Source organism: Corapipo altera, unplaced genomic scaffold, assembly GCF_003945725.1.
Source record: "Corapipo altera isolate COAL_440 unplaced genomic scaffold, ASM394572v1 48b, whole genome shotgun sequence".
In the NCBI taxonomy this organism is placed as follows: Eukaryota; Metazoa; Chordata; class Aves; order Passeriformes; family Pipridae; genus Corapipo; species Corapipo altera.
Window position 1 is genome coordinate 7,323,240 of NW_020884884.1, and position 72,089 is coordinate 7,395,328.

The window sequence follows — 72,089 nt, forward strand, 5'->3', positions numbered from 1 at the left end:
GTATGTGGTTCTGATGCAACTTATACTGAATTACCAGGCCAAAGGTCTTGGAGATGTATTTGACCTAGAGCAACAGAGGTTCACAAAAAATTGTCCTATGATTTGTAGACCTCCAACAGGGGAGCTGCCTGCAGAAGGGAATCTCATGTATGCGTTGGGATTGATTGCCCTAATGACTTCACAGTTTCAGGGCTTATTTCTGGAATACAAACTATCTGACTTTGTGTGCATGTAAACATCACCCTAGCTGTCAAGCTTCAATCAAAATTCTAATGACATAAAAAGGAAGAGGTTTTATGCACTTCCACATTTCCTGGACAATTACTGAAAATATTACTGACTGGATCTAGCGTAAGATCTTTCTGTACAACACAGTGCTAAGACCTGTAAGTCAGGTATTTACTTTGAGCTGAAGGGCTGATATTAACTTTGTCTTCTTCATTATTACATTAAAATCAACCGTTTTACTTTAGGTCCAATCAGATGTTATTCTGCATACTTTGATATTAAAGAGCAACTCTACAAGTATATGGAAACAGACCAGAAGATGATGACCTTCATGAGTTTGAAGTGTTCATTCAAGTGCACTCTGGATTATTAACTGAAAATAAAATAAATAAAAAAATCCAAAGCCCTGAAATGTCCATTATGAACACAAGCTGGTTCTGTAGGAATTTGTTAAACAGCTTAAGTAATTTTTCTTCCTTTCCTTATATGCAATGATGGTGGGAAGGTTGCTTTTTCTGCATCTGTTCTATTAGATGTGGCTGGAGAGCTGAAATCAGTACAATGAATGTTTTAACAACATAGAATATTCTGAGTTGGAAAAGACCCACATGGACCACTGAGTCCAGCCCATACAGGCGATCGAATACGTGACCTTGGTGTTATTAGCACCAAGTTTTAGCCAACTAAGCTAATCTCAGGGTCACAGTGCAAGCATTTATCTTCATGCGGTAAGATAAGATTGGTTTACAGGTGTGAGTAAATGCTGTGTGGGTCTGAGGAAAAAGTTTACTACAACAGAAGAAGGGTTCCTTTGCTGACTTTTATAAGTTGTCCATTTATGTATTGTGAACTGAAATGTAGTTACCATTAGATCATTGTTGTCTTAACTGTTCTGTGTTTTTTAGTTTGGTTTCTTGTTTTTTAATTGGACAATCTTGAGCTCTACTGTTGATCTCAGATATGTTTACTACGTGATCTGTGAAGGTCAGCGTTTTCTTTTGTAGTTCTCTCATAACCATAAGTATACATGTTTTGCATGAACTTGCTTTTTGTAGGTCGTATTTCAGAATAATAGAAAGCCCTGGTGAAGACCGAAGCTTTATTTACTGTACCAGGATTATTTAATTTTTAAGTTACTTCAAGCAGTACTATTTGTTTTTAATGGGTGCTGATGTATAATGTAGCCTTGCTAATCGTGTTAAAATGTGAGACCATAATAAGGAGGAATACAGTGAAACATACCAATTTATTTCCATAATTCATGTAAGTCAGCATAGCTCAAAATAAGAACATAAGTACTCCATTGGGTCAAGCCTGCCTAGCCTAGTGGCAATAGGAGACTTCAAATATCTTTGATCTATATTGCTGATTTACATGAACTGAAGACTGACTGCAAGATGTAAGTTACTTGCTCAATTTGAAATACTTATAACAATGCTTATATCACTCTTTTATATAATTTAAATGCTATAATAATAGAAACAAAAATCTATCCACAGCTGAAAAGGAGTTGTTTAGTTTTCTCTTTACAGAGTTTACCAGTAATTTCATGAGGATTAAATATTTTAAAAGCATTGAAAAACCACAGCATCTCTTGCTACTTTAATCAACAACTGGCAGGATTTGGCTGCATCACCTTTTTCCATTTAAAGTGAAGGGGAAAATTACTGCAACTTCTAGAATCAGTGAGACTCAGCCTTGGAATAACTCTGTGGATGCTTGTAGGTAGATTCAAACACCTTTGTATGCATTTTTAAGCTTCCAAGTCAGCTCGAGCTTGTGATTCTGGACAATCCTGCATGTGTTTAAAAGTAATAATTTAAAAAGTATGGTGCAGGTATGGTTTCATATCTGTGTAGGCTTTATTGTAATACTTCTTAGAATATATGTTTTTATAAAGATTTAGCTTTTGAGTCTTGAAGAAACAGCAGCAGATGGACTGTCTATGCAATACTGTGCTAGTAAGGTTAGCACAATCCTTACAAAATGTACTAAGTTTAAGTATGAGGTGTCCCAATATCTGTATGATTCAGATAGAAAATGAGTATCCAAAATAGGGTGCAGATGTACCTTATGTGGGAAGAGTTGTAAAGAAAAACAGTCAAGTAGATGCATAAATCATATGAAGTGTGTTATGTGTAAGTCATATGAGGAGTGGCTGAGATTGTTTAGCCTGGAGAAAAGGAGGCTCAGAGAGGCCTTCCAAAGCTGCCTGAAAGGAGGTCATCCTCTTCTCCCAGGCAACTAGCAATAGGATGAGAGGACAAGCTGCGCCAGGGGAGATCCAGGTTGGACATCAGGAAAAACTTCTTCACAGAAAAGCTTAAGCATTGGAATGGGCTGCCCGAGGAAGTGGTGGAGTCACCATTCCTGGAGATGTTCAAGAAATGACTGGATGTGACACTAAGTGCCATGGTCGAGTTGACAAAGTGGTGATTGGTCAAAGGCTGGACTTTATGATCTTGGAGGTCTTTTCAACCATAAATGATTCTGTAGGGCATGGTTTTGTTCAGGTGTGTTTCATGGACACGTGAGAACAAGCACAATGTCAATAGCAGTGCATTAGGGTACTCTGCAAACAGCATGCCTAACTAAGCCTTTGCCACTCACCTTAGCGTGAAATCCTTCTTTGAGACAAGATTAGCAGTGGAGTCTCCAGACCTTGATCCCAGCAGCTTTGGTGCTGAAGTCATCTACTGAGGTGACTGCACGTACACAGAAAGAGCACCCAACAGCTAAAAGGATTCCAGGAACAAAACTTGCACGTGGCCAACTTCCATGTAAGCAGAGGAGCATGGGTACATCTATTTATAAATGTACCATTGTTGGGGCAGTTTACAACAGACATAATATGGAGGAAGAGTAAAGCACCTGAAAAAGATGCAGTGACTGACGAGGAGCTCTCTGGACCTATTTGAAGACTTGGAAAAGGGAAGTTGCAGGTTTCTGAATCACAGTGGTTAAGCACCTTTAAAGGAGTAAATGACAAGTTTTATCTATGCTCTCATTTGTGCTCTGGCTACAAATAACTGTTGAATCAGAGAAGTGAGGATGGGTGGTGAGGGAATGGGACATGAAAACAACTGAAATAATCATCAAGAGATGCTAGAAGACAAAATTCTCTTCTCCTGGTACTTCATGATGGTCCTGATTCTTTGGCATATTTATGGGGCTTATCACATCTTACCTAGTTTTTTAGATGATAGCAGACCCTCAATAGAAGTTAGTTCATGACATGATCAGTCCCGGTTTCTTATGGCAGGCTGTGGCAAAACTGTGGGTGATGGAGGTCTGGCTTAATGCTCCTGCTCTGGTTCTTGCTATGATTTGGGTCACCTAGAATGGGACTTGAATAGAATTTAGGTGTTCAAGCACAAGTTGTTATAAAAGGGCTTCATCACAAATACACTTTGAATGGAGCCTTAATTTTATATCATGGGAGGTATCTAATCTAGAGGCGCTTTAATTTTTATTCTGAAAGTTCCATACTGCTCAGTGCTTCTGGGTGGATGAAGAGCTGTTGATTATCTGGATGTCGTTCTACACGTGGCTGTGTTTTATTCACTTATTCAGTGTGAAATATGGAAATAATTCTGTGGTTACCCTCTAATTGGTGGACTAAAAGTACAACACTTTGTTATACTAGGTGCCTCAATCATAGATGATCACTTGAGGAGTAGTCAATTCTGCCTGCACTTAGACACACCAATACCAATGGTAATCAGAAAAATTACTCCCTTGTTCAGAGGGAATGTAATAGCTCCTTTTTTGTGTGTTAGCTCACACCTATAATAGCCTTAAGACGAGGTTCAATTTCTCAAAGTAGGTCTCCTGTTATTAGGAGGATGTAGCCAAGTTTTGCTGTATGCTTTGCTAGAAAAGCTACTGATATTAAATATAAGCCAAACCATCTGAGTCTTTCTCATGAGAAGAGTGAACGCTTGAAAAAGACACATATGATGTTTCAGTTTAATGAGCTTTGTAGGTGATAAAGAACTATTTTTCTGAATTTAAAAAAAATCAAGAAATGGTAACTTTTTTTACTTTCTCAAATGTGTATTTGATAAGCAACTTGTTTTCTGATCTTAATAATGTGAAGGACAATTAAAAAAATCCAAACCCCAAACCAAACAAAAACCCCTCTGGAGAGTTCCTGGAATAAAAGCAGGAAAAAATAATCTGATATTTATTACTTCTGCAAGAAACCTCATTGTTCAAAAAGCAGCAGCAGCAGTTAATGGAAATTGATTACAACAATTTTTCTGCTCTTTTATTCCCCTAACACACTTCTTAAGGCTACTTTGCTTGAGATTTCTGCTGCACAGGAACACACCCATGACCCAGATGCTCCAGTGTTGGTCCTATTGCAGTGCTATGTTCTTGATAGCGTAGTGTATCCACAGCATCCAGCATGGTATGTGTGGTGTGCTGCTGTGCTTGACACTGCATTGGTGGATTTGGTAAACTGTTAATAAGTTCCACCTGAAGCAAGTACAGTGATGGTCTAAGTGATGCCTGATGTTCCAGGTACTGCTTCCCCCTTCACTAATGTACCTTCCTCTCTTTCACAAAGCACTGAGATCCTCAAGCAGTGCAGCAGATAGGACCTTTAAAAAAACAAGCCAAACTTTTAGCAAAAGATCTCAGAAGATCTGTGAACTACTGTCAATTAAAGGTCCCCTACTGTAGGCTGGGTAACAAATCTTGTAGCTAATCTATAACAAATGACAAAATGAAGACTTCTACCTAAGTAGGTATAATAGTATCAATCCCATCTTCTTTTCTACATCTTGTGGCAGAGACTTCCATTTGAAAAGCCTCTAACTTCTAGATAGCAGGATTACTTATCTAATAACATATATGATACTACTTGGACCTGTTTTAATTTCCTTTCAGATAAAACCCAACAGAACAGTAGTTCTTAAAAAAATTAGTGATTGTAAATTTTGCTAAAACTTTATTTGGGGGAAAAGGTTATAACTGGGCACAGCACTTGACTCCACTTAATTCAGTTTAACCATTGTGTTAGACTTGAAATTTCCAGGAATTCTGCATAAAAGATCTTTAAGACTAAAGTAGGCTAAAACTTAGTCATCATCAAAGTCAACTGACACAGGAGCTAGGTATAAGGCTGCTTGCGTTTTGGATCCTGAGCGATGCAGAGAGCAATGCATTCTTCTGTTCTTTTCCAGCTATACCTGCAAGAACGAAGAGAGAGATGATCCCATGTGTATGGATCAACCATCAACTAAAATGTTGATGCTACTGAAAAGGAGGGGAAAACAAGCAGGTTCTGTTCTAATTGCATTTGTTCTCATTCCATATTGGTATATCTTGTGATATTTCAGGGAATAACTCTTCCCCATCACTAATATAAGTTGAACATCATGAAATGGTGAGGAAGAATATTTATCTACTTATGGATGAACCAATGAGGAAGGCATCTACTCAGTGACATGACTGGAAGAGAATCACCTCAGTACCATTGTTATTGTAGTGAGATTAGTGTCTACAAATTTAATTTTTTTTTTTCCTGTGGTCATCACTTGTATTAGCTGAATCTGTGCCAGTTATAGAGTGGGACAGAGATCAGTCAGTGTGCATGCAGTAAAAGGTGTCTGCTGTACAAGTCTGATAAACGTCTTAATGCCATGTGAACTGTGCATGTGCATTGTGCCATGACTTTGAAAACACGTGCTCACTGATTGGACTGCAGGCCTGGGAATTAATTTAAGTGATTTTACTGAAGTGATGGAAGTAATGGTGAAGGGAAGATATGGTTGCAATTTGGAATCACAGGTGCAGAGAACAGTTCTGTGTACTGTTGAATGGTCTCAGCTCTTTCAGCAAATGTTTTCAGGGCTTTACAAAAGGTGCAGAAGTCAGCACTACTATTTATTAGATTTTTCTTGTAGGAAAGAAGGCCATTTTTATCGTTTGCCTATGACCTGCTGCAGTGAGTATAAATCATCCTTCATCTTCATGCTGGGTACTTTATCAGCTTCTGCCACTTTCCACATCTTCCTTTCTGTTCTTTTGGGAAGCTATTTTCACTGTCTTTTCCCTTTATGTGTATCATGATTATAAAAGAGCTGTATGCATCCTACTCCAGGAAGAGAGCTGTGTTCTTAGCCTGAACCCCAAATCTTCCTGTACTGACGTTGATTAAGCCTGGTCTGATGCTGAAAGGATCTGCTGTGAGCGCCAATTTTTCTGTTCATGCCATCTATGTTTATGCATGGTCTTTTGCATGCTGATTTTCTTGGTAGTGCTTAGCTTTTTTATTTTCCCCAGTTTTAATCATAAGAGGTGAACTAGAATGAATGTCTGGCTTTTCCTCCTGAAAACACTTTTGCCCTGAGGAATAATGGAGGTTATTGCAAATCCTGCATTCACAGATTTCTGTGAATATTTCTGCACCAGTGATGCCCAGCCTGGTGAGGGTTGAATACATAGAATTTATGTTGCTGGAATCTGGGAAATCATGCATTGAACCACTGTTCATCTCTACTCACACAGACTGGGCACGAACAAGCAGGCTGTCACCAGCAGATAGAGTCAGGGTCTTACCATCCATGGTAACAGTTGAGGTGCCCTCCTGAAGAGAAAGAACAGGTAACCAGCTTTTAATTTTCCATGTCCTGTCACTAGCAGAAAGAAAATGCTGCAAGCATGAAAATCTTTCCCACTGAAAGAGTACCTCAAACCTGCTCTGTTTCATGAGGCCTAGCCAAATGTTCAGTTGACCTTCCCTGTCCAACACTATTAGCATAAAAAAAAAATGCTTCATGGTTCAGTGTTCCTCATCGTAAAGCAGCAACCTGTTGCCTGACTCTTGGGGTACACTGTTACCTATCTAACCTAGCAGCCTGCAGATTGGTACAGCCCCATATATCACAGAGAGAATCTTCTGGAGTACTTGAAGCTCCTCTTCTACTTTTCTAATATTTTTCTAAGTCTTAAAAAGTAGAGACCTGACTGAAATTGCTAATAGGAGTCCATCCAGACTGGAATCAACTAGTTATTATCTTGTCAAACAGAGGACCCAGGTACTTGCCAGCCACAAGGTCTTGACTGCATTGGCTGCTGTAAGCTGCAATGTAAACAAATGTCTTTCAAGATTGTCTTTAATTAGTATTTCATAGCCCCTTTGAATTTCAACAGAACAGGAACTGATAGAAATACCTGCCTCTCAAGCTAGCCTGACTTGCATAAGCAAAAACTATCTTTTCTTTGTTTTTCCCTTGGGTTGCAAGTTTTCTAGAAGCCAGTTGAATGAAGGACATGTGGATCACCTACCACTGTGATTTAGTATAAACAAGTTCTCAGACTTTTTTATTAGCTTATTCTACTTGGTTCCAGTTTGACTTCAGTATGAGGACAAAGGTTTCAAGGCAGAACTAATAGGTGATGTTGTCTTATCACCTAGAGGCATTCTGATATATTTACAGGACATATCCTAGGGAGGGTGTATTAAAATCCTCAACAAGGATAGATGCCAGTCCTCAGTGTACAAGATGAGGAAAAAGGCTGTTTTTATGGTGGCAGTACTTTACAGTTATTTTTCCTTACAGTTTAAAGCTGAAAGGCAGTGCCTATGGGTGATCTTATCTACGAGAAGGAAGGTAATTGTTCCAGTTTCTGTTGCTAGAAGGTTTTACTAGTGTTCAGTCTAAACTGAAACATCAGTCAACTCATCAGCTAACAAGCATGAATTGCCACATACCAGCTGCCATATCCAGATATCTGAATTCTTTTTACTTTTCTCAGTTGTTCCTGGTCCATAAGCTATAACCTTTAAAAAAAAAGGAAGAAAAGTAATGGATTCATCCCAGTGACCAAAGTGTCCATATTCATCTTCCAAGACCATTTAACGCATTCTATTTTTACAGGACAATATTCATAGAAGATGACGTTATTTTTACAGACATTAAAATTCACACTATGTTTGGTATTCTCATATTGATTCCTACTGATAAAAAGGGAACTGATCACACCTGCCACTCCTTATGCTCCTCTGCATCCTCGCTTATCTATTCCTTCTGCTTCCTCCTACTCTCAGTTTTGCATCTACATGGTTCCTGCTTCTGTTCTTGGAACAAGCACTTCCTCCTCATGAACTCTGGGCCCTGTCAAGAGCCTGTTGAAGTAGGAAAGTTTCCTCTGTTAAATAAAAAAACCTGAAGACCAGACTTTATCTTTCTCATTATCTGCCCTTTCATGACAGTCCCACACTGTCACTTTGCTGTCATATGTATTGGATTCTTCAGCGTGACTCCAAGTAATTCAGGGGAAGAATATGTTTTGTAAACAACATGCATACAGCACAGATATCAAATGGTGACAGCTTAATTTAGACCCACACTAGACTGTGTTTGACAGTGCAATGTTTTAGTGCAGCCCAGGCTCTCTGGTGCTCTCCAGTTTTCCTTGTTTCCACTTTAATGTAGATTGAGGGGGAGAAAAAAAGTGTTTACACACCTGTATTAGACTTTGGCACCATGAATGCTCTTCAAACATGTAGGGAAGCTGAACACACTTCAGTAATATTTGCATCATGATGGTGCTTCTGATTTGGGAAATATGGGGGGGGGGGGGGGGGGGGGGGGGGGGGGGGGGGCAGGGGAATGGAGTAAAGGAGCTGGTTTAATCCCAAAGGAAATGAATAGAAACAAGATTCAGGTTGATTCTGTGAATGGAAGTAATGAGCTAGGAAGCCCTCGCCTTAAGCTAATCAAATAAATGGACAATGGTATTTCTGAAGGGCAGGGCAGACTAAAACTGAGTTCTGTCAGGGTGCATAACTTTCTCTGCTGACTATATATTGTTCTCAGGCCTGGATTCACTTGGTCTGAACAGCAGGTATGTATTATCTGTACCTTTAAAAATATTCCTCTCTTTTTAGAGAAATTAGACCCCCCCCTACCTCTGTTTCAAAATTATCTCCAAACATACTCAAGGATTTCTTCTGTTTTATTTCACCACGGTGATCATTTAACCAGCCTGGGAAGGAAAATGGCTCCATAACGGAAGTGGAATTTAGTGGGAAAGGTGTTTCTTTCAGGAGTTCATCTGTAAGCAAGGCAGAGAGATATCAGCGATACTTACTTCCCTTGATCTTTGCAAACATTTTACTTGAAGGGTTCAATTTACAGCTCCTGTCTAGTCAAAAGTCAGTTGTAACAGTAATCAGGTCATTATCAGGACTTCTTATTTGAGATTCTAAGATGCATGTGTTACCTGTGTATTTTTACAGAGTGGTTTCTTCAAAGATATTTTCAGAACTGTGTATTCAAACAGTATGCAATAGACTAGTTTTGGCTGCATATTTATCATTCTCTTTCAGATCAGCATTTGCACTGGTAAAATGTGGTGTATAATTTTTGAGCCTTTGCTTATCCCCATAAAAGTGGAGTTCAGCCTTTAGAACCAACTTGCTCTAGATCTCTCACATAGTTAGTACTATGGCTTCTCCCCTATATGTTTTTAAACACATTGACCACAGTGAAGCAAACAGGTTATCACAACCTAAAATATAGTATTTTTTTTTGTGCTGTTCCTGGAGTTGTAGCTGGATTTGATTTCCAGTAATTCTCCTTCGTAAATAATTTGATTTAAAATAGCTGGAGGACTAAATGTTATTTCAGTGTAGCTGGCAAAATTCAAGATCTGTGCTGCATGTTGCTGGTATACGAAATGAGCTTTAGTTATTTACCAGCTCACAATGAAGTGGAGAGACAGTGCAATTGCCTGAGTGATTCTAAGTGGTTTGTTCTGAGATGCCACGGGGGAACACCTCAAATAGTAATGCCAACTAGATACCAGAAGAACTCACTAGATGGTTTTCTCCCAAACATAGTGTTTGTGTGTTTTGAATGTATCATGTCACTTTTTCATTAAAGACCATTTTCTATGAAGTTTTTGAATGATGTGGGAAGGTCAGTGCATCCAAAGGATAGCAGTGTAATGAAGATGCTGTTGCTGTTTATGGCATCATAGTGAGTACCGAGAACACTCATCTCCAGATAATCTGTGTGGAATGCTAGCCCTTTTGTTGTAGAAATAGTTTTTGCCATTCAAATTTTTTCTTCATTATATTGGGAAGTTGGACCAGATGACCCACTGCGGTCCCATCCAGCCTCACCCATTCTGTGACATTAAAACAATTGGGAGAAGTCCATATGTTTCTGGAAATAATTTCTCTTGGCAATGTCTCTTTCAGGAAATACTGAAAGCCATCTGAGGAAATCTGCAGCAAAAGAAAAAATTTTTATTTAAAAGTGTTTTTTCTGAACTTTTAAACATGAAAAAGATCTAGTCTCAAGCATTCTATATTCTATTGTTTGATAACACTAAAATGCAATGTTAAGGTAATTGGTGATTTATTTTCCACATATGTCTGGTTCTTTTGGGGTTTTTTTGCTTTGATTTTCACAGGTTCATCAAACACGTTTTGGAGGTAATTAAGAACACTTAAACACCTTGTCCTTAAATAATGCATATGCTCAATGAAATCTGCATTGGAAAATTGTTTTTTTTCAAGGGAGAGATACAAAATAAAGCTCTAAAATGTTATGGTACAGCCAAGGAGGAAAAGAATATTTATCAGAAATTTTATCAGAAGGTACTCAGTGCAATTAGTATTCCAAAAGTCTTTAAAATATTTTGTTCCGTTAATAGTAGGAATCTTTATCAGTTGGATTTTTTTGTTTGGTTGGTTTTGTTATCAAAATAAAACTCATCACTCTTGAATTTAGAAAAGTTTCTTGTAGTTTTGAAGTACAAGAAAGTTACCCATTGGTAAGTTACCCATTGGTAACTTTCTGACGGCTTTCTGTCACGCATGTCCTTGTTGAGATAGGTGTGGAGTGGTTTGGTGGATTCTTTTTTATTTGACAAATACCAAGATGCTAACAAATACTGAGATGTCATGAGTATCCTGCTCAACTTAGGGGGGGCTATGTTTTCTCCATAGATCAAGAATTCTAGCATCAAGCTAACAAGTACGTTCAGACTTGATATGCTGGAGAATGGATAGCAAAAAACCAAGTCTTGAGGAATGGCACTGTGGTGTTTTAGGCAAGCAGAACCATGAATGCTCCCCATGAGTTGCAAGGAATCTGAGGTACAAAAAAGCCAAAGTACTTGTTTGTGTTCTGATCATGAAGCAACACAAATCTAACAATGACAAGTAACTATAAACTCCTAAGTTTGTAGCTTAACTTCTGTCAATTATTCTCCACAAACATAATTTTGTTAGTTTTCCTCTTTCTAGTTATCTCTGAGTCCAGTTGCCCTGACCAACAGGGACGACACACATGGGACAACACCATATGGTGGCCTATGCATAGTTGGGGGCAGTGTAAAGTGTAATACATTCTGCACTTACCATGGTGCAGTCCTTTCTTGCTTGCGACATACAAGCAATTTCTAGCAGTTTCATTTACTTTCATGTGAAGGTGGACTTTTGTTTATTTAGACTTTAAGTTCCTCAATTCAAGAGCTGTTTTTTTGACATTTGTCTTGTCAGCAGACCCTGGCCTGTGATGGGGTTTTGGCTTAATGCTACTTTTGATATTAATGACACTTTCCCAGTGACAGCACAATGGCCTTTGAAAACTGCATCTGCATGAAATTAATCTATAGTGCAGTCCAGCACAATGATTCAATTATCTGTTACTGCAGAACAAATAAGACAGTGCTATGGTGATGAGGTATGTGACGTACATGTGACATTATTTTGACTACTTGACTGAGTTCTTATTTAACCCTGATACTGATTCCTTGCATGACGCTAAAAGCTGTGTCCTAGTGCTTGTGAACTTGAGCTAATAAGCTACAATGAAGACAGTCCAATCTTTTGCAGTCCCACACATATCAGATTTGAAGCCTGGTGCTTCCAAAGGAACTGAGTGTTTCCTATCAGGCTAATGGTTTATATTTAGATATTGTTGCATATATTTCTGCTTAGCCTGTACATTAGCTTTCAACAGTATCTCAGGAAGTGTAAGTCTGTGTTTCTGGAGCTCTGTTCTAGCAATACTGTGGGACAAGGAGACAACATGTTTAATGATGGTAAAAGTAAAAATATGCCAGCAAAATGCAAGAAGATGGTACTTCTAAGCTAATCAGCTAAAAGTCTTGTGCGTGTTTTTTCAAGTAATATAAAACTAAGTGGAACATCAAATCTAGTATTTTCTTATGTGTTCAGGACAACCATTTAAACAGTTCAATACTAAAGTCCATTTTTGTAAATAATTACTATTAAAAATTCATATCACAGTGATGTGTTCTTTATGAGGATTATAGCTCTTTTTAGGTTTAAATTAGAATGTGATGATATCATGTTAAACTGAAAAATACATCGTGTTTACTGAATGAGTTTGTAAACATTTAAAAAAGGAAATCACAGGTTTTAGAGGAAGTTGATTTCAGTTAAACAATAGAGACTGTACTGAGACTGAGAATATTAAACTGGGTAAAAAGTAGAGAACTGCTTGAAAGACAACAGCAAGTGAATGTACAGGTATTTACAGCCTCCACAGAGACCATCTAAGGAAGAGGTTGAGCTTGTTGGGAGCACTGTACTTCTGATAGCAATAGAGAGGACAGGTAAAAGAGGACTGACACTAACTTACCAGGTATATGGGGCTGTATTTGCTTACCCCAAACTCACATGTTACATGGAAGGTCTCCCTCCCCTACCCCTGTGATGTGCCTAAGCTTTCTTGTAAAAAAAAAATCAGAACATCTCATTCTCTGAGTGTTACTTGAGCCCTATTATTCTCAAGCTCTTCCATAGCTCTCTTACAAACCTTGTTTCTTCAGGATTTGTGCAAGGGAAAAGAGCAAAAAAGCACGTGAAATATATTGAAATAAGGTCAACTGTCAAAGTGATTATGTTGGCTTCCTGAAAAACTGTATTTCTCAGTGATGTGCCATCCTTTACTTCTACACAGCACACTCGAGATGGAACAATCTTCAAATCTTTAAATCTCCTTATATATTCTTATTAATTATAAAATCTCCTCCATCCTAAGGCACTGTGCTGCCTCAGAAACAATCTGCCCCTGCATGTTGTGGCCCCATCTCTATGCAAGGATGTGAGACAGTCCATTACAAATGGTGTCTCCCTCTGTAAAAGTAGAAGACATCGTTATCTAAAGTGGAGCCATTGAACCGTCTTTGTTTTTTCAGTGGTCCAGACTATGGATAAAGAGCTCATGAGTTATTTTTAAATTATGTATTCATTTATTTCTGTGCACTTTCTAATTATGATTTGCATCTCTTAAATACTATACATCATAATGAATAATTCTAATGTGAGGGTTTTGCAGCATTTCACATTTAATTGCCAATGTCAGCAATAATACATACCCTGGGATGTTTTTCCCATATGTGCCTACCTAATTTCTATGGAAAAATCTGCTTTATTCTCCATGTTAACAGAAATGTCAATGAGACTATTAGGACTTTAGTACCTCTGCAAATAAAACCTGTGAAATTAGGGATGTAATTTCAGACATCAGGGTTTGAAAAAACAAGTAGTTAGCTCATTCCATATAAAAAGCCAGACTGAAAGCACTGACAGTGACTGATTACTTTGGGGGTTGTTTGTTCATTTCACTGTTGTTGAGTATAGATGCAAAAACATTTAGCTGAAAATACAGCACTCACTTGGAATAATCATACATTCCCTGTGTAACTGTATTTGTTTTTGTAGCATGCCCTGAGAATTGGCGTGACTGCTAATTTATGACTTGTCTCTGTAATTATTTCTAGGCACATTTTTCTTTGTGTCATTAAATCTATGCTGGAAACTGAGCAACAATTCTTTTTTTCCTAATTGAAACAAAGAAGTTTGATGAGAAAAGCCTTGAAAATATTTCTGTAATAAAGAAATATAGCCTTTTCAAAAGCAGATATCATCAGCCAGAAGGGAGGAAAGAAATTAGAACAAAAAAAATGCAATATTTAGGCCATAATTCTGTTTAAAGGTTCTTCATGATCTAGCTAGGTTGTTGTAATTAAGAATGATAAATTGTATTGAGAAATACTGACTGCTTTTCCAATCCTAAAATCAGGAATCTTAATGTTGTTTCTGCATCTGCCTTTTATAAATGTGGACATTTCATTAATCCTCTTTGTGTGTAACTTCAGTTTCTATAGAGAAGGAATAGGCTATTTCATTATAACAAGTGTTGAGACCTCACTACACTTGTGAGACAAAGATTTGTATATGTGTGAGCTATTACTACTAAATAGCCTTAGAAATGCAGTGAAAATGTTGGACTGACTCCATTTGTGAGTTTTCTGTTTCAGATGTTGCTGTCTGGGGAGCATTTAAGAGGGTAAGAAAGAAAGAAGCTACTTTATTAGAGAAGACACATCTGCTGAGCTTTAGAGCTGTTAAATATTTTTTCTTTTATTTCACAAAAGTCTGAACAGAGAGGAGAACAACTTTTTAAGGCATTTATTCTTATTTCCCTGATACATTTATTATATACATTATGCACTAAAAGTGCATTGTGGCTTGGTGAAGCATTAGGAGATCTCGCAGAGACAACAGTTTATGTTCTGCTTCTCTTTGAGGAGGCTCAATTGAGAATACTGTGGGAGAAGTAGACTTCTCATGGGAGACTTGGGGTTTTGTTTGGTGACTGTTATCTTTAGCAGTTCTGGACTCTGGGAGCCTAATGAACGTCTTGGAGCATTCCTGGCTCCAGAGAATGTGCAGCCTGTATTCCTGGGTTTCAGACAATACACTGTAGTTTGGGATTAAAAAATTTAGTAGAAGCTTTTATATGGAAGACTATAGCAGCCATGCTCCAGACATTGTAATCCTACTTTATTTGTGTATTAAATATTGCTGACTTAGGTTGGTCTGTCAGAGCAGTTCATCTTCAGTATAAGCTCTATACTCCTTAGGGACTGGTGTGGAGTGGAAAGTTGTTAAATATAAGGGGAGAGAAAATGGATGAAGCCAGTGAGAGGACGCATGTTTATAAGGATTGGAGGGTTATATTAGATGATTCTATTCCCTTCTTCCGCCTACATACCCTTTGCAGTTTAGGTGGGCTTCAGAAGCAATATAAACATGACTTGGAAGTTATTTAAAGGACATAGGTATGACAAGATAAAGATGAATAGTGTATTTATGCGAGCATCTTTGCCAGAAGAGAGCAATGAGGATAATAGAATGAGAGAAATATATGAAAAAATAGAAGATTCAAACTGTTGATAAAAGTTACAGAGAGGATGATTTGGATAATTGTACAATTATGATGGGTCTAGACAGTTTAAAATTATTGACTCGCTATTGGTTTGAATACTGTTCTGTCCTGAAGACCTCCTGGTGGCTGTTTGCAAAATAAATTCTCTAGAGGAACAATTCTTAATATCTAAAAGCTCATATGCTGCTTCTTTTAATACAAGTACTCAAAGAAGAAGTAACGTATAGAAAAGGAGTGATCTGTCTAGGTATGTTGGAGATGCTTAAAAGATGAAAGAAAAGAGAATCAAATAGTTAATTTTCTAAACAGATATATAGCAATTAAAACTTATTTCCAAAATTATCATTCTTATTAAAAAAAAAAAAACCACAGTGACAGTATCTTTGGAATTATTTCAATGTTCTTAAAACAGAAAGGCACAAATATTTATAGTTATTTTAAGTTCAAAAGCATGCCCCTGTATTTGCTCTAGTGTAAATATAGACAGAATATCTTTTTCCATATTTTTAGTTTTCTGAGGTTGTTTTAATTGAATTAATATTTCCCACCAGCCAGTAAACTGAAAATAAGAAAAAGTTGAAGAATAAATATTTGTTTGTTTTTATATACCAGTGAAACAAGACTGAACAGCAAATACTTTCTACAGAGGTTGCATTGGATTAGCTACAGAGGATGACAGTACAGAAACTGATTTTTATAGTGCTGAGCTCACCCTTATAGGTGGCTTAATAGCAGTACTAAAACCACAAGACATTTACAGACCATGCCCTATGTTGTATGGCATCCCTGCTCCACTAACTGAAGAAAGCAACTAATTTTTCATATTCATTCAGTTCCTTAGTGCTTGTCTGCTCTGAATCATAAGCATAAAACTATGATGTATTCTAACCATACTGACTAGATTCTAAGTTCAGATTGTAAATTACCCTGGGTACACTGAGAATCAAGGAAAGTGTTGCTAGTGAAGTCACTACAGCACTTTTTGTATTATATATACGTATGTTCACTGACAATCAAGCTTTTATGTGAAATAAAATTTCATTGATAATTAGAAGTAGATTAATTTGGATAAACATAAACCTGACATTCTACCCTTACCATTAATGTTCATGAAGTTCATTTCTAAACAAGTCTAACTTGGGGAAAGTTTTTTCTTGCATTTTTTTTTTTCCCCATCAAATTTCACTTAAAAGAACCAGGATTATTTCAGTGAGCATGGCAAGATAAGCTTTTGAGCTTCTGGTTAGTCTTGCAAAGAATATTCAGCCATCAGTGTTTATTAGAACTGAGGTTTCTCCATCTGAACTGTCTCTTGTCCTCTTGACTAGAAAATTGGGACGAAATAGAAACATTGAGAGGATCTTGCTTTCAGTCTGATTCAGCTGAAAGTAGCAAGAGTTGTTTTGAGAACTGTGACTTCTCATGTCAAAAAATATGTAAAATAAATCAAACCAACCCTTCTTGAGTGTTCCATGTATAGACTATATCCTAAATATATTCACTCTTATTGGCAGAAGGTGGTGAGAGTGCTCTCAAATTTTATTTCTACACATGGAAACAAAAGAGGTTAGGAATAGAGTACAAGACAGTTCCAGGGAAGATGCCTTAAGTAGAGATTGGATGCAATATACGCCTCTAATTATATTTTACCTGATGGTACTTGAGCCCTTCTGCTGTCTTTTCATATATTCTGATTACCCTGCTTTCAGAAAGACTTTCCCTGATATTGGTTAAGTGAGAAATCCTAAATAAATCAAGAAAAAGTCTGGTCTTAGGTTTGGGGTTTTTTATGTGGTGTTTTTTTAAAGGCAGTTGGAGCTTGATTGATCCTATTTATAGCTTTCTTCTATGAGTGAGCTGCAATCAAGGATTTCTTTCAAGATGTTTTTCTTCAGCTTTATTCCATTTCTCTCTAAGAAGGTGAGGCACTAGTTCAGGTTTATGTGGAGAGGAACCTGAGAGCACTTCAGCTGATGCTTTTAAACTGAGGGGATACTGGATTTTCAGAAGAGAAACTGAAAGAAAGGCTGAATCTCTGTCCTCTGCATAGGCTAGCTCAAATAATGTTAAAATTTGTCTTGAGCAAAACATCATGAGAAACTGGTGGTAGCTTAGTATATGCTACGAATGTCATGCTGGTTGCTGAATTCTACTTCTTAGGGGAAAAAAAAAAAAAGAGCTGCTGAGGGAATAACTCCGATTATTTCCATGTCAGTTGAGTATATGCCTCCGGAGTGAACATATTACCAGCTTACTGGTATCTCAGTCAAACTCTTTTTTGATTTATTTTTTTTTTTTAACACAAGTCTGACAGTTACAGGAGCTACAAGCTAAAACTTCTGTGACTAAAAATGTGGGGTATTTTCCTCATGTATAAGATATCACTGAGATGTTGAGCTGTTTATTGAAAATTGGAAAAAGGGAGCTGTTCCCCAGGTCGAAAGCCAGCCAGGTAACTTTGTTGACTGCCTTTTGCTAACAGCAAGAATTAAGACAAGAGAATTTAAAATACTTGTTGTCTTGACATTGCAGCTAATCCAAGCGGTGAATCCATTTTCCTCAGAGAATGATATACTGAGCTATGAACAAAATAACTATGTTTACTTGCCCTTTTTTTTTGTCTTGAAAAGATTTCTTTCCAGTTTAATGGAAGTCTCTCACGCTTTTTTGCCTTTTTATAGCTTTTGAATAAATTACAAGGAAAGAGCTTGTGTACTGGATTTATCAATAATAGTTTCTCAGAATTCTGTGTTTAAAAAAAAGTGTCACAATGTATCATAGCTTCTGATTGATTGTCGGGGGTTTTTTCAGCTCTAATCTTTTGCAAAAATATTAACAATATAAATATTTAATGTTATTTTGTTTATGCACTTATATAATTAATTTTTTACTGACATAAACTTAGCCTAGTGAGGGGTGCTTATTGGAAATCACTGTATTGAAAAAGGATAGTACGTGAGATATATCTTTTTTATTATAGCAACATCTAGAGGATTCATCTGAAATTTTATTTCCTCTGCTAAACACTGTATGAACACACAGTGATATACAGTACCTTACCCTACCTAGCCTGCCCACGCCCTGTGCAAAACACCAAAAAAACCAAACAAACCACCAACACCTGAATACAGGCAACATGCTCAAATTGAAATCAACACGTTTTGCTGGTGCATAAAAATAAACGTAAGATTTGGAGACAACAACATTTTATTTATAAGAAACATAGAGCCTTTTTCTGAGAAGTATATTCACTACTCAGCCAAAGAACCAATACCAAAAGCTGGTTCAGCTGCAAAGTTTTTCAGGCAGGGTTTCTGACTGGTTTACCGTTTCCGAATTGCAAGGGCTTTAAGGTTGCTATCCCATACAGAGCACTCTTCTGTGAGCTTTTCATTTGGGTAACAATGCTTCAGTTAACTATTTTTAAGAACCATAATGTTCATGCAAAAAACAACTTTTCCCAACTTTAGGATTTGAGTAAGAGTTTTGTTCTGTTATAGGTTGAGATTGCAGGCAGTGACTATCGAGCTGATAAATTGGATAGATGTGGAAATAATGGTTCACTAGAACTTTTGTCTCTATTAGAGTAATTCATAAGAATCATCTTAAGACATTTGGGAGTTAATGTGGAGATTAAGGACAGCTGGTTTCAAAAACTTCTTAGAGAGTGAAACTAAAATTTATCTTTACATTGTAAAAAGAGCTATGGAATTAAATTATGTCATCCACCCCTTGAATGGCGGATGACATTCAAGTTAGTCATGTAGTTGTAAGAGTAGCATAGCTGGGTATTACAGCTGTGCATGTGTGCACATTCAGTACACCTAAACCATACATTTCTTAGTCATCTGTCTGCAGAGATAAGAAAGTAGACAGATTTGAAAGAACAAACCTAGTTGAGCAATGGGATTGAAAGAACTGGTTAGCATTTGGCTAACTGGTGTAGGAATCTCAAGCTCTCCTGGAGATCTCATACGCAGCTTCTCCTGTTCTTATGCTGATTTTCCATGTGTCAGTTAAGAACCTGGCAATGTCATGGAAGACTATCCAGGTAGTTCTTGCAGCAGAACTGACCAGGTCGTGCCTATGTAAAATACTTTGAAATAGAAGGGGACATAGAAACTGTCCCTGCAGGTGTGAAAAGTTGTGTAGTGCAGTCTTTTGTACATAGTGAAGACATGAGGGTGGTATTTTGTGCATCATTTATGTTAATCAATAGCAATGGATCATGCATATGCTGGATGCCCATGTAAAGCCATGGGCCAACAGTATTGTAAGATTTCAGCAAAACAAGTTTTCCACTGTAGGTGCTGTTGCAAGTATCCGTACAACAGAGACCTTAGTTGCCAGGCAGAAAGCAGCAATCATGTTTGAGAGATTATATTCCTAAAGTCAAAACTAATAAATTGGTTTTCTTGAACAGTCACTCCCTCTGTTATATGTCTCTGTCCAACAGAATCAAGTAAAGTTACAACTGGAGTATCTGCTTCAGTGTGAAAGTTGCAACCATTATCCACAGAGGCAAAATAAAAAACTGGGAACAGCACAGAAATAAAATGTTAAATGGATAAAACCCTACAGGAACTACAAGCATTTGTCTTTCTCTAGGTTTCCCAAGAGTAGGCCACAGTGTATAGTTACAGGTAAAGGAGTAGAAGTATGTTTAGAGTGTATAGATTCAATTTGCAAAAATCTCATTATGCATCATCAGAAATGAAATTCTGTTAGTATAAGACTTGAAAGGTATGCAAGGATAGAGATAAGACTTCACACTGTATAGATACCCAATAGGTCGTTGTGAGGGCATCACATGAACAACCAAGATGCTGTAGGTAATCATGTAGATGGATTTTATTTGTGATTGTGATAATGAAAGGAATTACTTCCCAATGTAATTTTAATTTACACATTCAGAAAGAAAAATAGAAATGTAATCATTTTATGTTGCGAGAAACATTACTGTTCAATTGGTAATTGTTCTAATTCTGAAATTAATTTGCATTACCTGGATTTGGTTTTCCAGTTTGATATTGCTTTGAATTGAAAAACCTGGAATTTAAACACACGTTAAAAAAGTCGCGCTCTCTAGGTTAACAAAGACTAGGCAGTAATACTGGCCATCAGTTTTTGTGCTGAAAATGGATGTGCCAGATCCTCAGCTACTGTCACATGTATGCAATGGGACTATACCTATTTTATTGACAGAGGGTTTCTCTGACAGTCCAACAAAATTCACGTCACTAAACAATTCCCTTGTTCATCTTAGCAAATATTTAACAAACTGATTAGTTAATTGATGACATTCACATATTTCCCAAAAAGGACCTCTCTACCAAATTTGCCACAGTCTTGATTATTCATAAATAATATTGATTAAAAGTACTTAGATTAAAGCCAGAGTAAAAAAAGTCCTAAGGTAATTTAGTGTTTTACCTGATTAACCTAGTATTAATCAGGATTTATTTTTCATTCTTTTAGCACTTTAGGAGCAGTGTGCTTTTACTGGTTCAAAAAAGCGTGTGCCTGATCAATGTGCAAAACATTTGATTTTTCTTTTTTTTTCCTTTTTTTACAAATCTGATTTAATGAGTTTGGGGCATACAAAAAAACTTGTAGAGCAGCAACTAACTTCTAACAAGTCCATGTAAAACGCAGCATAAATGGTAAATTAACTAAGTAAGTCACAGACTGATGAAGATCTACAAGGTAATTTTAACCATTTTTTAAAAAATTTACAAATAACAACCCTTACTCTTTAATTATTGGTATAAGTTGAATGCCGAGGTCTTCACAGTGAAACCATTTTTCAAAGAGGACATTAGTTGATTCTCCAACATAGTATCTGCCAAAGCAAACACATTAGTCAATCCTTTTATTAACTAACTCATCAGGTAGTTTCAGTCTTTTGAAGAAAATAGTTACTTGATGTTGTGTAAGCGCATGGGCTGATAAGAAAGCAAGGTGGCTTGTGGACTTGTTTGTGATAAATAGGTGGTTTTCAGCTGCATAGATTTGGGAAGTGTTTTAGCTCAGCCTTCTGAAGAGGAACTTAGTGTTTCACTTGTATTATTTTATGTCTTAACAAATAAAGAAATTGTGGTGAGATCAACAGGTCATCATATGTAATCTATGGCATGACAAATATATAATTTATATTCAGATTTTAAAAAGACTGCATGGGCTGGCAAGGAGTGATGGGCTCCAGTACTGTCACTCACATCATGACTGGTTTTAAAAAGGTCCTCTGTGTCTTTTCGATTAAAGTAACTGCAATGAGTTTCCAAAGTGGGAAACAAGGTTTATAGAATTATGCTGTGCGTATTTGTATGTTTATATATGTCTGTCTTATGTATCTATATACATATTGTCCAAAAATTCTCAAAGAGCTCCCTGGCTCGTCAAGTTTTGCAAGAACAGGGTATGCTGAAAAGAGTAACATTATCTATGCCTCCAATATGGGGAAAAACTGTGCTACAAGCACAAATTTTGAACACACAGAATCTACAGAGAAGGGAGATGCTACAAATGTCTTTTTTGGTAAAAAGCTTTACAGCTAGGAAAGTGCAAAGTATCCAACAACATAAGTAACATCAAACTTAGGGGTTTTTTTGTACTTGTTTGCCATGGGATTAAGATTAGCTAAATCATTTTTCTTATAGCACAAGGCATGGAATCATTACTTATGCTGAAACACTGAGGCAGGCTACTTATTCTTTACTTGTATAGTAATCGGTATGCTGGGGGCTCTGATTTCTGACTTAGTCTTGAAGCATGATAAATAGTGGAACAGTAACATAATATTAGACCTTGAGTCAGCATACTTCAAAGTTGATTATGACTTCCTCCTGTACAGTCTTAGCTTCAGGTGGCTGGGAGTGAAAAAAATTTGAGAAGATTAGAGGTTCTGGTTGTAAACTCCTGTCTCTCTCAGGAGCTCACAGAGTCAATGTAGGTTTAAAAGCATAACAAGATCACTTCCAAAACTTCAGGTGTCTTTTTTTCATCATATCAGTGTAAAAACACAGGCACTGAAACCATCTAAGTCAGTCTTTTTGCAGGCACATGATTGATATTCTTAATTGAGAATGTGCTTTGTTAATTTCTACCTGCAAACCATATGGTAGCATTAATATCTCCAGAGGAGCATGCCTATATGAGAGTGTTTTACTTAAAGTTACCTAAAGCTATTTACATTCCTTTATTACATTAATAATAAACATTGTTATCTGAATCACTGGCCAGTTGTTTCTGGCTCAAAATATCTTTTTATAATCTAAGTCCTCACAATCCACAGACTGCAATGAAAAGAAAAAATGGACAACTGTATAGATAAACAATGTTTTAAATGAACTGGACTTGTATTTAGCTTGGAATTTAATGGGGGGGGGGGTTGAATGGTCTTTTTCTTAGTTTCTTATTTCTTTCTGTAGCCTTTTTAATTTTTGAATGAAAAAGTATGTCTTTCTAGCTCTGCATATCTGCAATCTTCCTACTGTGACGCTACCTATGCAATAACCAAAACTGTAGGTGAAATGATGGAAACAGTTCATTACAGGTATCACTGCAGTTTTAAATCTTTACAAATTACATGAACAGCCATAAACTCTACTTGGTCAGTCATATCTGGTTAATACTGAAACAGCTTTTCTAGGTTGGCTAATGTTACTGCTAATGTTACTGCTGTGACTTCCCTTCTTAGATTTGTGAATTCTCTATGACCAGAATGCTTAATCTTGCTCCTAAATAGAATACAAAGTAACCCACTCACTTACATGAAGATTATGTTCTTGTAAGGCAATAAAAGCTAGGCAGATGTGTGTATAACGTAGAGGGTTTAGTGTTAAGAAAACCGACTTTTGTTTCCAGCTTCCCACACACGTGCCAAGAAAGCTGCTCTTCATCTTTTTGCTTTCAGTGCTTGCAAAGTAACTAATATTCTGCTTGCCAGAGTTAATAAAAAAATCTTTTTTCATTTGGGTTATTAGTGAACTCTGAGATTTTTTTAAAAGTTAAGGTGATAGCAGTAGGCAGTACATAAGTAGATAGCTATAACCAGAACACACAATTAAGACATTTCAACATGTTCCTTGTTTAACTAAATCAAATGCTAAATGAGATCTCTATTTATTTGTATATAGATAAATAGATGTGTGGATAGAATTAGTATAAAATTGTCGGGGGAATCTGATATATCATCGGGGGGGAAAGTAAAAGACGGTATTTTATTGACAGGGGAAATTAGTTATATTATGAATCCTAACATATTAGTCAACAGTTTATACTTCACCTTAGCCCATCAATTTCTGTTTTTAGTCTTTCCCTTTCAATCACAAGACCCACAGTGTTTGCATATCTCTGAGGAGAATGAGGTATCCTGGCAGGTAGGAGGAACATCTGTTCAAAGAAATGGGAAAGAATCATTACAGGAAGTCTTTGTTTTTTGCATCATCCTTCCCCTGTCCCCAAACCTGCAAAATCTTCTGCTCCTTGCCCCACTTCTCCTTCTCCCCTACTCTTTGTTGATCTTGTGTTGCTCCTTTGCAGCTTTACACACTTTGGTACCCAAGCCCTGCAGACACTGTTTCTTGCTTTCTATGTGAATGATGACACAGTGACTCTGCAATCAGCACTGCCTTTATGGTAGTCAAGTTCTCTCCTCCTGGTTTGATCAGCATTCTTAGACACAATTGAAATGAAAATCTAACCAATCAATCATCTGGAATTTATAAATTAGTGCAATTTCTGAGTAACTTGAATGGAAATAAAAAGGAAGGTTTTGTCTCAACTAATAATCTGTGTGTACCCTTCCAACACAGTGAGTACCTGTGATTGCCTGATGAAGAGTGTTATTCTCCCCAGAAATAATTAACAAACATGAGGACTATTTATTCATGCAAGTGACAAAGGGAATAGGCAACATGTGGTTAGAAGTCTATTACTGAAGTTTGAGAAGAAGCCCTTTTTTAGCAGCTGTCTGACTGTGTAGGAAGGTTATAAGCCTGTATTCTTCAGCGCTACAGATGTCTTTGCCAAGGGTGGGCAAGTCATTACAGTTTCTCTGTCTACAAAACAGAGCTAATGACAGTCCCTCACCAGTACTAGTGTTGTCTTTCCAGTAAAGATATTGTGTGCTCCTTTTCAATAATGCTTATGCTACATGCCAAGATCTCAGCTAGGTGTGCTTCTTCAGTCTGAAGTATATTACCAGAATCTCACAGTTTGAAAATGTAGTTCTGTTTCTTAATTGAAAAAGTTGTAATACTTTTATGACCTCAAGCTGTTGGGTTTAATACACATCTTCCATTTTAAGGGCTGTCCCGACTAGAACTAATAATCCTTTCAAAGACTCGAGTGCAGTTCAAACTTCTGTCAATAGCAATGAGTGGCAGTTGTAGTGTGTCTTACTTGTAGTAACACCAAGAAAAGCATCTACTCATGCTCTCAGTAAAAGCACTACAATCTATGCTTTAGCAAATTTACTACAAGGAAAAATTGGATACGTTTTATCCATAAATGTCTCTTTTAAAACTATTTTCGTATTGTGATGGTTGTAAAGGCTAGCTGTGAGGACTAAAGGAGGTTGAAAACAGCTGAACCATTTAAATTTCTAAGTTTAGGCATTTTGCTTATGGGCATGTGGGTGTGTGTGCAGTATGTACCTAGCATTGTGTAAATAAAAGACTGATCCGCTTGAATTCACATGGCAGATTGCATGGCATGCAGGGGGATAAGAACTCTCAGTATATTCCTGATTATCTGAATAGGTATTCCAGATACTCAGAGATATTTTTATCTGTTATTGAAATAGTGAAATGTTGAACACAGTGTGTTGTAGTTTGCTGTTAATGACATGGAATTTTCTATACGCCATTCAAATTTGTTTTGTTTTGGTTTGGGATTTTTTTAAATCCTGATGCCATCTCTTGCACTGCAGGGATAAACTGATTTCTAAATACTATATAAAACATTAATTTAGCATACTTATGTATAATCATAATAGAAAGACAATCCTATTTTACCTCCCCTTCTCGGATGACAACATCTTTTTGTTTCCCATTTTCAATTATCTTCAAACACATATCTCCTTGAACCTGGTAAAAAAGCTAAAGGAATAGAAAAATAATATTAAGGCATCTACTCCAAAACATTCTGTACTTCATATTCTGTAAATAAGGGATATACATATAAATAAATTCAATCTGTAATTGCAAATATTTGTAGATTTTATCTAACAAGAAATAACACACTACCAAATTCGTTACTTTTGCAAATGTTACTAAATATGTATTATGTCTGTTATCTTACTAACAACTGACAATCTATCCAAGAGATGTGTAGCTGCTTGAAGCTACATATATACTAGGTTCTGTGAACCTAGTGGAATTCCATTGAACTGATTTTACCCTTAGAATTACTTCTTGTAGAGGTTGATGTTATGGTTCAGGCATTTGTTAATTGCATGATACATAAAGCTTCATTTCAGATGTAGCAGGGTCTTCATTTAGTCAAATTAAATGTCACTTTTCCAAATAAGCCCCAGATATGAATGCACAGATTTTTTGGGATGCTTTTTCAATTTTTTTAATGGAGCTTTCTCATTTGGGAAGAAGTGCCCATTTGGAAGCTGTTCTGCTTTATTTTTGTGGATAACTTCGAAGCCCAGTAACAGCTGCTACTCTTCCCATTGTGTATGTAAAAGGGTTACATTCAAAGTATGTATAAGGACAGAACCACTGAACCCATAATTCTGTCTTCAGTGACCTTTCCACAGTTGTTTTCAGATTAAAACCAGCTCTGGTTTGTGAGGGCTCTAAGGTACTCAGATCTAGTCTCACGTTTCATGACAGAACTGTGCTATGATCTGTAAGTGGGTATCTTTGACCTGAAATAATGGGCACATTTTCCCTTATTTTTATATTGTACAGAGCAATAATGCTTCCAAAAGTCAACTTTTCTGCCATGTTTCTTTCTGTTTTCCATATTCCATTTACCGTATCTAGAACCTAAACAGATTAAGTCATATAATTGCTAGTACAGCTGAAAAAGTCTGAAACCTGATTCAAGTTAGAATTATAATGAGAAAAACCTTATTTATATTAATTCACTACAATTTTAGCATAATATAAAATAGATAAGGGAAAGAAGAAACAGCTGAAATATGCAAACACCCAGAACTGAACCTTTTCCAACACTAGAAAAGCTTAATTTTTCAATTGCGTTTATTTCTAAAAGATTTTTGAAATATTAATACATGCCACCTGGAATTGAAGAAACACTTCTGTGAACACAAGAAAGAATGAATATGCTGCCAAAGGAAAGAAACAATAGAGACAACTGAAGAGCTACTGGAAAAGAGCTCATGCTGAGAGCTTTTACACGAGTGAAAAGTTTACCTTGTGCCAGGGACGTCACCACAGATAAATTACAAGCCTTGTCTAGATAGACACAGTGCCAGGGTTACGTATCCTCCTTGCACTACATTTCTCTGTGTTCTTTTCCTTTAATTTTCTTTGGTGTTACCAAATGACAGTACAAAGTCCTGTAGCAGCCCTTGTTACAGAACTTTGGAGTGTTACCTTCCCTATAACAACTGAGGGAGCTATTGCTGAACACATGTGTAGGATATGTATATGAGGCAAAGGACAACAGAAGCACAGTCTGTCCTGCTTGTGACATAAATCACGCAGCTGAGCAACTTTTCTGGAAAGGAAAGACTTGAGAGGGGATAGGGGCTGTCCAGTTTAGAGATCAAGCATCACAATTAAAAGGAAAGATTACGAACGCTAAATTTTGAATTAAAATAAATGTTTTGTAGCGGGAAAAGAGGAATGATGTGGGCTCCACATTTTCAGTGAAAGTGTTTTTCTGACTGAATTTTAATACTACCTTTCACTGTAAATTATGGTCTATTCTTCAAAACATTTTTTTTTTAAATTGCCCGAGTGCTTCAGTCATCCATAAATCATGTGATGTAACTGTGATTAATACAAGTGGCAATAATTACTGAATATGTTGCTTATAATATAACCTGAACCTTTTATCAAGAAAACTGTCAACTACATAATGTCTCAGTGAGTTACAGTCCATGCCCATTTCACAGGACTGTTTGGCAATACAGTACTGTCTTTTTGCTGGAAAGTTATGTTTTCTAAATACTGATTGAGCTTTGTCTTTTGGGCAAATCTAATGTTTTCCTAAGTCTCTCCTGGAAAAAAGTCAAAGCCTGAGTAAAAAATTTGTGTTGTATATGTATGTATATACACAAATATATATGTCTATATAGATAGGATAGTAAATCAATAGGTTTATGCCACCTGAAAATATAAACTTTTCCAGTTGTTCTGTTCTTATGGGAATCACGTAGTATCCACTCTGCAGCAGTACCAAAAAGTGAGAAAAAGTGCAATAAGCACCTTATTAATGACAAGATCTCTTGTAACATGAAATATATTAATATCCTCATAGAAAACCCCAGATTTGTATATTGCTACTGCACAATGGGTCATAATCGGGTATGTATTTGTCCTTCCGAGTGAAAAATGTATTTTAAGAGAGAAACAAAGATTGTTCACTAGTCTTTTTATCCTTTTTATTACTAACTGTGCTTATTATTACATCTTCTTCCTTTCTTCCTTTTATTTTCCAAGTCTTTTGCCTTTTGTTTAGTTTTCCTGCTTATTATGTGGCACCTTCTCATTAAGATTACACCAAAAACACCTCCTCTTAATAATTCTCACCTTACCTCCAGAAGTTATGAGCTACCTTGACGTGCTTAACTGTAAATGTAACATTATTTAATAGTATTCCTCAATATGATTATTAAAGCTGCAGATATACCTATGAAAACTAAACTAAAAACACCTTAAGACTGAGAGTTTGTTTTTAGACTTATTTAATTTTCCTTAAATTCTCTTCCTTAGTCTGCTTCACCCTTCTTGATCATGCTTCAAACCTGATAATATTGTGTTAAGCTTGCAGGTGAAGGCAGCGTGACCAGGGCTGAATCACTCTCAAGTCTGTACAGGGATATTTCATTCAATCATGAATACTCATAAAATAAATTATGCTGGTATTTCTGCAGACATCAGGGGGAGATGCACAAAGGTGAGAGTTCACTGTTGGCTTCACTGAACCTGCTTGTCTTGGTAGGAATTAATTTCAACAGCATGGTAAAATGTGTATATTACCTTAAAAAGAGCACTATCATCCCCACCATAGTAATGCGGTGAGAATTGCTCCTTCATCCAGATATGTGTGCCCTAGCAGAGTAAAGAAGGAAGCATCTAGTAGGGAAAGAACACAGTATTTATGATTGATCTGCGTTTGCTAATTAAAAAAAAAAAAAACAAACCACAAACCCAAGTCTTTTTTTATGTACAGCAATGTATGTAATTTAATTTAGCTCCACCTTTGATAACCAACTCTGCCTAAGCACAGGAGCCCAGAGCTATGTGAGGGCTTTTGTAGCTGACAGCTTATTTACAGACCTCTAAAGAGACCTGCAATTTGCAGTGTACTTTGAGTACTGACTTCTGAAAGTGGACTTTGGGATTGCTCAGCCACTTCTGGGATTAGGCTCTGACTTGGCATATCCTGGCTTATATTGCTTGTCATATTGCTAAGTACTAAATTAATTTGCAGAGCAAATCAAATTCTGATGTGGGAGTAGAGCCTGAGTTTTCTCCAGACTTCAGTGGTGACTGATCTATTTAAGTACAGAAAAACAATTTTATCCCTCTCTCATCACAAGGGTTTTTCAGCCATCAGAAGTCTGGAAGGTAAACAGATGAGGAAGGTAGAGAAAACTATTTTGGTGTGGGTTTTTTTCCCCTCTGCTAATTTACATGTCATCTGTGAAACCTGAATACTAGCCAAACCCCATCCCAACAATCTTATGCAGCAGACTTATTTTTGAAGACACAATCTCCTTCTGATGCAAAAGGATGATCACTCTTACTACCTTGTAATAGGTTTGTTTCTCATTCAAATAGTCCAAGAGTCTTCACCAGAAAAATGTGGGGTTTTGTAAGGTAAAGAAGCAAAAATATTTTTGTTTTGTTGTGACTCATGTTTCAGATTTATCTGGGATATAATCACCACAAAACTACCTACTGGAATGCTCACCTAGACCCTCTTTCCCCTCATTTTCAGACATCCACTATCCTCATAAAATGCAAAGGGTGGATTGATCTGGTAGGGAGGAGTTTCTCAGAAGCATTCTGACTAGAAAGCAGCATACACTAGAAGGGGTCAGGTTTCATTTAAGCAGATAATTTGTCAGAAACTAGAGCCAAGTCTTACTTGTGGTGTGAGAGGGAGAAAAAGAGAAATCAAAACTCAGGTTAGAAAACTCAGATGAGCTGTGGCAGATGTGACCTCAAATCTGCATCACGTTTCAGAGCATAATGCTATACTGTGTCTCAATCAGACCATGTAAATATGCTAAGAGAAGCTGAAGAGATATTTCTGTTCTGACAGTCCTCTTCAGGACTGCAGTGTAAGGGCTCTGATCTGTGGGGTTGTGTCAATACTTAGGTGGTTCTATCACTAGGAAACAACCGAGATGCTGAGAGCAGAAACTCGGGGTAAAATACAGCACAATGAGAAGCAGGACTTTTAAAACCAAGTGGAATATGTGTCAATGCAAATGTGTTGCAGGCAGTAGATGAAAGAGCGATTTTAATTTCTCTGCATAGAGCTGCACTGTTTTATATAGACTTAACATCAGAACATAAATTGTTAAGAAATCAAAGTCAGCTACTTGAGATTGTGTTTAAGTGGTGGACTGAAGCGGGTAAAGAGACAGAAGCCTAATTACTTTTGTGATCCTATGTTTAGCTGTTAGCATATCTCACTTTCCCCCAGAGCAGCCCACATGATGCAGTAAATAAAATCTGAAATTCTTTTACTATAGCTAGGCTTTGTTATGATTGTGGGGTTTGTCTGTCATTAACTTCCTGCAAAATATATGGTCCCCTTCTGTTTTCACTTTCTTTATTTCTTTGGAAGCTATATGATGAGCTTAAAAGTTCAGAAAGGGTTTTGTTCCACCCTCAGGTTTTACAAGTAAGGAAAAATGCAGTAAATACACCATGAAGTCTGTGAGCTGTGTTAACACCAAAACTCTTCTTGTCATAATTCCTACTGTATGACGAAAAATTCAAGAGACAAAGAAAAGTATGTTGAGAACTCTTCTCTGGTACCTGGAATGCATCTGCTACCCCATAGCTGTGAGGGGTTGAGCACAAGAGGACACAGCCTCAAGTTGTGCCAGGAGAGGCTCAAGTTGGACATCTGTCAGAATTTCTTCATGGAAAGGGTTGTCAAGCATTGAAATGGGTTGCCCAGGGAGGTGGTGGAGTCACCATCCCTGGAGGTGTTCAGAGAAAACAGACATGGCACTTAGTGCCATGGTCTAGTTGACAAGGTGGTGATTGGTCAAAGGCTGGACTCAATGATCTTGGAGGTCTTTTCCAACATAATGATTCTGTTATTCTGTGATCATATCAGGCTGCCACAGAAGCTTTTGGTGGCCTCAACAAGTTGACTACACAAGAATTGTAGTTACTAGTCCATGTAATCCAAAATTCTCTTAACAAGTGAGGAATAATAATTGATTTGAAAACCTCACACCACTAGTGATATAGCAAAAACCAAGAAAGTTTTGTCTGTATGAGCTATATAGGTGCACTCTCACAGCAGTTTTTTTTCCCTGTTTCAACATAAGATGCATTTCCCAAAGCCACTCAGTTTCATCTCAAATGAGTCTGATTTAGAGGCAGAGAATGTCCGAGTAGATGTTTGCTGACTCTATCTCTGTTCTGATGGAGAAGGGAGCAAAAGAGAACTTAACACTTACAAATAAGAATGAATATGACCTAGTAGTAAAGTCCAGCCAAAGACTCTGAATGGTTTACCTCTTGTAAGGTGCAGCTTGATTTCACTCTTTATAAAACCTGTCCAATGGAAAACAATCTCAGGCATGAGGCAGTACTTTTGTGCAGAAAGGTGGCAAAGAAGCAGCATACAGAAATTTAAGAAGGAAGTGAAGCAGTACAGAGAAAACTAAGAAGGAAGGAAATAGAACAGTTATTCATTTAGGAAACGCCTGCTTGTTGAGAGGAGGAAAAAAATTTGTGCTAGATTAGCTGTCATTTTAGCCTAAATGACTGTTCAGAAGACAATTCTAAAAAGGTCTGAAAAAAGTCCAAATCAAGCCTCCATTTTTTCTCCTAATTAGCCAGTCAGAACTAATCTTCCTGATACACCTGCATGTTAACAGCACCAGCAGAGAACAGCTCAGGAGCAGGAGGATGCTCTTAAGCCCTTATCTCTGCATGTGAGCCCCTTGCTGCTATGAACTGCAGGCTAACAAGTACAAGTTGTGCCACAGGATGCACCATAAACTCTGGGATAACAGGCATAAGACATCAAGTGGGCAGATAAAAACAATCCTAAATTTAACTTTCTCTCCAAAGCAACCCTTCTTTGCTATCAGAATACTACTACAGAATAGCATCGGCTAAATTTGCCTTAAGGATTTGTGGGGTTTGACATTCGTGATAGGCCTGTTGACAATATGCCTGTATAATCTGTCTTTGAATTATCATACAGAACTATAAATGACCTTTTTCTGCCAAAATAATGAGCTGAACATGGTTCTGAATGGTGGTTTTTTTAAAATCCAAAGTCTAATTTAGGAATATGCCCTTTTACTAGGATACTCTCTACCTCACAATTCTTCTCTAATGAGAAACACAGTTCTAAACACAGGAAGGTGTAAATGTGTCTGATAAAAACCTATGGTAAAATACAAAGAATGAATATAATGTACCTCCAAAAAAGCGAACAAAATTGGCCCATATGTTAAACTGCTATGCAACTGATAATGCTTCTGATGTGTGTATTGCCAATTTTCCTATGTAATAGGAATTTTATGTTTCCATTTTTGCTTGCTGAGTAATTGTGAAAAGTTTTCTATGTAAATAAGGATGTATTGATACCTAAAAAAAATCTTGTTTCCAGTTGGATTAGCAATAATATATCAGTATACAACAGTATAATAAAAATTATGCCTTTATAGATATGGCTAAATTTTCATATTATTGTAAAGTCGTATAAAGGGTTTATTAAAGGTAGGCCAAGTTATTTTCAAACAGAGGAACATCTTGTAACATAAGAAAAATGAGGTAAGTTAAATTAATCTAACTTCCTTTTTAAGGGAAGGGGAGGAGGAAATAAAGTAAAAAAAAAAAAAAAAAAAAGCACAGGAATGGGTGGGGAACCAAGGATAATTTAGTATGAACTGGAAGGTGCAGGGAGAGACAAGACTGTAAATAAAAGGACAAAAAAATAAAGTTTAATGTTGTAGTACAAACTGTTGCACCAGTTAAACTTCAGCTCATTTTTGTGTATCCTTCTCTCAGTGTATAGCTCTAATGTATTATTCAGAGCAGGAAAATAAACTAATTGTATAAAACCGAAACAGTTAAGTAATGTGAAAAAAAAAAAATTGATATCATTAACCTTCACATGGTACCTTCACATACGTTCATTTTATACTTTTCCAAACCTTGGTAACAAATTTCACTGATTCTTTTTTAATCCAACATATAACACAATGATATACAGTAACAGCAGGATACAGATTAGATATTCTCCTTGGTGCTTTCTTAGCAGTCATGCTACAGCTGTGATGCTCCTTTCCCAGGGATGTAATTCTGTTGACAAAGCCAGATTTTTTTTTCCCCAGCTAAGTATCTCTGTAATTTCCTTGTAAATATAGGATGGATACATGGACTGTCCTGAGACCTGGCTTGCTTCCTCACCAGCCCAAGCAACCTGACAGTGTGATCCTGGGTGTTGCCAGAGCTCCCCCTGCCCAGCCCATGAGAAGGGACATAACGGAGCATGCTGGGTGACCTGGTATGTGACAGACATGCCTGTGCCCACAGCCACATGTGGGCTGTGGGACCGTGGTGGCAATCCAAAGCAGGCAGGAGTCAGACAGTGGTAAGTTGGCACCTGGTCTTTTAGAGCCTTATGGTTATAATGACTACAAACACCTGCACAGCACAATTATAACAGAAAATTAATGAAAGCTGTTGTGAAATGCTTGGGGGCTGGTTTTTGGAGAAATGATTCGATGATAAGTAAACTAATTTTTCTTTCTGTTTTTACGGATTTTTTGAATTTTGACCCACTTTTACCATGAACTATGTAGATGCATAGGTTTGGGTTTCCAAAGGTACTTAAAATTAGGTGGCCAAATTTTATTGGAATTACATGAAAATAAATTTTTCTGCCAGGAAGCAAGGGAAGTTGTTCTCCATCATGACATTCTCACTACTTGGCCTCTAGTGATCATTTTCCCTTAGGGTTCTTTCAGAGCCAATTGTGGACCCAGAGAAGTCCTCAGGCCAAACAGACAATTCCAAAAAAAAGGCAGTAAACAGGGTAGGTGTAAATTGTTACAATTTTGACAGGATTCTACTCTTTTTTTTCTGTATTCTGCGTTTGGCACAATGGCTACTCCCAATTCAAAGCAGTGGGATGGCTTAGTCTTGATACAGAAGATGTGCAGCAAAGGGGACTGATTTTAAAAATATTTAAAGACTCTAACTTTCCGAGCCTGAATGAAAGCTGAAATGACGATAATTTTCATGAAGTCTAGAAAAAAATATAATTTCTAGTGAATTAAAATATTTAATTTTGATTTTTAAATGTCAAACTTACTTTTGAAATATAGATCGACCTTCTGCAACAAAATATCACTTTAAAAATATCAATACCTTTCCAAAGTTTTGTTCCAAAATGTTGATGTGAGACATTTTGATGTGTCAGAATACTTTCTCTAATTTCCTGTTGGAAATGAATTATAGCAAAACAGATCTGATCTCATGTGCTTGTTTCAAAGGAAATGCACAGATGGTGTATGGTTCTGGGGAATGATTATGAATAGATCTAATAAATACAACATCACTGAGTCTGGCATTGCTAACTTGTAGCTGTACCTTCAAAAGTAGCTGCATTTTACTCATTATAGATCAATTAAATCAGAAAAATATAAACAACCTATATGTTACCTCTTCTCCTTCTTCAATATGATAATCCTTCCTTTCATTTGGCCCTCCAACAAACATCACATTTAATTGATAGCGATGCCTAGAAAAGAAAGTGACATTTTAAAGCTACCTCTATCCATGATGTTATTTATTTAACTTATTTTTAAAAATTCTATTAGGACAGTGAGTCAAGGAAACAATGTTGAAAAGCAACATCCAGAATGAGAATTCAAAACAGCTTGGATATATCTCTCTGCTCTGTCACTGTCCTGTTGGGTGATCTGAGGCCAACTACCACCCTGCTGGTGTTTCAGTGCCTCCAGATATGAAAAGAGGACAACAACAGCTACCAACTGTGGAAAGGACTTTGAAATGTAAAGATAAAGAATGCTACCTAAGAGACAGGAAAGAGGAAAATGGATCTTTGCCTTGAGCTGATTATGTAAAGATAAAACTCTTTTAAAAGTTAATAAAGTAAAACCACATTTTTCCCCCATAGTGGTAGAATTACCAGAGATACTGATGGTAGCAATTATCAGCTAATATCTCTTCTATTTATACTGATTTTGCTAACCTGGAACAATGTTACAATAGTTTCAGTGGGGTTGTGGCTAATTCAGAAAGGAGATTCCAGGCCCCTTCTTAACTCTACCTCTTTAAGAGCCCCAGTGAGCCCTTCTCTCAGCTGTCATAAAGAATAGCTATCACCCCAATTACCTATAAGACCATTTACATTAATAAAGAGGTAAGGTAACAGGTTTTCCTTTGCTAAAAAAAAACCCTCTAAATCAGGACTCTTAGCTGGGTTTCAAAATTTGTTCTTATGTCTCATTATGGTAAGCATCATATTCTGAATTCAGAAGAAGAGCTTTAGAAATACCTGTAAAAATCAACTATGTCAAAAGTTTTGATTTTACACTAACTTCTCCTTGTTGAGGTTAAAAAGCATTTAAACTTGTAAGATTAGTACAAATAATTAAAATACAACATAAGAGCTGCAATTTAATTAGATGTATCCTTTTCTTGACTTTGGTAAAACTCTAAACAGGCAGTGCTTCAGGAATTGAAGTTTTTTTTTTGAAAACCCAAATAAGCATTCAAAAACTTTGATTTTCTTGAGTGTATGGAACATAACTTAATAAAAGCTTGAAAGCCATAATAACTTTAGACACTCAACTTTAGACACAGTAGTCATTTGCTGTGAGACCTAGTTTTTAACTTTTAATTCTTTCTTAAAACATAGGATTTTAAGTTACTTAAATGTTTTGAGGTGGTTGCCTTCCAGTGAGGCAGTAGGTGGCAGTGAGAAGGTTGCCTTGCAAATCTTTACTCAGCACATAAAGGATGAAGCCTTTAAATAAATGTTGGAAATCTATTAATTGCTTCTTGGAAAATTGCCAAAACTTTTTGGAAAATGCTCAAAGCAGTTAGGTAGCACCAGAACCAGGTGATGAGAGACTCAGAATCCATGCAGTAGATGGTTTTTCTCTCCTCCTATATAAGCTAAGGTTATATTGGAAAAATGGATTTTTTTTTTAAAGCTATGCAATTTTTATCACAAAAAATGTTTCTTGTTTCACTGTGGCTTCTTGTAGTGCTTCTGGGGAAGGCTATTGATAGATGTCACATTCCAAAGCTACTTAAGGATTACACAGAACTTCTGGTAGGTGCTACAGTGCAGTAATAACAAAAAAGGTTCAACCTACTGATAAAGAAAGAAATTAAAATACTAAAATTTTCCCCTTGTCATTGGTAAGTTTTAGAAATGGACATGCTTTACAAAATCCTTCTAATTCATTTTGAAAATGAAAGGAATGAAAACACCCATAACAAGAAGATAATTTCCTCATTCTCTCGAATTGTGAAACTATTGCAGTGATTCAAGTTTCACAATTTTTCAGTTCAACATACAACTGTAGTCTCAACACAGACATGGTCATAGAGATGTGCCCTGTACCTTTTCTTTGCCTTGCAACCACTGCTTTGAAAAGTAAACCTTGCACCTGTGAATGGAAATTAATATCATGGCTACAGAATTGCCCATTCAGCTTTTCATTAAAGACAGTACTTCAGGGTAGGGCAAGAGGCATATTCTTTGATATTTCTTTAAAATTATAAAGCAAGATTATTATTTTAATTAGAATTAAGAAAAATGCTTTTTAATTTCTTTATAAAACTTGAGTCTATATTACTCTTTAGAGAGGATACTTTCTAATGAAGCCTCTTGTATACAAAGTTTTAGACAAAAGATGTTGTCCTCAGCTTCATTAGCAAAAGAAATCCTTGCTAATGTTTTGACTAGAAGGTGCAATACATTGGACAATTTACTCTGGAATTTATGTACAAGCTTTGACACTGAGAATATGCATAGTGTATAAGTGTGTAATGCCCACACTTTTTCTCTTATATTACCTGTCTCATTCAGAATACAGTCCATAGCTTTTAAACTGCCTCTTCAGCCTCCCCTACCCTCATGACAGCACTGGAAATGCCTTAGAAACCTGCTCCTCCAGTGCTCTTACTGTTCCTTTCTCCTTGTTTTCAGCAATATATACCAATGGTTATGATTGCTCCTGCAGCTTTGGCTCCTCTGTGATACTGGAATGATTCTCAGCAGCTCTATCAGGTTATAATTTAGTAGCACTAATCTGTTAGCTATATCTTATTGTTTGTGGATGTGATGCCATCTCCTCTGATTTCTAGGAGTTTACTATTGCAGAGCCTGACACAAATGCTCTTAACTCAGTCTCGCTGCCTACGAGAGACTTCGAATTGAGGCAAGTATCTTGTATTGAAGTTGAGCTTTGCAGCTTCTGCTGAGTCACCACAAAACAGATTTCAGCCACTGTGAGTTCTTCAAAACAGCATTCTGACTGCAGTCTGATGAGGAACTACGGTTCCTTAATAATCTTTATCATGTTTGCGTTTTTGCTGCTTCCTCTTATAGTTAGAAATATTTATATATCTAATAACTTAGTAAAAAAAATCTTCATTTACTTACATAAGTTTATTGCAAACAGGTGGCAAAAAGGAAGTTTTGTTTTCTTCTATCCATTTGTTCACATTCACAAGAAGCTCCATGGTCCACCAGCTATGAAACTTTTGACTGAGATATTAGAGTTTGCAGAATGCTCCTCCTGTGAGCACACAGCACGTGATTCCACCCCCAGTGCTTAGGGGTTGGCTGGCAGTAGAGGTGTCTTCAGGCTTCAGTGTCAAAGGGGACAGGTCCATCAGCCAAAGGTTATTTTGTAGAGTACTAATGCTCCAGCAGCTTAGGTAATAATTGACTAGTGTTTCTAAAATACATATTTTCATTGGAGACTGTTTTTTGCCCACAGGAGGTTTCTTGATTCTCTTTACTGCATCACCTAGGGTGTGTATGTTACCTCTCTACAAAAATTGCCTTGTTACGAGTGAGAAAAATGTGCAAAGCTTGGACCTCCCTGGGATCTTCTGCCAAATAACCAAAGTACAGATGTCTCCTGCATTTTTAAGATGAAAGGCAGCTGTCCATAAATGCTCATTTTAATTTGATCACTCTGTGCCAATGTTGTAGTAGGACTTGTTGGAGAGCTGAACCTGGTTCTGTGATGCCCTTTGGGAAAGTGCAGCATATTGCCAACAAATTGTCAGGCAAACAAGAAACTGAGAAGTACTGGGCATCCCATATCTGTATTAGTCTTTATGCCCTCACTAGTTTCTGTTCAACGCCTACACAGTTGCTACAGGACTGCTCACTGTGTTCCCCACCACCCCCAATTTTTTAAATAAGCAAATGTATAAACATTTTTTTCAAACTCCAAACATGGGAAATGGGTGGTGAACAAAAAACCCCAAGACATTTCAATATTTTAGCACTTTGGTCTTGACATAGCTTAGTCTTCTGCTTATATCTGCACTGTGCTTAGTGGGTGAATGTGTCTGGGTATATGGCTGTAATACGATTTGGTTAAAAGTGAGTGGTGTATCCTCTGTGGTTTGCACATATGGGCAGTACAGCTATATGACTGAAGAGTCAGCATGCTGAACAGTACAAACCTGGGAGATCTTTACCTTATACCATAGTAATTTTGCAAGGGATAAAAGCAAGGGAGTATAAATTTGAATTAATATTATGCACTTATTCAAGTATGTGATTCTGTTTTACCTTCATCTCTACCAATTTTTTGCAGGTTAGTTTAAACTCATCTTGTAACTGATAAAAAAATACATTAATTTTGGGATAAAAAGATCCACATGTGGATTACAGTTCAACTGTATTAGTACAATCACAATGGGACTGGCAATAATTTCCTCTGAAATAAGCCCAAAGTAATTATTATTTCAATCAATTATAAAACACCACCACCACATTATTTATTTAACACAAGAAATTTCTACCAACAGAATGGCTGTGGTGAGACACCAGCACACAACAAACTCATTAGGTCTGTTTCTGAACTTACAAGCAGGTACATTTTGATATTTTTTGTTCTGTAGGCTGCTGGCAAACTATTTAGCTGTGACAAAAAGAGAGCTTATATTTAAAATGCACTTAAGGGATTATGACCCAGCCTCAAGGGACTGGAGAACTGAAGACACTCTATCATAACGATCACGGTTTTCTAAGGTTTTACCTCATCATTAGTAACAGGTATCACAGAGCAGGACTCCATTTGTTGGGCATGAAAGCCAAGGTACTGTACAAAGTCACAATATGAAAAACTACAGATCCTGGAATTGATTGAGCTAATCCTTTATCACCACACTATTAATGTGCCAGTTTTAACGGTGGGCCATTTTCCACAACCCCTACTTTAATCCCTAGTCTCCACTTTTTTTCCACCAGGCAGAATACAAGCTACTATTACCTGCAGAGAAAACTTTCTCAGTCACAGGCTGATAAATCCATTTTGTGGCTGGAGTGAGGTAGGAAAACCTAGACCTACTCAGGAAGGAAACAACATGCACTTACAAAATTCACCATTAGCATGATGCTGAGGCTATTATTACAGGGTAGTATTTTCTGCAACCTTCTGAAATCAATAGGTTTTGAAAAATGCAGTTAATGGGCTCTTCATGCATGTAACAGTGGGGCTAAGAAATTATCTGCATGGCAGGAAAGTACTGGGCCATGAAACGCTACTTCTGTGAAGTGTATTGGAGAGGCAAAGAAAAGAACCAGTGTTGCAGTCTCTGTGAGACCCAGGTAAATACATACACCTCATACACTGCATGAACTGACTGGGGCCTGGATTTTTCTTGCTAGTCTGCTTCACAATGACTCTTCACATCCATCAAAGCCTGTTTCAGCCGCTGGGGTTTCTGTTCTACTGTTTGGCTCAGATCCTTCCCATTCTGTAAAGGTAAGGACTCTATTTGTCAGCTTTCACTGCCAGAGAATTGCAACAGTACTGAAGCACAAAATTGCTACATCAAAATAATCCATCTTTTGCATTGAGGGTGCAGGAAAGAACTGTTAAGTGAAAAAAACATGAGTTTAGGACAACATCTACTTTATTTTTCTACTTTCCTCAACCACCAGACCTACTAGAGACTTAAATTTACAAGTTGGTGTCCAGCAAGCAGGATATGTTAATAAAAAGCAAAACCTAAATATTGTGTTTCTAGTTAGAAGGAGTATTAAGGCCAAGGATCATTGGCCAGGATTTTTATCTGTATTAAAGTGGTATCTGGTAATATACCTTTTTTAATTATACTCCCTATACTAATTTTTTTTTGTTCACCTAAAGAAGATGCTAAAGACCTAGAATTGTTTAGAGCCCCTGGGAACAGGAGAGGGAAACAGAGCATAAAGCCAGCAAGTGTGGATACTGCCTCCTCCACTCAGCCCATTCTACTCTTGAGCAAACAGCATTGCAAAAATTGGCTCTTAAACCTTGTTTTTTTTCACACTTAGTGCAAAGAAGCATTCTGAAAAATCTTCACCAGGGGAGGTTTACATTTGCCAGCAATTTGAAGATAAAAATCCTTTCAGTATCGTTTCAACTTGGCTGTTCTGTCCCTGTGTAATACCAAGACTGATTTATCTATGCTGGTGTTAAAAAAATGGAGCTACACTGAAGCAATAATCTGGACATTCTGCAAGCAGTAGGGAGCAAGTAACTTTCTTCACCATTAAGACAGCTTTAACTTCTGTTTTTTCTCTTTTCTTTATTTTTTCCCCTTCTGTTAGTATTGCAAAGAAATGAAAAAGGAAGACATTTATATGACTAAGTAATTAATTTCAGCCAGTTGAATACACTTCCTATTTTTGGTCAATTCTGTGCTTTTTTTGTTTGATCTTTGAGAACAAACACTAATTAAGTACTTAAAAAATAAAATTATTTGTATTAAAAAAATCCTATATAGTTGCTAAAAACAAAAATTCCAGTCAATAACAAATTTATTACTTGAACTCCTGTCCAGTTATGTTCCCACAAAGTGATAAGGCCAAATTTCACTGCTATGTTTGTAAACATACTACCAAGGGCCTCAGTCTGTGGGGACAAACATAAGAAAAAAAGTGATTCACATAGCACAACAGAATAATTAAAGATCCCAGTAAAACTACTAGAATCTTCACCATTATCACTGTTACTTTTATGGGAAAGCTGATTAGTATACAACAAGTAATGATTATCATCTCTATAAATACTAAAATTAGAGTCTTTCTTGCCTAAAGTTAAATCTGCAATAAAGAGCTTCTCTGTATGTTCACAGCTTCAGCTTTGAGTCTTTCTGGCATTCTTGTATTTGCCAAAAAAGCCCTTGTTTGGATGAAATTATGTTCACAGCAATCTTTGTGTGGTATAGAACATTTTGTTAGTATAGTGATGCACTGTTAAGGGCAATGAAGGTTGCTGCAGTTTTTGGGTATGCCAACTAAATGTGATGATGGAAAATGTCTTTAAGAAATGAACTGTCGGTTTTCTCTTTTCTCCATGCTAGCCACCTTCAGCAAGGGCCAGATACAGCAATTGCATGCTACTTCACCTGTCAGTGATGTATACCACCGAAATATTACAAATATATTTTAGGTAATGCCCACAGTAATACCAACAGCAGAACAACTTTCTTGACAAGTGAGATACAACTCCTCTCCATTCAAAGCAGTCTTAAAAAAGTGTCAGCTCATTTATCGATTGTGGAGGGGAGGAGTTAACAGAGTCACACAAAACTGCTCAGTCTGCCAAAAGTACCTGGGAGATCCATAAGATTTACTTAAACTGGCTGAGTGCCTGTCACCTGCTGCTGGGCCACCAATAGTTCATTTTTAGAAGCCATGGAAATCCAAGCCCTGTGTAGCACTTTCTACAACCATCCATCCTGTAATGAAATTCCCAGAGCTTGTTCCTTTGCCCACGGTAAAGTCACTGCAGAAAGGAAAACACTATGTAGTGCTTAAGTCAGTAACACAACAGAGCAGTCTAGGGAAGTAAATACGGCAGCAATGTAAATGTTTCCACGAGTGGAAAGAAAAATATGTCTGTCTCAACTATGTAAGTGTTGGAGCATTGCTTGGATTTAATCATCTTCTGGTGCAAATTATGTTTACCATCTTCTTGCCACATAAAGCTAAAACAGATCTGACTGCAAAACAAACTGCAAAATTCATGTTATATGTATACTTTGACAATAAACGTGTAGGGTTGAATAAACACTTGTTTTGGAAGTGCCAGGTGCCACAGAGAGCATGCAGGCTGCAGAGCCCCGGGGCGCGCAGGCAGCGATGCTACAGACATCGTCATTTAGCTCCCTGGCAGTAGCCGGATGTTTTTCTCAGCTGCCCAGGCCTCAGCACGACAGACGGTGCATTTTCTCCCCACGGCTGCAGATGAGTGTGAGGCTGAACTGGGCTGACCCAGCGGCCAATGCCTTTTGCCCAAGGGCGTCAGGCGGCTCGGACTCGCACTACCCGGGGCAGCGACCTGTCTGCCTCGCCTCCGGAGCGCGGCACTGCGTGGGCCGCTCCAGCAGCCAGCAGCCCGGGGCTGGCAGGGCTCGGCCAGGTCACTGCCGCTGCCCACCCGCCACCTCCTGCCGCCGCCACGGCCGCGCCACCCCCGCGGGAGGTGACCGCGCTCCCCGCCCCGCCCCGCTCGGCGGCCCCGCCCGCGCGGCGCAGGGGGCCGGGCTGTGCCCGCCGGCCCTGGGGCCGCCCTGTCCGCGCAGCGGGGAGCTCGGGGGCGGCGGGGTTTTTCCGGAGCTGCGGCTTGTCTCCTCCCTGTCGTGCTCGGGGGCGCCGCCTGCTCCGAGTGGCGCAGGGGCCTTCCGCTCCTTCCCCAGCTTTCCCCGCCGCTGTACGGCTCCTAAGGACAGGAGCGCAGCCCGGGCAGGGCGGAGGGGTGGCCCAAGGCTGCCCCCCAGAACAGGGTGCAGGCACATGTGCGCCCTTCCCCCGCCGAGGCCCAGGGAGCCCTTGATAAAGCGTTCGGGAGGGGATGGTGTCAGGGCTCCAGTGGCGCAATCGGTTAGCGCGCGGTACTTATACAGCAGTACAAAGCCGAGCAATGCCGAGGTTGTGAGTTCGAGCCTCACCTGGAGCACACAGCTTTTTGGGAGGGAAAGCGGGCTTTTTTGGGGCTTGGCGGCGCTCCGGAGGGAGGAAGACAAAAGCGAAGGGAAAAATTATGCAGCCGTGGCGGCAGCGTGGGCCCTCTGGAGAGGGGCACTCAGCGCCCTGGGAAGTGGCTGGGGCTGGTCCCGCCGCGAGCGACGGCGGGGGGCGCGCAGTGGCAGCTTGGGCACGGGTGTGTTTGGCTTCAGGAACACGGCCCCACTGAGGCTCGTAGGTTTGGCATGTTCAGAGCAGCGTGACAGGGCGCGGTAAAAAACGTGTTCCTGGTAAGAGCTGCTTGGGAGTGAGAACTCGCAGGAAATAGGGGTTATTTTATACCGTGTTGTTTAATACGGAGCGCAAGTAAACACTTGACTGGTGCGATCACTACAGCTGAAGGGTGACAACACCTCCCCCTTTTGCCTGCTTTGTCGGTGACAGATCTTTTCTCATTACCTCAGTAACGCTTTACAAATGTGTGGGCAACAACAGGAAGGAAAATAATTAAAATAATTTCTGATTTCACCATATAAGAAACGCAGCAGGGCCGTGGGAGAAAGGGCAGCTTCCTGACAGAGGTTGGGGAACGCTACCTGAATGTTTAGGCCCAGATCTTGTGAACTCACCTCTTATTTTAACACCTAGAATGCTGCTTTCGCAGTGCAATTTATATCAAAAAGTTCAGTGAGGTTCTCAAGATCATGCAGCCAGAGGTGCCTTGATTGCCCAAATCAGCCCTTTAGCATCTGTACTGCAGGCATTAAGTCCCTGAAGTGCCACTTTCAGGTTTTTAACTATCCCTTCTCTGTTCTAGTTACGGTTTTATCCCTTTTGAATTTTACATTAACTTCTCTGATTTCAGTGCTGGCGCAGTGATGCCTGAAGCGTGCACCATATCAGGATAAGGAAGTCTAAGTCAACAACAGAGATCTGTAATGTATCAAAGGGTGAATAAAGTCCATCTTCTGCTTTCAGAGTTTTGCATTTTCTCCGTCCTGCAGGATATCCGTTTCCCAGTGCTGAGGAGTACAGACAGTACAGGGGAGTGTTTGCAGAGGTACTGGAAGTACTAGAAAATGAAAATGCTGCTTTTGTGTACCTGGAGGAAAAAAATCCACAAAACCCTTAGTAGAGGGAAATAGATTCCATTCTCTGGACAGAGACCTCTCAGGAAACTTGAGTAGGGACAGCGCTGCTTGTTTTTCCCCTTCCCTGTTGTGTCTCCAGGAACACGCAGCAGCTCCTGCACTCTCTCACCAAGGAGGAACTGCAAATTTAGCATTTGGGGTCTTGCTGTGGCATGCTAGGTGGGTGATTGTTCAATCTTTGCCACATTCAAGGTGCATGAAGCAGATGTTGCCTGTTCTCTCCACAGCTGTTTTCAATGGGCCTCTGCAGTGTCAGAGAGCAGCCAGGACATGCAGTGGGAGCACATGGTGCTATGGATTTCTCCACAAGATCTCCTTCATCGCCCTGGTTCTTACCTAGGCTTTTATCTGCCTTTTATAATCTGCCTGCAAGATGATTTTTGTCTTAACTCTGGAAAAAAAGTAAAAAGGGATAAAAATCCCTATGTGAGATGCCACTTGTTTGCATTCCTGCCCCTACTGATGGCCTACTGTGCCTGACACCTGAGGGAAACATTTCCAGATGGGCATTTCACACTGGAAATCATGCTAAATCAGAGCGATTTATGGGGATTTACGAGAAATCCCTGTAAAATGAGAATGTTATTTATCTAATAGGTGTTTACGATATGAAGTGAATCGACGCTAAAGCAGGAGGGATTTGTGAGGGAGGTGGGGCTGTCAAGTAAGATGAGATAAGCCCTGTTGGAGTGGCACAGCTGGCAGTGGGTGCCTGGGCAGGAGTGTGCTGGGGTCTCCTCCTGCCCCAGCACATGGCAGTGCTGCTGTGGGGTTGGTGATGGGGAGGCCACACAGATCCTGGGGAGCAAGGGTGCCGTGCTGGGTTGAGGTCAATGACTCTGCCTCTTTTCCTTGGGAGCTGCTGTGGGGAGGAGGAGGATGTGAGTTCAGGTGCCCCTATGAGAGCAGCTGTGCTCAGGGAGGGCATGAGGCTTAGGCCTGGGCAGGATTTCTCCAGGGTGTGTGGGAAACCTGTCCTTGTGCGGTGCTGAGCTGGGCAGCCATGGTGCCACTGGCATAACCTGAGCAGCTCTGATCGGGTGAGATGTGGAGTGACTAGGCCTGTTACTTGCATTTGTAACTTTTTCTCAAAAATTAGGTGTCTTACAGGCTTATGGAAAGAAAGTTTATGTCTTTATTATGCTAAGATGGCTTTTTTATTGGGCTTTTTGGTCTTGAATTGTTCGTTATTGCTTTAATGGTAGTTGGTAGTGGCTTATGTATACAAATGTGTGTGTATGTACGTATATCAAATACATGTATGCTTAAAGACACCTATACAGCATTATGGGAGAGCTCCCAATTGTCTGTGTGTTAGTGCTCTCTTACTTTCTAAATCTTTAATGGAGGTACATAGATTTGGAAAACACCTGTGTGTGAGGGATGCAAAGTGCCAGCTGCACTAATGTGATCTACTGAGAGGTAATCTCTCCTTCCTCCTCTCTCGTCTTCCCCAGATAGTAAACTTGTTCACCTGTGCCTCGTTTTAGCCAACTGCCAGAGCTTTTTCTCCCTGTGAGTCACTTGCCAGTGTTTATCACTGTCCTTGTAGATGGTAGCTGGGGGAGATGTGCCTTCAGTCTGGGGACTGCTGTTGACTGGCAAGGGGCTTGAATGGGCTGTGACTGGTCCTGGAAGTGCATTCAGAAGGACGGGCTTCCCCATGGTGAGTCTTCCAAGCTGTCTGATTTATCTAGGGGCCTGCTTCTTCTAACCTATGCCATGGTCTCTATTTCTGTGTTAATTTGACTGGTGTGGATGGCATGCCCAAAGGCCTTTATCTCCCTAACTCCACTGGAATACCTCCAGGGTCCTTTTTAAAAAGTACCCTCTTCTTAAAATTTGTGTTGCTCTTCCTTTAATGTTGAACATGGACCATGTCTACTCTATAGGCTTCTTCTGGCTGCTCTGAGTTCCCACTGACTGTGGAAAGAAAGAGGACCTGCTTGTAGACACAGAGAAACTTGATGTGCGCTGCTTATTGATGGAAAGAGAATTTACAAAGATGTAGCTATTGCCTGATCTTGGAGAATTAATAACAATCAGGTTAGGTAGCAGGGTTTGTGTTTATCCCTATATGATCTTGCTAAAACAGGGAGTCCCACTGGGTTAGGAGATATAGGAAAAGGAAATACAGGCTCATACAGCATAGACCTTCGACTTTTGTTTCTAGAAGTGGTAATTTTTGTTCTGGCATGTTAATACAGTTTTGGTGTTTGTGAGGCCCTTAAGGGTTTGCTTAACTTAAGTTTCTTTGACTATAACAATCTGGAACTTTCCATAATGTTTGGGCTTGCATATCCTAACAAATGTCTATAAAGGCCTATGGACTTGGACCACCTAACTGTTACAAAACCGAAGTAATAAATTCTTCTAGTCTTTGCAAATAGTAAACAGCCCAGAAGAGCCTGCTCTTAATAGCTTTTTCCAATAGATGGCACTGTGGTCCCACAGAGCGAGAAAGAAAACCCAAAGCAAAACATTCCCAGACATCCTAAAAATAGAAACCACTTGCCAAATGCTCTGTTGTGCAGAGAGCGAAGCAGAGAACAGCACAGAACAATAGGCGAAAATTCCAAGGGTTGCTTAGAAATCAAAGCACACTGGAGGTATAGATTCATTTTAGTTTTGTTTTGGGTTCCACCATCACCTCTGTATGTAACATCTTGAGGACCTTTCTGAAGTTAAAGTCTGTTGATATTGCTTGGAATACCAGAGGTGAATGGCTTGTGTCATGTGTTTTAAGTCTGTACGAATTCAGTAGTGTGTCAAAGTGCCAGTGTAGCAGGCCTGACTTAGATTCGCTTAAATGAATTTTTTGAAGAATAGCTAGTGTTAAAGGCTTTCGTCCAGGTCTGCCTAAAGTCCAGGTGGCTGCTTTCCACTGTGGGTGCCCCTGCTATGGAGGTATTAGTCTTGGAAACAGTAGCTGGCAGGAGAGGGATGAAGTGTAGGTGTTTGCAAATTGTGTGGAAGAGCACTTTAAAGCCAAACAGAAATACACTACTTCTGTGAGGAGAAAGATAAGATAAGAATGGGGAGGAAAGGGAAAAAAAAAAGTCAGATGTTCATATGGAAACCTCCTTGGGGAAGAGAAGAGCTGAGAGATAAAGGGGACAGTGGGGCTGATATAAGCCGACAGAAGGAGGACAAGTGGGAAGAACTTGTGAGAGGAGTAGAAAAGCAAGCTCACAAAAAGAAAGTAAAGGAGGGGACAGAGAGGGAGACAGCTAGAAAAACATAGCTAGGGAAGCTTTAAAAAAAATTTAAAGAATCATTCTGTCTGGTTGTAGCTGTATGAATGTGCTGCTTATGAGTAAGTGAAAAATAAATAAGTATTAGCTAGTCAAGCCATCCTAAGATGAAGTTGCTGTAGAAAGCAAATTGGCCTTTGTGTTTTGCTTGAGCAAAGAGAGATCTCAAGAGGCGGGTTTTTCTTCTGTGTGTTTTGAGTGGTTACTTTAGTGTGGCAATATAAGAGACCCCTTGGTCTCTCTAGGGTTTGAAGCTGGTGTTGGGAGGGTTAGAGAGCTCAGCTTTCTGGTTTGGAAAAGGAAGGAAATGGACAATCAGTACTGCATTTTATGCCTATTTAATTTTCTTGCTTATGCTGAGTTTGCTGTGTTAGTCTCTGCTTTTAAGGTGGAAAAAGACTCTTGGTTTCTTGAAATAGTTTTGGTACAGCCTAAATATTTGAAACCTTGGAAAAGTCTCAAAATACAGCAAAACAAACTAAACCAAACCCAGAGGAAGAACAAGCTGGGAAGTGGCTGAAATGGAAGGGGATAGTCAGAGAGTCTGTAATTACAAATTTTGAGGAAGAGATGCTCACTTGAAGTAGGCAATTGAGCCTGTAGTGACTACTTTAGTTCAGAGATCTCTATACATGGGGTAGCAGATTTATGGTATTGTGAAGAAATACTTCTACTACTTTTACTATGTGTATAATAATATATACATATGAAGACTGTGGAAGAGGATAAAGCAGTAGCTTTAAAATGTTTGTCTTCTGAAAATTTGGTGTCAAATTTTTAAGGGGCAGTTGTGCTGGAGGTCGTGTGGCTGTATGGTGTAACTTAGAAACTTAGGTGTTTTTCTGGTTTTGTGAAGAAAGGCTGTCAATCCATAAACATGAACATTCAAAATCACTTGCAAGGTTTCAGAGTCAGTTGACTTCACTGCTTGCATTTGTTTTCCATTTATCCTACCTATTGAAATGGGGATGAAAGTTGGTTAGCTGTACATCTTAAGTTTAGGCACTTTTAAACATGCTGATGAAAAGAAAAGTTTAAAGAAAGATATACATTATCTTCATGGAAAGTCACATCATACTTATGCCGGTACATTTAAAAGCCATTTAATATTAAAAAGCTGTTAATAATGAAAGTTTATGTAGCTTTGTCAGTGAGCTGTAATTTTTTCTTTTGTACATTGTTGCATCACATGGAAGTTAAAATATGTCCATCTCAGGCTTTAGGGGAGTTTTGAGGGTGCTTTCAGCCAAGGTGAGGTAGAGGGTGTCTGTACTAAGTACCTGGATCCAGGGTTGGAAAGTTAATCTCTTGTGTGCTCTGGCCTGTTCTGCATCTCTCTCTACTGATCTTGGTTCTGCCCCATCTTCCACCTCAAAAGATATCTCAAAAGATAAAGGGTTACCTTGAAGCTGGCACCATTTTAGGGAAGGTGGGAAGAACCCATTCAGATTCTTCCCTCCCCACCTGCATTTCCACATACTCCCAGCTACCTCCTGAGGGGTTCAGCTTGTCTCCACTTTGGTCAAGTGGTGCTAAGGGTTTTACACTGCAACACAAGGTCCACACCAGTCACCTTGTCTCAATGCAGTTGTGACTGTGCTCCTGTAAATCCCTGTTGAGTGGCAGGAGGTTGTTGCACTTCCTGGGGTGACTCAGGAGGGGCTGTGTGGACCAGAATGGCTGTTGGGTGGTAGTGACTTGGGCCAACTCAGTGGCCAAATCGCTTCTTGGCCCTAACACCCTTGTTCCTACGTGAGACCTGCGAAGTCAGTTAAGCTTGGTGGCTGTGTCCCATTGAAATCGGTGCCAATAAAATTTGCCTACATTCAGACCTGTTGACATTTATAGGTGCTTGTATATGTATTTAATATTCTAATAGCTTTTAAAATATGACTCCTAGTACTGAACTGTTTGCAAGGCCTACAGTAGCCTAAATATATTTAAAATACTACTGTGACTGATGTGTGTATCTGATTGTGTGTGTCATTGTCATTTCTGTACTTGCAGTGTAACCTAGCCAAAAAAAAATGCTTACTGCTATTTATTATAATAAAGGAAATGCTTGATGTGGTTGTATAGTTATTTCTCAAATTCTTAACATATAGTATCTTTGAAAATCCATTTTTTTTTGGAGTTGGAGACTTGTGTTTCATTGGGAGTACTAGGAGTGCTATGGTGTGTTTGAAGGCAAATTTCTTTAATAGAAAAATAGGTTACTTGCCCTATTATCTGTAGGTTCCTAGTAACCTTAGCCCTTTGACAGGATTCTTACAACACTTGGACAAATTTTTAGAGCTGTTTAGGGATGCTTGCCTGATGCTGATGTTTTACTGCCTGATTCTAAGCATCTGACTGTTGTAAGGGATATCTAGCAAACAGACCTTCTGTTGCAAATGTGATGTATTTGAAGTATTCTTGTAGGAGCTCCTCTGTAATCTGATTACCTCTGAAAGTAGATGACAAACTGTCAACGAAGCTAAACTGAGGTGACTGTTTTTCAAGTGTAGTATTAATGTATAATACAAGTGGGTGCATTTTCACTGATGTCAATGAATTTGCTTCACGTTCCGTTAGAGGATAAAGATTGGCACAAAGTAATAGGAAGCTTATGTCTGGCTGCAAGGAAACCAGGAAATTCATGGGGCTTTAAAGTATGACCCACGGCAATATTCAGTATGTGTGATTTTTGGCGTGATTCAGCAGTAAATACTAGTTGAAAACAGAAGCTCAAATTATAGGGTAAATAATTCAGACCAAAATGGGGCCTGCTTATGCATACATGATAAAGGAAATGGAAGTAGAGCCACAATGTACAATTGCTGGGAAGAACAGCAACAGTTTGGAACAGTCACTGTTAAAACTGTGGAAATGATCCTCCTGGATGACACCTGAATTCAGAAGGGCATAATGATCTCCTTTGTATATGTATCTGTGTACACTGACTAGTAAATCATGTGAAGACTGGTGGCCTGACAGGCATAATTTTGGAGGGGCCTTTATGTTCTGTGGTCCCTGGGTGGGAGGATATAATCAGTACAATGCTCCACTAAAAACTTCTGTGACTTGACTTTTAAAAACTTTTTTTTTTTGGTTGTTGGTGGAGGCATCACACACTGGAAGAAAAGTTTGTGCTTAATTGTTTTTTTCATCTTTCACTTTGCATTTTATTTATTATTTAAATAGATAGCTTTGACTGCTGATATAAAGCAGTACTTGTCTCCTACTCTAAACATAGAGAGCCACCTAAGCAATGTTCTTACATGCCATTTCATATGATAACATTTTACCTTCTGAAAAAAAAAATGTAGCCAAGGTAGTCCCAACAGATGTATTTTGCTGGCACTGTGGGTGAGTGATCTGGCTTCCATTTGCTTTATTTAGAATGAGGAATACCTTCAGAAGTCAAACAGATCCTTTCCACAAGTGAGTTGCAAATAAAGGTAAATAGCAGAATGAACCATTAGCACAGTAAATTTCATTGCTTGGGCATCTTCAAATTACTCTTAGAGCATATATTGCCTTGGCTTATTGTATACCAGGCTTTTTGCAACTCAGATGGGGTATTACTGTTGTGTGACCTCTGTAGAGCCAGGAGCTGAGGAGGACAGCCAGCAGCACTGATCAGGTGTGACCCATGGGGAGCTGTTGCTTCAAGATTGCTTCCTTCTGTAGTGGGATAATTAGAAAAGTACAATTCCTTGATGTCTCCAGTGAATACTGGTTTGAAATACTTACTGGACTGTCTTTAATTTTTATATGGAATATTTCTGCTTATTAAGTTGTTTGTTTTCTCTGGAAGCTAATTCATGGGATAATGGGGTGAAAATTCCTGTAACTTACTCCATTAAATGACTGCTGGACAATATAAGAAAGTGGGGTTTAAGGGTCAGTTTGGAAAGTAACTTAGACCAGAAGTTTCCAATAACAATTGTGGCTTGGATACAGTTGAAGTAAGAACAACACATCTAAATTCAATCATACTTGCATTGGGTAAGTAATAATTGCAGCGTAGATGTGAACAATATGCATTGGAAACTAGCAAGTCATATTCTGAAAGAAAATTATAACTGATACAGACAAACTAGGTAAAAAACTGGTAGTGATCACAAACTATGAAAGTGCTGGTCTTAGCTGTCTCACTCAATAAATAATCCTGAAAGGGTATTAGCAGCATTAGTAGTAGCAGCATTTTAGCCATCTGGCTCAGCTTCTGTGGGAGGTTTAATAAAAATAAAATACCACTATTAGTGGAACTGCATCTATTGAAATCATAGGAGAACTTGGCCCTGCCTTTTCACGTTCCCATTCATTGTGTGCTGTACGTCCTGTGCTTGGATCTCTTGTCATCATTTGATTGGACAGATGTTTCCTTGATGTTCATGGACCACCAAAGGCCTGTGAAGTCCTGCTCTGTGGTCAGTTCAAGTAACCATGCATCAGTCTAACCATGCTGGCAGTTTACAAGAAGCCTTTAGGTGACCTCAGACATACAAACCTTTGTCCTGTAGTACTGGTGGCTGCAGCTTCAAGCTTGTGTTGCCCATTGCACGGTGCACAAAAAAAAAAAAAAAAAAAAAAAAAAAGGCTGTTTCTGTCTCTTGTGTAATCAAGTCTTCTGACTTTACTGTTCCTTGGCTTGGAATTGTAAACATGAGTGTTGATCTGGCAAAAATGCTTTCTGCTCATTCCTTACTGAGTGGGTATTTATGAACTACTCAGACTAAATGAGTCTTTGCTGTAGCTGTGTCCCTGTGACTGTGTTTCCCACGCATGCTGTTTGTGTCTTGTTTTACTGATAAACTCTACTCATCTTGTGTTGGTGTAAAATTCACAATTTTTCAACTAAAATGTTAAAGGTCAGCGTACTATATCTAATTTTTTTGGCTAACATTCCTAAAATTTTACTTTCTTCATCTGATAAGAAACTGAAGCTAAAGATAAATGTTTCATTCTCCTAGAAAGGCTTTTTTGCCTCTTCTTAGTGCTACTGCTAGAACTAAAACTGTCTTGAAATACGTAGTTGAAAGTATTTCTTGGTTTGTGATTCATACCATAATCAAACTGACAGACATCAATGGAGCACTTACAAGTTTATGCTTGAATTAAGTCCAGTAAAATGCTTCTGGAATCTCCTGGTAATTTCCTTTTATCAATGTAAGTGATGCAGCATGAATTCATCATAATTACTGTGGAGCTGCAGCAAATTAGATGGTATGATTGAAGCTGAATTTGTCCAGTGGATTTTTTTAAGAAATGAGAGATAACAAAGAGGGAGGCTGTGTAGCATTCATCATTTGATGAGTTTATCCTCTTGTATATAGAAGAGACCTATTTATTCTGTACAGTGTTCCCCATTAGATGGCTTATAATCTTTTCAAAATGATTATGAACCCCCGTTCTAACAGAGTAGTGATATAATTCTGTTCTTGCTCCAGTACAAGGCATAGACAAATCAGTCTTGTACTGTTAAAGCATCTGTATCTGGTAAAGCCATGGGAGTCTGAATTTGGTGTGCTGGCTCACATACTTGATTTGTTTACGCTGATGGAAATTGAGATCAGTGTCCACTCAGCTAAGCAGAATTATTTCAGATTTATACTGGTGAAATGGGAACAAAAATATCTGGCATGCACTTTAAAGACCTTATCCTACTACAACACTTTGGCTTGTTTACCTGAGAAGTGCTAATCAAACAGCAGAGCACAGGGCATGAATGTCAAACTGCTTCCTGGGTAACAGTTGTGCAAGACAGACTGTGCTACGTGAGAGCTCTGTACACCTACCTAAATTTAGTTACCACAGCTAATCTAGGTCATAGTGAAAATGACATTGTGGTACATTCACATGAGTTCTTGTGGTTTTGGGGTTTTTTTTTCTGTTCAGTAACTTTTGCTAGGCGAACAACTTTGGTTTGGCCCACAGATGAAAAATCATGTCTCTTGGCAAACTGGATATGAATTTTGGCAGTTACAGCAGGCCATATGCATCACTTCGGAGAGAGGACAACTTTTTATTCTGGGACTAGATGTTGAGAAATAAAAAAAAAATTGTAGACTCCAGAGTTTTCCAGCAAGTCTGCCACCTGTGATTGCAGCCCTGGAACACCAGCCCAAGCTGCTGAAGGGAATGGTGTCCACCCTGATGTGCAACTTTCCTTTGTGCATAACCAGGGGAACCTGCAGGCTTGGATGTCCTATTTGAAAGTTGTTGCTATGCATTAAACATTACTTTTGGGGCCTGCTGTTGAGAGGGGCAACCTTCTGCAAAGCTACGGTGCTGCATTGTGCACAACATGTGGAAACATTGATATATTACCTAGGGCTGGGTGGCCAGCCCTTTAGAGGGAAATATAGCTACTGTACTTGAATACAGTTGATCTTGTATCTGTATGCACAAATGCTTGATTCAAAAATATCGGTCACTCGTCCTCAAATTAGTCAGATTAAACACATCTAAATAGCTTTGAGTGCTCGAAAGCCTGTATGTAAGTCAATCTTTGGAAATAGCGATTAGACCATTAAGACAAGCAACTTTCAGCAGATGGCAGCATTGCACTCTGTAACTTCATTTTTCTGGCAGTGGTTTTGCAACTCCTTACTACTTGGGCTGGTTGGAGGCTGCCAGCTAAGTAGTAATACAAAAACACTTCTAAAATATTTTGAAATACAAGTTTTTGTAGATTATGATAAGCGGGTATTGTTTCATATGGAAAATACCATTGTGCTGCAGAAAAAAATATAGTAAAAAGCAATGCAAGCACACCTAAATATCTTCTGTTAACTCTTTAAATAACTGCTTTGAGACAGAGGAAGGATGTTTGATAGAAGTATTCTTATTTGTAAAAATTTTAACAAATCCCTTAAGGGTACAGGAGTTCAAAGTGGAAGCATGAGTGGTGAGCTTGTGAATGACTTCCTGCATATTGTCTTTAAAACTACAACAGTCTTCCTCATTCCTTCTTTAGAAAAAAAACATGCTGACTTTCCTAATAGTTTTTGTACTGTACCTTTTAAACAACATGCAGCCTGATCATGAGTCCTTAACTAGACAGTAGATATACCCTCGTTAGAAGTTATCAACTCTTTGGCAGTGTTCAAGGTTCAGATGCAATAGCTAATTTTTGCCTGTGATTACTTAGTTAAGAATATTGCATTGTGTACAAAGCATGTGTTTGATTGTACATTCAGTCTGGTTGATTGGAGAGGTTGTTTCCGCCTGCCTCACCTTCCCTGTTGATTCATGGGAGTTCCAATGAAACTGTGGAGGAAGTTAAAGCTGTTCCTTCTGTGAAAGGAAAGGGCTGTGTTCAGAGACCTCTTCAGAAAAAGTCTTCTACTTCAAGATAGGTATCTGTCTGTGATGTGTTGCTCTATACATAATCATAAACTGCATAAGAGATTTATTTTGTGTGTGTATTCTCTTAGGGAGAATATAATGCTATTCTTAGATTTGGCACAAGATTCAGTTTTAGAGTGCTGCATTGCAACCAGCTAGCACTGATGTAAATGGCAGCACTAAACACAAAGCTATAATAAATAGAAACTAGGTCAACCACTGACCATTCAGAAAGAGGTTAAGAAACATACTTCTCTCGCCCCTGGAACTGTTGTGTGGACAAAAGTATATTGATATCAATTAAGTTAGTAGTCTCTTCAGGAAACTTTATGCACCTACTTTAGAGTTTGGCTTCAGGGTAAATGAAGAAACCTTTGTCCTTCCTTTCTCCTTTCTTTTTTTTCCCCTGTAGAACAAAATAATAGTATAAGGAAGCAAAAGTTCAAATTGGCTCATTTGAGTTACACTCCAAAAGAGTTCTGATAGAGTTCTGCCTTTTGTCATACCAGTTAACCACAATGAAGATCTTGAATCATTCTGGTTTGTTTTTTTGTTTTTTTTTTTAGTTAAAGTAGAATACTACAGGTACCAGAGTATTTTGCCAAGCTGAATGTTTTTTCAGCTGTGTGCTGTCTGGATGTGACTATCTCAGTATTCTGGAAGAAATTAAGCATATGCAAATCTCACTTGCTTGGGAGAACAGCATTGTGGGAACTGGTATTTTGAAGTTAGGGGACTCCTCATACTAATCACATCCTCAAAACATGATCTGGTGATCAGAATCAGCCTAATGCACACTTGTTTTCTCCTCTCAAACAACATAAAGGCATTAGTGAACAAAGGTTTTGTGTTATGTACTAGAAATGTGTGGCAGGGGACTTTTTAGCCTACCTGGACTCCTGTTGCAACTTAAGCAGAGTAATAAGAGTTGGATTTAGTTTCCTGTATTCATCAACAGTTAAGTGGATCTTGCACAAGCCTGTTTAAAACAAAAAGTAAACCAACCAAACAAAAGCTATTAATAAATGTAATATTTTATCTTTTAAGGTGCATTGAGATACTGAGATTCATTGCCATCTATGTATATACTGTGAAAGGGTATCACTAGTTACCTTTCATCTCGGTCGTATTTTAAAGCTTTGGCATGAGAATTTGGGATACTTTGAATATGCATGCATTACTTTCTGCCCTCTACAGTTAAAGACATAGAATTGTTGTATTCTAGTGCAAGGGAGCAATGTGTGCTTTGTAAAAGCAGTCAGTATTGTAGTAACATCCCCCTCTCCAAAATGGGGAGAGGAGAGAGGTTCTCAACTTCATCTGCCCTTTCAAAGCTCTTGCAGAAAGCCAAATAAATGTCAGGAGTTTTTTGGTCTTGGTATTAAATCAGACAATCCGTCTCCTACATCTCTTTGGATATTAAGTTTGTGAGATAAGTCACTCTAAGACAGCATTCACAGGTCACTTAAGAGTGTTGTATAATATTTTTTTTTAAATGAGACACAAAGACTTAAAAAACCAAACAAAATGGCAAACCCGACTAGCCCCAGAAGTGAGGTCTCACTTTGACAGGATTGTCCTTCCAGCTTTGTGTTGCTGTGTTAGGACGAGCAGTTCTGGGGTGGTTAGGACGAGCTACTTTGGGTGGTTTCTACTCCTGGAATTTTATCTGTAAGAATGTTTTTCACTGTATGTTGCTCTGGTTTTGCAACAGCATTTTGTGTCAGGAAAAGTTGCACCACAATAAGAGTGGGCTTAATGTGCATTAATTTCTGGTGTCTCTTCAGTAATGCTATGGAGCTTATCCTGAATTTGAGATAAAAGCTTAAAGATTAAAATAATCTTCGTCATCTCTAATATGTACTTATATGTGCTTTTTCAGGATTGAATGACCATATTTTCATATTTTAAGGAAATGCTAGATTTTGTGACTCTAGTCTTAGAGAGGTTATTATAAATGGCTTAAATAATCTTATTTGTCCTTGAGATAGTGTGCAACACTGGCTGTGCAAATGAATAGAATGTATGGATATCGAGAAGTTGATGTGGTTGATGTAGTAATCAAGGACTTATCCAGGTGATTTAGATGATATTTATTGTACCATGCTGGAAGTTCTGGGTGTGTAACTGAATGGGTAACTTGAATTCTGTGTGGAATGCTCAGCATTCAGTCATTATATGCTCTCAGTATGTCTGGAGGTGCCACCAGTTTCCTTCTCAATAGTCCTAATGAATTAATTTGTGGTCTTGGTGCCTGCAGTATTTTAGGTAACAAATTTGAATTTGTTTGCCAAATACCTTATTTCTTAGTTGATTATGTCATTGTCACCTGCATTTCTTGAATACAAAGTAAGTGTTTTTCATTTACATGTTCGGCAAAACAGAATAAAAGATGGTTTTCTGTGTGTTACGGCTCTGTAATAGTTGTTTGCATATTGTATATTGTATACTTTGCATATTATATATTTTAGAAGCAACCTATTCAAATAGCTATCTAAACAATTCAGAAAGATTCTGTTTGCTTTTATATGCAGATAATTTAGGAATTGTTTCTTTTTAAAGGATTAACATCTTTAAGTACATGCTTTCTAAAGAGTTGCTTTTGTTTTCAAAGTGGGACAAAGTCGACTGGCAGAATGGGCTTTCAAAGCATCTCAGTTCTGGTGTACTTTGGAACATGCCTAAAGAAATGATTTCCTGACCTGTATAGCCAACATTTCTTCAAAATAAGACTTTTAAAAGCCTACTAGGAAAACACTCTCCAGTGTTTGGAAAAAGGAGAGAGCTTTATAGCTGCTAAAAGAGAGAACTGGGCTGGTAACTTTAAATATGATTAACATGCAGAAATTGGACAAAGTATCACAAAACTGAATGTGTTTTATCTTTCCAGAGAGAGTAAATTATAGTATTCTGGGATCTTTTTTGTTGTATATTTGTGTGCTGGTTTTGGCTGGGTTAGAGTTAACTGTCTTCACAGTGGCTGGTATGGGGCTATGCTTTGTTTTGGAAAAAATTAACAATTTAATTAATTTAACAAAAATTTAACAAAAAAAATATGGTTTGGATAAAATAAACAGGTTTTTTGCAAAAAGTGTTTAAGGACACGAGGAGGAAAGACAAGGTTTGTGGACAGAGGTTATGTCCCAATAGTTGGATTGGTACAGTGGTGAAAGCAGCCGAGTTTTCAGGTGCACAAGGCTGAGCATCCCACACCTGCATGTGTGTGGGAAGCGTAGGGTTACTAAGCTAAATAGAAGGGGGAAGATGACTGGTTAGATCTTCTCTGTAAGGGGACCGTCTCATAGATCTGGAGCAGGAATGACACTTGAGATAGAGTGGTGGCAATGGGGTAGCTCTTTTGGTGTGGGAAAGTGTTCCAACACATGGAAAGGTGTTTGGTTTCTGTTTGTGAATGGGGCTGTAAAGCTGAGGAGACACACAGCACCTTAATTGAGTGGGATGTGTAGTATCCAGTCCAGCTGTGACTTTCCAGGATTGCTGTTCAGTGGAATAGCATGAAATTGTGATGTAATATATGAATCAATGTTATTTATATATTACAGAATGAGGAAATCTAAAGGTTTTTAAAAACATCTATATTCTACTCAGGTCTGATGGAATCAAGGAAATGACTTATTCTGTTTCGTCTGCACCAAGAAAACTATAATAATCGCTGATGGACAGGTCTCGTTGGGACTCTGGCACCATGTACAGGAATGATTTCTGTTTCACTCTCAATGAGAGATGAAGTATAGGAGTGTTTCATTTTTCAAATAGGAAAAACGATAACCACATGGAGAGGATCAACCTTCAAGTGTTAGCTTTCAGCTAAAGCTGTAGGTCAAGCTTTTTTCTGTAGTCCTTCTCATCTTATCTGCAGACATTTTATGTGTGTTGGCTGTGTTAGCTCTCTGCTGTAACATCCCACAAATATTTCACAGATTTAGCTTATAGCATCCCTTCAAAATAATGGTATAATATTCCTTTCTTGCTGATGGGAGTGAAAAAGCAAAGGGATCTTTGTTTCTTTGGAGTCAGGTATTTAGCATAATAAACTCTTCTTCTTAAGAACAGAAAAAGCATAAAACACAGTATTTAGCTTAATACAGGATTTTTTTTTTATTGCAGTTTAAAAATCAGTTTTGTTATGCTGTAGTCTGCACTTACAAATAAAAGTTGCAGTGGGAATAACAAGAGTAGATTTTATCATTCTAGAAATATAGGTTTTTAAAGTCGTACTTGGACAACTGTTTGTATCTTCTGAAAAATACTGGTTACCTGCAGGAAAGCATCTTTATGGCAAAGACTCAGCTTCTCAAAGAGAAAATGGAGCACTTTGCTATCTCAGTTGTGTAGTATGAAAGCAAGGAGCGTGCATTTAAAGTGAGTTGCTATGAAATCTGTTTAGACCTGTATTTTAATGTGGTGTTTTTAATATCTAGACTATTTGTTTTAAAGTCTTAATAAAACCACATGTCTCATATCTAAATTCAGACAATCTGAAACTCTTATCATTAGGACTCTCTGGAAATATGAGGCGATGCCGACACTGTTATCCTTTCAGGATATGAGAAATCAAAAGCTTAATAGTGAAATTGTAAATTGGGATAATGAATTTTTAATATTAGATACTAGTATGTGGCTGATTTTTCTTTTTTTTTTTTTCCCCTTTCCCTCCATTTTGAAGTTGCATCAGAGTAAATTGTTGCATATAGAACCTTATTATTATTATTGTAGTACTTGCAATCCTCACTGCAATTCAAACCTGTATTCCTTTGTCATTGAAATTTTAAACTGTGGCCATCTGATCTTGAGATAGGACCGATTTTATTTACCCTTTCCTTTAACTGAAAACAACAAACTCCCTCCATAAAGCTGAAGGAATATGTTTCCTGACAGACAAAAGAGCATTATGCTATGCCCGTGACTGTCTTAATGTTTAACTCTGACATTTAATTCAGGAAGGGATGAGGGGAAGTGCTACTATGGAAAGTTATGCAGATCTGAAGACCCAACAAATCTTGTGGCTGCCCACAACTACAGAGCCAAGGGTTTCTTGGAAATAAGAGTGGGGATTCTCTTCTGTTTAATAAACCTGCTGGATTCAGCTGGCCTTTGGGGAATCTGCGGATTTGTTCTGTTCTGTTTCACTCTTTTCTCCCTCCCTGCAGTTAGAAATCAAAGTGGACACAACAGTGATTGCTGTGTAATTTCTGCATTTGCCACAGGCCTCTGCTGTAGATGGGGGAATGTATATAGGGGCTAACCTACTTTTTTACTTTACAATATGGCTTCAGGAAGAAAATTAGATCTTTATATTTGACTGACATTATTGTTATGTGTTTTTTTTCCCCAATAGAACTAAAGCAACAACCCAAGATTCCATTATTCTCTTGTTTCCAATTCATGTTTTTCCCTTCTTCTAGTAGAGAAAGCAGAAAAGAGCCCTTTTTATACTGTTAGTGCAGCTACTGGATGTGTCAAATCATGTGTTCTGCAACCTGGTGCATGGTGGTCTTAAGCCATGTCTCTTGGCTTTGTGCTTGCTTTGATTTTGGCCTTTTATTTTTAGTAATCCAGTTCAGGTATACTGATACATGGTTTGAAAATTCAGAAAATTCATGGAGCTGATGATTTAAATTCTATCATCCCATTTAATTTTAGTCTAAATCAGTAGGGGTGCAATATATATTTAATTAATATAGATTTCTCTGTGTGTGTGTGTGCCAGTAACCTTAACAAAGAGCAGAATCCAACTGAAAAGTGATACTCAATATTACACAGTTTTAGTATTCTCAGTAACCTATAATATAGTTTTAGTAAATCTAATAGTTGCTCATCTATTCTGTGAGCAGTGGTACTCATTGCAATACTTATTGCTCTACAATATTTAGTTTTATATTGCGATTTCATCAGTGTAAAAAGCTCTTAAAAAGCTAATAAATCATGATTTGAGGTAATGGTCTTTCCAAAAGATTAGAAGCGCAGTTCTCTGAGAACTGATAACCATTTATTTGACGCTATCTTGTATGCACTGGAAGATAATCTTTCAAAGGTCAGTTATCCTCTGGCAGAGGAGTTGATAAGATATAAAAATAGGCTAACATAAGCCAGAGCTGGCAGTGATTTAGGCTTGTGGTAGGTAGTATTTATGAGAGTTCACAAATGTCTAAGCACCCCTGCCAACATATTACTTATCCTTTCAGTCTTTGCAAAATTAAAGTTGTTTCTTCAATGTTCTGGCATTTATGACCTATACTGAAATGTTCATTTCTGTTTATTTTTACAGAAAGCAATTTCTCCTGCTTCTATGAGAGGGTGATCATGATGGGATTAGAATTTCTTTTCCAAATTGTTTTCTTTCCAAAATCCTCCAGTTACAATTACAGAATGTCCTGGTTTTTAGTCTTTTGGTTCCCCCCCCCCCCTCCCCTATATGACTCCAAGAAAAACTTATTTTTGCACTTCTGTTTCATGGTAATACCAATACTGTACAGTCTTTCTGGCGAGTATCTTTTCAGTAATGAGCCTAGTGATGTCTAAACCCAAATTCATGGAAAATTCTACTGGAAAGCCTGAGAAAGGTCATGTTTCTGCTTTCTGCATCCACTGGAGGTATTCTGTGGAAAGCTCGGCAGAGCATCTAAGCAGCTGCTTTTCTGAGATGAAGTAAAGGTAATAGGATGTTTGCCTTGCTAATAACAGTGTTTTCTTTATTTCCCTAAGCTATTAATTTGGATTTTATAAACTCTGCAAGCTAGTTAATGGTCCTGTGTTGAAGGCCTAAAGGTTGGCAAGAACTGCCACATGGCCACATACTGGCTTTGTGTTTCAATCCCCAGTTTTCCTACAAAACTGGTTCCCCTAGTATTGTATGTTTCAACAGCAGGGTAAGTGTAACATACTGATGTTGTGCTGGTGGGTCAGTGACCTACCATCAGATACCCCTAGACTGAGACCCAGTGGCTTAGGAGAATGCATATGGTTAACATTCTCAGCACCAGCTGGTTGCAAAGGGTGCTCCTTTGGTTTGTATTCTCCCTTTAGCAGTGGCACACCTGGTGCAAGTCACCTCCCCAGACGTAAGGTGTTAGATCTTGCAAGTGAACCATCTTGTAGAGAATGGTCTGATACTGTGTTTTGATGCAATAAGGTAGTGAGTAACACCTCTGTATTTATTAAATACTTGTGTGTGCGTGTGTATAAAAATAAAACCTGTAATGGTACAGGCAAGAAAGAACTTTCTAACTTGAAGTGTTTCTCTCACCATGTTAACTGTGTGTTGGATTAAGTTTCCAGTAATGCTGTACTGTATCTTTCTAGGGCTGGGAAGATATGGAAGTGATGGTCTTTACAGACTACTTGGTCTAACCAAAAGAGAGCAAGCTGTTTTAAGTTTTACTTCTTTATCTTCTTTCAGGGCATTATGTTCTGAAATAGATTCTGTATTTGTGCAAAACTGGTGCTTCTCTTTCTCTGGCAAAATCCCAATGACCATAACGCAGTTATCCCAGAGAAATTATGGACAATGCAGACTCTTTAACTCAGTCAGACTTACTGCTAATCTTGATGGAAAACAGAAGGGCAGACAATAAGCCCTTTCTTGGCCTATAAGTTTAATTTTTGTATGCGTTTCAAAATAAAGAAAAGCTCTTCATTGGAGTGAGTGGCTTTGCCACGAGAGTCAGACAAATTTGCAGTTATGTCTCTGCTTTACTTTAGAAAGTGGCGAAAATAAAGTTTTGCATTAATTTATGTCACAAGCACTACGTAAGTTTCTTTTGTAACATATTGCATGCATCTCTATATTGCATGCAGACCATAAAAGAGGAAGCAAAGTAGGGATCAAATATTTTAGCAACTTAGACATAGGATTGATGCAAGGAGGAGACTGGTCTAAGGTATTAGACCTGTGGGAATTAAAAGAAACAAAGTGACATCTAGTCAAAACTAAATGCTCAGATTAACTCCAGTGTTTGTTGTGATCAAACCAAAGGGAAATAATACAGGTATTTCTCAAGTCTTAGGCAAAGGGAGAAAACCCAGAATGTGTTATTGGATTCTTCATTTACCATGTGTACACACGCAAATATCTCCTTAAATTTATTTCTGTTATGCAGGAGAGTCACGAGTGGCGCTTGAGCTGGATAGGAAGCAGTTTTCCTACTTCATGAAATTTTGAATCTGTAAATATTTAAATGTTTTGGTCTACTTCACTTACTCCCAAGTCCTTCTGTTTCAGTTAGTGATTTTTATCACTTTGATGTGTAAACTTAGAAGTTGTGTAAATGAGGATTTGTTTGAAGATTACATGAATTGCCAGAATTTTTTCCCAGTTTGATATGGGAAACTTTTCATGTGCAGACTCTCTGGATGAAAATGATTTTATTCTACTTTTTAATAAATCAGCAGTTTGGGGAAGCAGAGAAAGAACCTTATATTCACCTTAAACTATTAGATCTAATTTGGATAGCAGAGAACATTATTTAACACATCTATGAATTACAGGTTTCATTAGATTCCTTTTTTTTTTTTTCTTTCTTCCTTCTTGGCTGTAAAGTCATAATGACAAACAGTGTTATTTCCCTTCTCGGCATATGCCACATGCTGCTGGAAAATATGCAACAAAATGTAACATTAACCTTTTCCTGAGACTTCTAAAATTAAACAAAACCTTCAGGGAAAGGAAGCTTCATGTTAATTTATGTATTCCTCAGCTCTCAGTCTAGGGAGTGAGGGTGGACACCACCCATAGCCACTTAAGCCAAAGTTATTTCTAGTTTACAGGTACAAAGTCAAATCTCATGAGCAGGAGACTTGAATGGTGATTTTTAAGATGTGATGGACATGCATTTGTCTCCATGTATTGACTGCGTTCTGCAGGATTCTGTACTTTTAATATAATGAGCTTCTCAAATTAGTGCTTTAAGTCTATGGATTATGAGGCATAAATCTCATCTGCACTTCCTCATGGGAATAACTGCCAGTGACTTTCTGGATACTCCTCAGCTACCTAGGCAACTTAAAGTTTCTAATTTTCTTTGTTCAGTTGGGGTGACTGTTTTGTATTTCCTCAGCCTCGGAAAGTGGACTTCCAGGTTTGCATCCTGCAGAGACATATAGGGGGTCAGCTTGAAAGGAAAGTAGCCAGGAGAAAGTCTCAGAGCAGTTTAATCAGTGGTGTGGTTTTTTTTTTTTTTAGTTTCGTTGGCTGTTTTGGGTTTTTGTTTTGGTTTTGTTTCAGGGGTTTTTTTGTGGGTTTTTTGTTTGTTTGTTTTTCCTGGGGTTTTTGTTTGGTTTAGTTTGGTTTATTTTTTTGGGAGTTTTGTTTGTTTTTTTGCTTGTTGGGTTTTGGTTTTGGGTTTGTTTATTTTTTTTTTGGTGGAAGTATGTTGTCCGTTGCTGGAGTAGGTCTGTCCAGAAAGTGGTCTGCAGTTCATCTTGTACTTAGACCTTTTTACATGTTTGCACCAAAGGCACAACAGAGCTGAAGCTTTACTTTCAAGATACTAGATAGGTGGAGAAAAGTAGTCATTGACGTAATAAATGTATGATTAGACTAATGGTGAACCCTTGGCTTTCATGTTTCACTCTGAGAAATATGCTGCTGTTTCAGTCCTTTGTACCAACCTCTACTGACATACATTCATTTCAAATGAAATTTAATGTTTTTGTGTGTCTTTTACATTAGCTGAAGACAGACTGGTGCATGAGCAAAGGTCAGGCTATGTCAGAATGCTGTTAATGAATGTTCTTTCGTGATCTCTTCAGTTGAGGCCTGCTCTTTCTTGTGGTCTCAAACAGTGACATAATGGTGGTTGCAAGGTTTTCCGAAGAAGTAGTACTTCTCACTAGAATAGAACAAATATATCTTCCCCCGCCCCTCCAGTAGCGTGTAGCAGCAAGAAACTAGGCTGTCTTGAGGGTAGAGAGGCTACCCCCTGGATATACAGGCCAGTCACCATGGCAGAGTACAGGAATTTGTAGACTTTGAGCAGCCCAGTTATTTGAAGTACTTCCAGATTTTACTCCTGTGAAATCTGTTAGCCTAAATGTTCTCTATAAGGAAAAAACTCCATGCTGCATACATTTCTTTGAGAACTTGGCACAAAATTCCTCTGAGCATTTTACTACCATGTGCAGTAACATGACATCTGTATTCCCATTCTCTGACTTCTAATCCCCTTTCCAATGATTTTTCCCTTTTTTTGATGTTGTGGTAGTCTTTAAATATACACTGCATGAAGGTAAGGTCTAAAATATTTATTTTTGCTTCTCATGGCCAAACACATTTAGAAGGACCACCTTGAACTTCAAGTTTGTTCATGTCTGCAGAGACATTCAAGGTAGTTTGTGTCACAGGTACTATTTGTGTTTCATCTTTTCCTGCAGAATAAATTTAGTTTAGGCTGCACGTGTGTCTAGCATACTCTCCTTTAGGCATGGATTTCTCTGAAGATACAATAAGGTTTTGGGTACTCTTTATGTAGACATCATACCTAGTTGATTAGACGTTTAAATCTTCTGTGTTCTTCATAGTACATGAAGGGAACATTTGGCTTGTGAGGTGGATAACCTAATGGTATATTTTGTGTCCTTAATTTCAGTTTTTCTATGGAGACTTATGATTCTTGGCTATTTCATAGCTTGTTCATTAACTCATTCATAAATTACCGCAAAGGAATCACAGAGCATCGTGGTACATCGAACTAATTTTCAGTCAACTGTCTCTTAACACAGGTAATAATGGGTGTTTCTAGAACACTTTGTTCTAAATTTAGGGATATATTCTGTAACTGGTGTATGTGGAAATTTTTCATGTAATTTCTGTTAATGTTAACAGATGTCATGTGGGGACCAGTAATTCCATGGCACAGCTAAGAAAGAATAGATCCTTTTCAGTTTCCTTACTTGGATTTTAGCAATAGTCATTGCACACAGTGTCAGGCAGTTTCAGTGCCAATGTCACAGGTTTTCAGCCAAAGAGGTAGCCTTGAAGATGATTATTCTGAAGTTCAAAGCTCCAGAAGTGTTAAAAGCAACTTTCCAAGCAAGTTATACGGTAAATGGCAGCATTCCACTGTCTCTTGTGTCACTTGCTAGTTACATAATTGAAAGAGGAAGAGGGTGGCATAGAGACAGCCACAGTCCCATAGCAGCACATGATTTGTCTTCCCATAACTTTCGCATCCTGAGTGGGAGTTTGCAACATGCTAACAGTATGTGCTTCTGGCCTGGCATGGTTCATGAAGGGATGTGGCAGACGACCTCAGGGGAAGATTATTCTTTCTGCTAGAACTATTTGTGCCTTATGGGCTGCCAGGGAAGCAACTTGTGAAAGCAAGCCTCTGGTGAATGGGTGTTGAGTCATGTCATGGCAGAATGCTCATGTGCCTCATGATTCAGGTGTTTCAGGCAGACACGGGGAATGTCTGCCTGGCTCACTGAAATATGTTAGCGTTATGTGACAGCCCAGGTACAGAGATACTCACATTTGGGAAAACTGGGGTTTGTGATGTTTAATATATTTAGGCAGTTGTCTAACATAAATGTGCTGCTTTTAGCTGCTCCACAGCTCTGGAATTTGCTCTGTATCCAGACAGATACAGCAGCGGTGCTGCTAAGGCTGTAAGAGCTCACCAAGTGCCATCACCACGGAATAAAAACACCAGAACAGTATATACGCATGGGGAAGGACTTTTTGTTCTGTTTGTGAAAACCAGGCCCCTGTCCTCCCTATGCTGCATAAATGTGAACCTTTGAAGACAACAATTAGGAAATGAATTCTAGAGAAGAAGAGAGATAGTAGTCAATGACTAAATTAACATATGCCTCAGGGCTGTAAGAGATAGCATATGGAAAATCTGCCCATCAACTTTGCAAGAGCAAGCATAATTAAAAGGAGAGCGTTTGGTATGTTGCCCAAGCTTGATAAAAAACTTAGGAAGAGGTTGCCAGTGAATAGGGTGGATAGAGCAGTTAAGTCTATATGTAGTAATAATTTTTTAACATATAATTCTGCAATTTACAGTGCAGATGTTCAATGTATTCAATAAAAGGATGAAGAAGAGGGTTAGTAGAACCACATAAACAGGAAGAGCTGTGAAACAACTTCTGCAAAATATGCAAATAGCTTAAAAAATGAAGCACACAATCATGATGAAACATCTTCAGAATGTAGGCAACATATCTTTAAGTCTTGGCATAAATACAAGATTTGTAACTGTAAATTTGCATAAATTGTATCATTTTAAAAGTGTTTACAGGTTGTCTGTGCCTCTAATTATTAACTTCAGTGTGAAATTAGCTTGTTTTTAATACTATATCATGGTCTAGACTAGGTCTTATATCAGCACTGTGGAGATCTTGATAAAATGGACCTTCAAAGTTACTCAGATATCATAATATTCATTTATGTCTACAAATGAAAACTGAGTTTGGCTTGTGTAAGATTTGCTGAAGGCTTGAATGTTGTCACTCTCTCAGTACATTAACGTAAATACGTTTGCTGCCGTATTTTCAGTGTAAGATTACGGTTGCACAAATTATTTACAGACTCTGTGTCTACTGCAGGCGGTGTGTACATGAAAACCAGCAGTTGGCAGTTTCAGTATTCTTGCTCATGAGGCTTCATGTCATCAAGAGTATGATTTAATATGACTCCCACTGTAGCAATGTAGAATAAGATTAGAGAACCACACAAAACATGCTCAACATTATTGTTTTCACTTGAAAATATGTTTTCCATGAGCTTGATCATACTTGTATGCAAAGTAATGAAGATGTTTATGTTTTGTACGTGTGAACAATGCTTGGATTTCAGGGACTGCTTCGAGTTTTAAAATTAGTTAAAATTTAAATTAAATATTGACAGTGAAGGGAAGAATGACCTTTTATTAATGTAACTTCACTGACTTTGGGTCAGTCTCTTAGGAAATCTCCTAAACCTGCTGAAGTAATTACAATTTTGTTGGATAGATTTTTTTGTTTCATATAAACCTATTAATAAGTCCCCTTGCTCACTCCACCTCCTGGAAACAAAGCACAGCTCAAACTGTAAGGCACACAATGAACACCTGAGTTGAATCTAATGTGGTTTTCAGTATGTTTTTTTGCCAGTGTGCATGTGAGACAAGGACTTGACCAAAAAGCCATTCTACAATAGGAGACTTTCAATAAAAATGTTTGATTGCTGAAAGCAATGTGGTATTTAGAGATGCTGGTGAATAGGGAGGTGAGAGAAATGCTGAAAAAAGGTTACAAAAGGGAGACAAAAATTTGGTGTGATGATGAAATCCTAGATACAGTCTTCAGTGGCTTCAACTGGGAAGGAGCACATTCAAATCTGACAGGTTAGGAAACTTGAAGGCTTCCAATGCTCATAGCATAGCTTTCCACCCCTCCTCTTCCATTTCTAAGCCCTTTTCAATTCTATAGAAGGAAATTTCAAATGAGAGCACAAGGAATATTTTGCTCTGAAGCATGGTTGGGTTAGAGATTTACATCTTAAACATGTCTTATGAGGAACAGCTGAGGAAGCTGAGTTTGTTTAGTCTAGAGAAGAGGAGGCTGGGGGCGGGGTGGGGGGGAAACCTCATTGCTCTCTACAGCTACCTGAAAGCAGGTTGAAGTGATGTGGGGGGCTGGTCTCTTCTGCCGTGCCTGCAGTGAGAGTACAAAATGAAATGGCCTTAATCTGAGACAGGGGAGATCAAATTAGATATTAGATTTATTTTTTTTTCCACTCTTAGCGTGACCAGGCATTGGGATAAGCTGCCCAGGGAGGTGGTGATATGTCACCATCCCTAGAAGTGTTTAAGATGTGTTTGGATCTGGTGCTGGGTGATGTGGTTTAGGGGTTACAGTGGTAGTGCTGGGTGGACAGTTGGACTGGATGATCTTGTAGGTCTCTTCCAACCTTGATGATTCTGTGATCTTGTAGATCTTTTTGTGGAACTTGAATGGACATTTCTTTCCCAGCTTGTCTGATCAAACTGAGAAGTTTTGTTCAGCTGAGGAATAGTTTTGGAGCAATTATAAAATAATATTCTTTTTAAATGCAATAAGGAATTGTTTTGGTTTGGTTTGGTTTGGGTTTTTTTCTGTGTAGTTTTCCATAAGAATGGCAGCTGGATTGTAGGGGGCATGTGCTTGGACTTAAGCAAGAGAAAAATCTGTATTTACCTGAGTACTTTGTGTTCATAAAGGCATATTTACCACACTTGAATTTTTTCATAGAGAGTGAACCAAGTACACAGATCAAACACTAATACTTAGGGGTGACCTGGAACACTAATTGCATCTTCCATCTAACAATGAAAAGAGGTGAATGTGAAGTGTACAGGCATACCATGATTATAAGTAGGTTTAAGAATGAACTTAGTGGAAGCTGTGCAAATACATAACTGTATGATAGGGTTTTTTCTATTAAAAAAAAAAATCAACTTACTACTGTGTATTTAGCCAAGGTTCAATAGGATTTGTAAAGGTACTTAACACTATAAAATCAGCAGCCTTTATATTTAGGGTCCTTAAATTGAAGTTGTTAATTCCATTAGTTAATCTTCGATAGCATGAAATCTTTTGATGCTTGAAGACATCCATCATCATGTTAGAGAAAAAATGGAAAGAAGTTGTCATTTGTGAAATGTCCAACAAATCACTGCATTTGGAACTGATGGAGAAGGATAAATTTTAGGGTTTGAATTCTGACTGGGTTGTGTGCAATCTAAATCTCTGGGTATGGCTAGAATGGGATCAAACCTCTAGTTTTATACCTCTTCTACTGGAAATATTTAGAAAAGGCATATGCTGCAAATTCATGACAGTTTAAAACCAAAGAAGCCTACTTATTATAGCTGTCTGAGTCATGTAATATTTGCAGAATATTTGAGTTATGCTGAGAACTTTTAAAAAGGAAAAAAAAAATATTTACCACCTTTTTTTGTCAGAATTAAATTTCTGAGCTATCCTTGTGCACCAGGAAGTGTTATAAATCTTCCACTGATTGCTGACCAGTGTATCAAAGTTCTGCTTCTTTGGTAATAAATTACTTGCAAATATTTGTCTCATATCAGTCTTTTTTGAGAGCAGGAGTGTTTTAAGGACTCTTGTAATAGCTGTGTTTCAGTTTGGATTGTGTGGTTCTAATATAGCAGACCTTTAAATCTAAATATAAGAAAAGCTGAAATGGAAACAGACTCCTCTACCTTTGCACCTCTTCTGTTGGAAATGTTTGAGATGCACTCCCCGCCTTTTTTTTTTTCCCTTGGCTAAAATTAGTCATGATAGTTGTACTTCACTTTTTCAACTCCTGTAACAAGGGAGATGTAGTAAAAAGATGGTGTAGTAGAGTAGGGAATTGCTACAATAAATTTCTTTTAAAATAAAGTTTGGAAAAAGTATTCTTCCTAATTCATTGGGTAGAAACTGTTAAATAGTGTTGATACTTGGTTTTGTTTCCCTCTTTATTGTGAAGTGCGCTTTGCAGAGTTCTTCGCATCTTTCTAATTCTATTCCAAAGTCCATCTAATGATTTCTTGCCAATATGGAAGCAAAACACCAGCTTTCAGTTTTGTTTCTTATGTAGAGTCCCAGTAACATAGAATTTTTAGAAACAATAGGGGAAAGGCAAACACAGAGAGAAAGGAGTGCTGAACATGTGCTGAACTGTTCAGCAGGGAGTTACTTTGCTGTACAGACAGCGTGGCGCATCAGATGCACTATATGTGCCATCTAGGCTTGGTTTGCACATTTACTGATGACTAACATGCACAATGAAATCTGTACGAAGCCTAACTGGAAGGAGCATATGGTGGGCACTCCCTGGCTGGCACCTTGTTTGTGACCTCTGCCCGGTCATGTATTTTATTTGGAGGAAAGTGCTCTCTCTCTTTCTCTCCTCTTTCACTGTGGCCCTGAATCAGTTAATTATCCACTGAGAGAAAACAACCTAAGAAACTGAGATAAGAAGGCGTTCCAGGGAGTACCCTAGAGCAGATGCTGAATACTGCCATTTTTGTTCTAATTTTCAGAATATGCAGAACCATTTCTAGGTTTCTCCCAATGGCCAGTGACTTGTTCTTGCCCAATTTAAAGTGTTTGTTAGCAAATTAGCCTGTATTAAGAATTTTCTTAAATTTGTTGAAGAGGGAGAGATGGCTCTGACTGTCACTTCTTAAGGTGACAAAAGATGAATTGAAAGTTGTGCTTGGATTCTGAAGACTAACAAGATTATAAAGGGGGAAGGTGGCTCTCAGTTTCACAGTCCTGTAAAGACATAATGCAGTATGTTAGTAAGGCAAAGGTATTACTATTTCTTAGCATCCTTGGAAAAAAGCACACCCATCTGTTATACGCGCATTAATAGGTCTTGCTTGTGTGTAGAAGTAGGATGTTTTACAGCTGATTTTAAACTGCAGTAATCGGCAGAGATCTGACTCTGTGGTAGGAAAGGTATCTAAGATGACAAAATTTTTATGATAGCTGAGAGAATTCAATGATTGCTGGGAAACTCCCATGCCAAAAAAAAAAAGTGAAACAGGAACAAAAAAATCCTCTTGGCATAATGAAATCTGTATTCTAAACACAGCTGAAACTAATTAAATAAAAAACGAGCTAGGCAAGATTGATCAAGTTGGTCTGGAAAAGCTGTTACCTGTTTTATTGCAGGCTGTGATTCCCTAGAAGATTAAAATAGCAATAAAGTTTGAGGTGATAGATGAATTTTGTTTTCATTTTCTAGAGAAAAATTATTAAATTACTCTTAACTTTTTTTAACATTTGGAAATTACTAGTTCTGTACTCAGTGTAGTCACCCACACAAGAATATAAAGATATATCATGAAATATATATGTGCTTTTAAATATGTTTTAAAAACTACTTTAAAAGGAACAATTTGAGAACATTCCAAACACAACTTGTAACTAGTACACTACTTAAATTAGAAAGTAGACCAGACTTCATTTTTTTTTTTTTTAAATTTTATGTTTCTAGATACATCAAGAGTAACAAAACTGCTAGAGAAATTTCCCAGGTCATGGGCTTCCCCAGTTTTTATCTGTACACTATGGTATTAAAACGAGTCAATTGTTGTGGAAAGGCACCATGCCTTGAATTCGATATGGGGATGGGTGTTTGAACAGTGGAGAAACAAAACACAATTACTTTTCATTTGGTATGTACATGTGTGGCTGCCAAGAGAAGTTTAGAAGGAGGAACCCTTATGCTTTTATGAGCAAGATGGAAATTCCCTTGGTGTAAGAGTGTTATTGTTCAAATAAAA

General features: G+C 38.1%; 1 protein-coding gene and 1 non-coding gene across 2 annotated transcripts; one reads left to right on the forward strand and one right to left on the reverse strand.

The window, feature by feature from the left end:
* Positions 1 to 4,183: 4,183 nt before the first annotated feature.
* HAAO (3-hydroxyanthranilate 3,4-dioxygenase) lies at positions 4,184 to 37,753 on the reverse strand. Its single transcript, XM_027641584.1, has 10 exons — positions 37,527 to 37,753; positions 34,547 to 34,625; positions 25,481 to 25,564; positions 23,749 to 23,855; positions 21,214 to 21,303; positions 20,467 to 20,510; positions 9,155 to 9,300; positions 7,955 to 8,023; positions 6,744 to 6,826; positions 4,184 to 5,426 (listed from the first exon to the last, which is right to left on the reverse strand). Exons 1-10 carry the CDS (start codon positions 37,604 to 37,606, stop codon positions 5,348 to 5,350), a joined length of 861 nt encoding a protein of 286 aa, XP_027497385.1. The 5' UTR covers positions 37,607 to 37,753; the 3' UTR covers positions 4,184 to 5,347.
* A 5,209-nt stretch (positions 37,754 to 42,962) lies between these two features.
* On the forward strand, positions 42,963 to 43,056 carry TRNAI-UAU. The gene is made up of 2 exons: positions 42,963 to 43,000; positions 43,021 to 43,056. It is a non-coding gene; the product is annotated as a tRNA-Ile (tRNA).
* Positions 43,057 to 72,089: the final 29,033 nt, after the last annotated feature.

What these genes read in the sequence shown, in the direction of transcription:
- HAAO (XM_027641584.1), bottom strand. Translation starts at nt 37,606, where the DNA reads ATGGAGCTTCTTGTGAATGTGAACAAATGGATAGAAGAAAACAAAACT. An exon ending in CCTGTTTGCAATAAACTTAT is followed by an intron (nt 34,626 to 37,526) that starts GTAAGTAAATGA and finishes TTTCTTTTCTAG; the next exon opens with GCATCGCTATCAATTAAATG. An exon ending in ACAGAAATTGATGGGCTAAG is followed by an intron (nt 21,304 to 23,748) that starts GTGAAGTATAAA and finishes TTGCTTTGGCAG; the next exon opens with ATACTATGTTGGAGAATCAA.